This window comes from Capsicum annuum, chromosome 1 (genome assembly GCF_002878395.1).
Source record: "Capsicum annuum cultivar UCD-10X-F1 chromosome 1, UCD10Xv1.1, whole genome shotgun sequence".
Lineage (NCBI taxonomy): Eukaryota > Viridiplantae > Streptophyta > Magnoliopsida > Solanales > Solanaceae > Capsicum > Capsicum annuum.
Genome location: NC_061111.1, coordinates 17,467,509 through 17,527,310, shown reverse-complemented (window position 1 = coordinate 17,527,310; position 59,802 = coordinate 17,467,509). Strand labels below are relative to the sequence as shown.

The following is a 59,802-nucleotide window of genomic DNA, read 5'->3' as shown; positions in this document are numbered from 1 at the left end:
GGTTAAAAGGGTCAACTTCCCACCCCTATTTAAGCCCTTTAACACGTGATTCATCCGCTCTTCACCCAAAATACACTTTCTTCTCTCAAAAACCTCTCAAGAACAAGCTAGGGTTTTCATAGGAGATCCATTTCCAAGAAAATTTCTCCATCAATCTTCACGAAATCACGAACTAAGGTATGCGTAGTGTTCATTCATGGAATCCTTTCATCCATGAAGCCCAAGAATCTCTTTTCTAAGTTTAAGTTTATGGATTTCTTTATGAATTTCATGTTGGGTTTGTTTTGTCTATTTTAAGAATGATCAATTGAATTTAAATCCATGTTAGGTGATAAATTTTATGTGGAATTTATTATATAGATGTATATTCATGTGAACCTATGAATAAACCCTAAGATGATGAAATTAGAGATGAATCATGATGATTAATTGTTGTATAATGTGGTCTACATGTGCTATGCCTACCATGTGTTTGATTAAATGCCTAGATGAAGGAACAATGCCCAACTAGTATGATATCATGAAATCCCCATGTATTTACAAGTTATGCCTATCACATGTTTTGATGGAATGCTTCTATAAATGTATTATGGATTATGATGTTAGTTATATGTTCAAGTAAGTTATGCTTGGTCAGTTTCCTTCCATCGAGTCCTGGGGGTACCTGTATCCGAAATATTAGTTGTGTGCCTAGAGTCATGTCATGTTTCCATGATACTCTCAATCAAGCTATGATTCTTAGACTTCAGACAATCTTATGACTCCGAAAATCTCTATAATATCATGAACTCAGTCAGTTGTCAGATATCAGTAATATTTCATCAGTCAACGGAAATTTAGTAATTCTGTTCATGTTCAGCTCAGTAAATTATGTTCAGTGTCTATTCAGATGGGAGTAAAAATTAGCACCGAGTGAACGCAAGGATGAGAACTTACCTGTTATGTGAGGGTATGATTCTTAGAAGCAATCCTTGCATTTCAGACCTATGTTGTCATCATAGGTTGAGACATTATAGCCTGCTATATGAGGGTAGATGAGGTAGCTTAGCCTGCTATATGAGGGTTCCCACCATTCTCACTAGAGTTACCTGTTATATTAGGGTTACTCACATGTTGTCCTTACCAGTGGCGCGGTATTGACACCCTTCCAATCAGGGAATAGATTGGACCCCAATTCAGCTATAATGCATCATTTGGGGTATGTTGGTTAGATGACTATCTCCCAAAGTCTCAGTATCAGTCTTAGTAAAAGAACTCAGATAGTTCTTTAGAATTCAAGGCTGTCAAATACAGTCAACTCAGACACAATACGGAACTCAAATTGTTCCATCAGATTCAGGACTGTCAGATACAGTCACTCATATTATCATTTATATTCAGATTCAGTAATCATGTTGTCACAGTATTAGTGTCAGTTGTTATATCCCATGCATGTATTCTCACGCTTATGATAGTTAGTCAGTTATTATTATTGTTCATGCATATGAACCCTATGAATTTAGCCTACTTCACATGCATACCAGTACATTCAAAGTACTAACGCATTTGCACTATAGTGTCTTATACCATAGGTTCAGAGACACGAGCTCCAAATCAACAGTAGATTCCAATTTTAGTAGTCAGAGTTAGAAGTGAGTCCTCATCATTCGAGGACCTGATTATTCCCTATTATCTCATTAACTAGTGTATTAGTTGGAGTTAGTTGCGGATATGTCCCATCAACTCCTTACTCAAATAGTTCAGTCCGTTAGAGGCTTTCTAGACTATCATGTTTTAGACTTCAGTATTTTTAGTTTTGTTTTATTTTGGTATTTCATACCCCATTTAGATGTTATGTTTTACTTTAGTTATGTGAACCTTATGAACTTTCAGTATTTGATGCAGTATATAGGTACAGATATCAGTCATGGGTTAGCTTGTGGTCCTTCAGGGTCATGAGCATTGTGTAGCATTCCGGTTTAGCAAATCGGGGTGTTACACTTATTAGTCTTGAAAAACACTATAACCACCAAAGACTTTATCAACCATTTCCCAACAACTTTTCATGATACAAGGGTCTATGTTTTAAGAAAAGTACTACAAAAGTCAAGTCTTGAAATTTGAAACTTGAAAAAAAGGCTCCAAGACTTATTCTTCCCTCCTTAAAACAAATTACACCAATTCAAATTAAAAATGGATCAAGACTTGGACTTTAGAAAATAAAATTGTAGAAACCGCAACCAATACGTAGCTTCCACATCATCATTTTACTATTTACGCAATTTTAATTAAGCTCAAAATTTAGATTCTTAGTTTCATTTTATTGTTTCATTAGTTTCATGTCTTGATTCTAGAATTAATTAATATCTAATAATCACCTACGTAGTTGTAGATTAATTGTTGAATTTGTTTCCTTCATGTCTCTGTTATTTGTGTGATTTTCTCATTTTTAACTCGTAGTAACTTCTTTGTTTCAAGTTCGTAAGTAAATTTTATTTTTGTGTCTTGAGTAGATCAAATAAGAATCCATTCCGACCGCCAAGTAGAATTGACATCCTATTGACTATCGAAGTATAAATAACTTTCAATATTTGCTGCTCCAATTGTGAGAATCACAAAGGTGAGTGTATACGAGTGTAGGTGAGGAGATTTTACTACTAATCTTATTTGTTCATTGTATAGGTACAAAGGTGATATAAGGGGAACATGTCTTCGATAGCCGGGGATTATTGTGACTACAACATGGGAGATTATGATTGTAGTGAGGGATTTTGTGGCTACGAAGTTGAGGAAGATTGCGGAGGCTATGAAAATAGTCATGATCAAAACTTGGGCAGATTTGAGGGACACGGTTTTAGGGGATAAAATACGGGGAATGAAGTACCTAGTGCCTATGGTGAATTTGGAGATGATGTAGGACCTCGTGATGGTTCTTATAATGACGTTGGGGCATGTAAAGAGTTACACTCCTCACTCCGAACCTAGATTTGGTGTTAGGTATAAACCTTTCATTCACAAAGCTTATGAGAGCTATGATGAGAGTACACGTGAGGAGTATGAAGATCATATTTTTCACCTTGTAGTACTTCTTATCAAGGTCAACATAGTGTGAATGGTTATACTAGTTCAATTGGAGGTTGTCCAACTAGAAGAAGAGGGGATGCATCTCCAAAACCGAGGGGTACTTGTGTGCCTTATAATGTTGATCCTAGAAGGAGTATACACTCCGAAAAGGTGACCATTTGTGGGATACTGGGTTGCCTTATTGTGTTGAATGATAGGTACTATAGAAACTACATCCTTCCGTCCATGATCAACTACTTGGGGTTATTTTGAGAGCCTTTACTTGTTCCATACTCATTGGATGGGTTCAAGGTTACTGAGAGGGTAAAAGTTGTCTTCTCCCAATATGAATACCATAAGGAGATATGGTGCGATATTCTTCCCTTAGCCTATGGTCATGTATACTTAGGTGCCAATTGGTTTACACGGCATCAAGTTCCTAACATGCAAAATTGGCCTAATATTGTAAAAGACCAATGGAGGAATCGCCTCATGACTTACTTATTTCCTAAGCTACAAAGAGAAATGCCTACCTCCTCCAATCCAAATTATTATGAGAGATAAAATATTAAGAGGAGTAAGGGAGTACAAGATGGTAATCCAAGAGTGGAAAAAACAAAGGTTGTGTGGAGCGAAGTGAGGGTATTACCATTAAACCGTGCTAACATTGGTTGTCTTTCTATTTCTAAGAATATTTGTGTAGGTACCAACATGGCAAGCAAAGTGAAACAATGCCGAAAGAAAGTTGCAGCCGAAGCTTGTGGAGGACCTTCACACCAAGGTAAAGAAGAATCTACTCAAGATCTTCAAGGTAAAATAGCTAATGGTTACACTTTGGTGCATGTGATTGATAATTGTGTGGCTAGTATCCCATTGAGTATGTGTTGTAGCTTACTTACTTGTAAGTCTAATGATTCTTTGCCAATTGTGGATGATGTACATGTTGTGTGAGTGGATACACTAGTTGATCCTATAGATGACCGAATTGACTCTTCTCTTAAGGTAAATTTATGTCTACCTAGTGTTGAAACTATTGTGTTGAATGAAAGTACATCGTCGTGTGAAAATTATGTTGACCCACTTATTTGTAAAAACCATCCACCACTTAAGTATGTGTGTGATGTGCTTAATAGAACTCAAGTGAGTGAAGTACTTGAAATTGTTGGCCAACAAGATGAGAGTGAACCCGAGAGCTATTCTTAGGGTAATCTTGTGCGTGAAACCTTCTTGAAACTTGACAATTATCTTTTAAAGAGTGAAGAACTTAGTTGTTCCAAATCTGCCTGTGGGTTAGATCATGCTCTCTTTAGGTATAATGTCTTGTTTAAAGATGATATAATCGTTCCTAATGAACCTAGTGGTGACAATGATGGTATATCTTGCCTTGGAAGCTATAGCCGATATGCTAACCCACTATGGTGTGACAACATTCCTCCTAAAGATGAAAATCTCTTTTTGAAAGATGAGAGTACTCTTAAGGATAAGGAATGTGTAGTCTTTCTTGAAAACCTGAGGACAAAGGTGTCATTGACTCCTTTGGGTAATGTTTCTAAATGCGCATCCTTGCTTGACACACTTGTGCTTGAATTACGTGAATATCAACTTGTGAATGCCGAGTTATTTATTTGCTTGAAGGAAAGAAAGTGTATGTGTATAAAAGGTTTGTATTCATTTATGTATGCCTCTACACTTGATTCCTTACTATACTACCTCTTTGCCTATGATGACATCCATACTAGTTTTGGATTTATTTTATGTAGAGGTAGAAAATTTGTTGGTAAGTCCACTTGTGTGAGTAATAATGTTGTATGGATCTCGTGGACTTTAGAACCAATTTTATCACCACCCTTGTTGTGGTCTCTTGAAGGGATAAAAGGGCAATTGTGTCTTGCTGCTCATGAGATCCTAATTCTACCTTTTGGACCAAGTGATGCCATTAGGACCCTTGTAGCTTCTTTATCTCTTGGTGATTTCTGTAACCAAATTCTTTGTGCAACTTTCATTGAGTTTTTAATATTTAATTCAAAGGATCCTTGGTTATATTGCAAATATGTGCAACCTTGGCATGTTGAGATGATTTTTTTTGCTAACCCTAACCCTCATGCCATGAGGAGTTTGTATTTGTTTGTCCTCTCTTAGATTTTACAAGGTTCGGATTCGAGGTCGAATCCTTTTCAAGAATGGGAGGATAATACAAGTCAAATGGTAGTCTTATCTTTTGATGATATCTTTAGAGGCCAACACCTAGAAAATCAAAACGTAGTCACCTCGAGGACACATGGACATGCATGAAGGACCCATTTTGAGCATAAACAAGGCTGTGAGTGGAAGATTGCTTAGAGCATTGAAGACTTGAGGACTCACAAATTTGGATAACACTTAATGGCTCACGGTTTGGTCACCTCATTAAGGGAATTTCGGTCACTTCACTTAGCCCAAATGCACTCCATGGCTACCCCATCCATTAAGGGTATTGTTGTTATTTTTGCCTTGTCTTGTAATAATATAAATAGAACATTTTAGGTCTTTTCTCATTAGTTTATGAATGATGAAACATTGAAACATTGAAAGTCCTCTCTTTGAGAGTAGAACACCTTAGTTTAGTCTTAGTTAGGGCTTGTAATAACCATTGTAGTTTAGGGCTTGGAAAAGCTAGTATTGACCTTTGCTTGGAAACGGTGGATCTTGGGGTGCGTTGGTTTCCTTGGCGATCGCCGTAAGAGTGTGGCGTTGATTATTACATTCATTAGGGGTTAGTGTTGAAATACACTTGATTCTTAATCTTGTAATAATCTTTGTCTCACTATCTATCCTTTTCATTCTTGCAAACTTGTTGTGTTGTTTTTGTTCTTTACTCTCGATTTGTGTTTGTTCTTGTTGGCCGAAATTGTTGCCTTCTTGTTCTTTATTTTATGTGTTGTTAAGCTAATATGGGTTGGCTGAAATAGGTATTAAACACCTTGTTATCTTCTCATTCTAGTGTTGTGTTGTGAATCCAAGAGGGGTCTCCAATCGGTCCAAGGATCTTTGTGATTTGTGGACTATTTTGGAGTGTATTTGTGGACTGTTTTGAGTCACTTCGTAAGTTCCTTGTTTTTCTTGTATCAAAACTAGTTTTACTGAAAGCGATGTCAGTATTTGTATTTGGGATATATCAGTGATTATGCAATTGTCACTTCTTCGAAAGTCTTGTCGTAGTTTTTATACTTTGGCAAGCCAATTAATAAAATATATATGTGGTAATTGAGTTCATCTTTTTGCTGCAAGTTTTATCTTGCCTGATGGTGTTTGACTACAATGTTCAGAAGATGGAGCTTGCTTTAGTAAAGTGCTAGTTGGGAAAAAGTATGTGCTGCAAAGAGATAGGCGAGAGAGAGCGAGAGTGATGGAGAGAAGTGTACCGTTCAATTTTGATTGTCCTTGAACCTTGTTAATTCAGCTCATTTTAACAAGTTCAAATCATATTAATTAGCTAGGCTGCATTTGTTTTTTTAAAGATTCAGATGTCTGAATCTAAATGCACATCTGAATGATTAAGATGTTGTTTCTAGATCTTAAAACTGAATAATTAAGACTATTTGTTTTTCAATATCTTAATGTGCAAAAAAAATTATTTATATATATAATAAAATAAAAAAATAATTCAAATAAAAAATTAATTATATATCAGAAAAGTATGTAATTTAATACAACAAAATTATTATTTGATTGAAAAAAAATATTTATGTTTGTTAGTGATAGTGGAGATGGTTTATAATGGTGGTTATGGTGACAATGATTGATGTTAGTCATTAGTAATGTTAGTGGTGATAGTTGTGATGGTTGATATTGTAGTGATTGTTATGATGGTGGTGGTTGATAGTGTTGGTGGTGGTTGTGATGTGACGTTACTTGATGTTAGTAGTTGGAGGTGTTAATTGTGAAGGCTTAAAAATGAATGCATGATGGTTGACGATGTGTTGATGCTAGTTGAAGATGTTTTTAGTTGTGATGATGGAGATGGTTGTTATTAGAGATAAATTGTAGCGAAGCTAGTGGTTGAAGTGATGGTAGAGGTGGCGTTACTAGTGATAATGGTGATGGCCGCTGAAGAATGTGTGGAGGTTGTGATGTATTAGTGGTAGTTAGCGGTGGTGCTAATTGTGATAGATGTGTTGGTCGATAGTAGGGATTTGCCGGTAGTGGTTGATGATGATGGTGCTGTTGACGGCGATAGTGGCGGTAAATATAATTAGAATAATAGAGGTAATAGGTGTGGTAGCGGTTGACAATAGTGATAGGTAGCGATATTTGTTGTTGATGGTGGAGGTGGGTCGTGGTTGATAATGATGGTGGTGACAGAGGTGATAACTAATGATTATGAATAGAGTGGCGGTAAATATTATTCAACACCAGAATACCTCTTCAGACCTATTAAGACTTAATTTTAGATCTGAATAATTAAAACCTATGCAAACCTATTAAGAGCTTAAATCTTAATAAAAAACAAATGCACTTAATGATCTGAAGTCTGAACCATTCACATTCAGACCTCTATTAAGTGAAAACAAATCAACCCTTAGAAAATATATCTTAATTGATAGAGACATAGTATACAAGCTAGCCAAATAATATTTGGCAGAAGCTCGTCTGTAATTGGAGTTTCATTTTGACACTACTGAAACGAACTGAAATTGGTGTAAGCTACTTGTTCTCTTCCAACCACTTGTTTCTTTTATCCCTTCAATTAAATAGGAGCTTCAAAGTATATAAGCCATTTACATACATCGGTGGCTTCTAAAAAAATGAAGTAATGTTTGATCATAGGAAAATAAAAAATGGCCTTGACTTGACACACCCTTTAGAAAATTTTAATGATGTATTTTATTAATATAATCTTATTAATGATGCTTTAAACTCTAAACATGATTATTACGATTTTATGTTGTTATTACAACTAAGGGTGATATGGCAAAAAAAATACTTAATAAAACTCTTTATTTTCTGAAATAAACAAGTAAAATGCAACATTTGTTTTTGATATAGGAGTCAGGTAAAATGAAACGGAGAGTATATACTAGGAATTAATAGTCCTGAAGGTAAGTATATGTTTGTAGTAAAATTGAGAATTAGTCCTGATTAATGCAGTTTAATTGGAATATTGGATAGAACAACTTCATCATCAAAGTCATGTACATTGGGCTGTGAATGGCAGTTATAATCAAAGTTGTGGATGCCAGCCAAAGCACACTACTGTAGCCTACTAGCTAGTGCAGTAGTGATCATTTTAGAGTATGGCTTCCTTTTCCTTTACTTCACTTTGTTGTGTATTTTTGTGAATATTGCTATAGTGGGGGAAGCAAAAATTTCTTCTTACATGTGTTTCAACCACTATTTGCTCATTGACACGGTTTTGGACCATCACCTTATCACAGCATTACATAGCTTGTATGTGTTAGGGGGGGCTGGGGCTTTCTATATATAGGAGTAATTGTTTACATATGGATTCATAACACTCTTCCACGGCTAATCATAAGGTTTCTATAGTGTTTGTCTTTGTGCTACTTAGTGTAACCATATGTTATGCTTCTTCTAGAGCTCTCCTTAATCCAGAGGGAGGTCTTGGATACAATATGGGTGGCACTATTGGCTATGGTGCAGGGCATGGTGGTGGTTCTGGATGCGGTTATGAGGATGGGGGAGTGGGGAGATATGGAGATGGTGGAGGTGGAGGTTCTGGAGGAGGTGGTGGTTATGAAGGTGTAGTTGATCGTGGTAGATATGGGGTTGGTGGTGAAGGTGGTGGTAGTGGTGGAGGTAGTGGTGGCTATGTACCTGGTGGAGAGCATGGAGGAGGATATGGAAGTGGTGGTGGTGGTGGACATGGTGGAGGAGGGGGTTATAGTACAGGTGGTGATCATGGCATAGGATATGGAAGTGGAGGAAGAGTAGGAAGTGGTGGTGGAGATGCAGAACATGGAGGTGCATATGGTGGTGGAGGGGGAGGTGGTAATGGCAGTGGTGATGGATATGGTAGAGGTGCAGAACATGGAGGTGCATATGGTGGTGGTGTAGAAGGTGGTAGTGGCAGTGGTGGTGGATATGGTAGAGGTGCATATGGTGGTGGTGGAGGTGTAGAATATGGAGGTGCATATGTGTTAGGTTATGGAGCCTGATTACGATGTGACGTATTGTTATATATTAATGTTCACGCGGTTCAACCTCTATGGAGAGGTTGCCGGGGGTGTGGGGGGCGGAGTCCCGACCCAAATTTTAGGTTGTACCTTTTATTCTCATTCTCTGTGTAATTGTACATACTCCAAGTCATTAATAAATAGCCTATCCGCCGTGGAAGTTACCCACGAGTGTTACCACAAAATTACCTTTCTCTCTCTCTCTCATCAAGAACTCTCTCTAGTTTTCTTTATCCTCTCCACAGATTTAATGTGTGTGAACTGCTAATCGATTCTAACAACTGGTATTAGAGCTTGGGAGATTAATCACGATCACTGAAGATGGAAGGATCAAAGTTTGGAATCGAGAAGTTTGATGGATCCGATTTTAGTTTCTGGAAGATGCAGATCGAAGACTATCTGTACTAGAAAGATCTTTACGAACCCTTGATCGGGGTGAAGCCAGAGTCCATGAAAGAGGAGGATTGGAAGCTCAAGGATGGTAGGCTCTAGGGCTAATCCAGTTGACTTTGTCGAGAAACATGGCATTCAACATCGTCAAGGAGAAAACCACATACGATCTGTTAAAGGCACTATCAAATGCCATCTGTGATGAATAAGGTATATTTGATGCGTAGATTATTCAATTTATAGATTCTTCATATAAACAAGTTCAATATGATTGTTAGTAAACTGTGTTCTGTGGATATTAATTTTGAAGATGAAATTAAAGCATAAATTTAATATCATCTCTGCCCGAGTCTTGGGGTACTATTGTTGCTGCGATTAGCAGTTCCCGTGGATCTGAGAAACGAAAGTTTAATGAAATCCAAAATGTTCTTAGCGAAAGCATTCGCAAATAAAAAATTGGGGAATCATCTGGTAGTGCTCTCAGTGTTGACCGAAGGGGGAGAGACCAATCGAGGGGTCAGAATACACACGACAAATCAAAATCGAAGAATCATGGAAAATATCCACAAAAATCCAACGTGACATGTTGGAATTGTGGAGAGAAAGGACACTTTCGGACAGAGTGCAAGAAACCCCAGAAGAAGAAGAATCAAAAATCTGGAGATGATAATGATTCTGCTAATTCAACAGAAGACATTGGGGATGCTCTAATCCTTAGTGTGGACAGCCCGATAGAATCCTAGATATTGGATTCTGGTGCATCTTTCCATTCATCTCCTAACAAGGAATTGTTCCAAAACTTCAAGTCTGAAAATTTTGAAAAGGTGTATCTTGTTGACAACAAGCCATTGGCGATTGAAGAAAAAGGGATGTCTGCATAAAAAATCCAACGAAAACCAGTGGACATTGGAGAATGTCAGATATATTCCTGGTCTCAAGAAGAATCTGCTCTCTGTTGGTCAGTTGGATAGCACAGGCTACGCAGCAGAGTTTGGGAAAGGTTCGTGAAAGATTGTGAAGGGTGCTATGGTTGTAGCACATGGCACAAAATCTGGAATTGTGTACACCGCTGCAGGGTGTATAAACATGGTTGTTGTTACTGAGGGAGCTTTTGGTTCATGTCTGTGGCACAACAGACTTGGACACATGAGTGCCAAAGGAATGAAGATGCTGGCTGTAAAAGGAGCTTTAGAGGGGCTGAAATTGATTGATATGGGTCTTTGTGAGAGTTGTGTTATGGGTAAACAGAAGCGAGTAAGCTTTACGAAGACTGCGAGAGAGCAGAAGCAAGTACGGCTGGAAATGGTCCATATAGACATTTGGGAACCATCTCCTATTTCATCACTTGGTGGATCCAGATTCTATGTCACCTTCATTGATGATTTCAGCAGGAAGGTATGGGTTTACTTCTTGAAACATAAGTCAGATGTGTTTGCTACTTTCAAGAGGTGGAAAGCTGAAGTTAAAAATCAGACTGTCTTGAAAATCAAATGCCTGAGGTCTGATAATGGAGGATAATACGACAAGTCAGAATTCAAACAATTTTGTGCAGCTGAGGGAATCAGATTGATGAGGATAGTTCCCGGGAAGGCAAGGCAGAATGGAGTTATTGAAAGGATGAACAGAACTTTGAATTAGCGTGCAAGGAGCATGAGGATACACTGTGGCCTGCCTAAGACGTTTTGGGCAGATGTTGTGAGCAAATCTGCATACTTGATCAACAGGGGACCATCAGTTCCTATGGGGTTCAAGATTTCTGAAGAAGAATGGACAGGAAAAGAGCTCAAGTATTCTCACTTGAGAACCTTTGGTTGCACTGCTTATGTTCATGTTGATTCATAGAAGAGAGATAAGCTTGATGCTAAAGCTATAAAGTGCTACTTTATAGGTTATGGTTCTGACATGTTCGGGTACAGGTTTTGGGATGATAGGAACAAGAAAATCCTAAGACATAGTGATGTGACATTTTATAAAAACGTATTGTATGAGGACAGAGAGCAAAAGGTTCAAGAAACTATAAAGCAAGTGGGAGTTGAGCTTGAGTTGCCGAAGAGTACACCCAAAGATGTTACAGCAGATACTCAACAAACTCCAGAAACTATCATTAAGGAACCAGAAGTGGAACAAGTGACACCTGAGCAAGCTGAGAGGAGATCATCCAGGACCATTAGAGCACCGAATAGGTATTTACCATCATTACATTATCTGTTGCTGACTGATGAAGGGGAACCAGAGTCTGCTGCTAAGGCCCTGCAGGTGGAGGATTCAATCAAGTAGGAGCAAGCCATGGATGATGAGATGATCTCACTTGAGAAGAATAACACGTGGATGTTGACTGAGTTACCTGCAGAGAAGAGAGGCTTGTTGAACAAGTGGGTGTTCAGAATCAAGGCAGAACCAGATGGCAAAAGAAGGTTCAAAGATCAGTTGGTAGTTAAAGGATATTCACAAAGGAAAGTTATTGATTATGAAAGTTATTGATTATGCTGAAATATTTTCTCCTATTGTGAAATTAACTACTATCCAAATTTTATTGAGCATTGTTGCATTTTTACATGGAGATTTGTACAAGGAAATCTATATGCAGCAGTCAGAGGAGTTTGTAGTTTCAGGAAAGGAACACATAGTGTTCAAGCTCAATAGGAGCTTGTATGGGCTGAAACAAGCACCTAGACAGTGGTACAAGAAGTTTGACTCCTTTATGAGCAAGAGTGGCTTTCGCAGGAGTGAAAGGGATCAGTGTTGCTACTTCAAGAAATACACTAATTCTTATATATTTTTACTCTTGTATGTGGATGATATGTTGATTGAAGGATCCAGTATGAAGGAGATAAACTCTCTGAAGGTAAGCCTGTCTTCTGAGTTTGAGATGAAAGATTTAGGTGCAGCAAAATAGATTTTTGGGATGAGAATTTCTCGGGATAGATCTGCTGGCACTTTGAATCTATCCCAAGAGCAGTACGTCGATAAAGTGCTGGATAGATTCAAATTTTAATGATGTTAAACCCAGGACTACTTTATTGGCAAATCACATAAAATTGTCAAAGGAGCAGTCACCGAAGACAGCTCAGGAGCGGGAGCACATGGCACTTGTTCCATATGTCTCTGCAGTTGGGAGTCTGATGTATGTTATGGTATGCACTAGACCTAACATAGCACATGCAGTGGGAGTTGTTAGCAGGTACATGAAATATCCCGGGAAAGAGCATTGGGAAGCTGTGAAGTGGCTTCTAAGATATCTGAAAGGTACATCCAGTACTTCACTTTGTTTTGGCAATGGTGAAGTGATTCTGCAAGGTTTTGTTGATGTTGATCTTAGTGGGGATGTGGACTCAAGCATGAGAACTTTCAGATACATTTACACCTTAGGTGGTACAGCAGTGATTTGGATGTCCAGGCTTCAGAAGTGCGTTGCTCTTTCATCTATTGAGGCTGAGTATGTGGCAATAGTTGAAGCTGGAAAGGAGATGATATGGTTGGCAGATTATCTGGAAGAACTGGGCAATAAGCAGCTTAAGAAGATTCTTTACACAGATAGCCAGAGTGTCATATAGTTGGTGAAGAACTCGGTCTATCATTTGAAGACTAAGCGCATTAGAATACGGTATCATTTCATTCGTAGGGCAGTGGAAGGAGGTGATATGTGTTTGGAAAAGATAGAGGGTGCAAAGAATCCAGCAAACATGTTGACTAAATGTGTTGATGTTGGTAAACTAAGGTTGTGCAAAACCTTAGTTGGCTTTCTGTAGTTGTGTCTACAGATATTGCGGTGTGGCGAACATATTGATGATGGAGGAATGTTTTTTTATTTTTTTGAGAATTTAATTCTTGGATGACAGAATCAGTCTCCAAGTAGGAGAATTGTTAGGTTGTGGAGCCTGATTAATATGTGACGTACTATTATATATTAATGTTCGCGCGGTTCAACCTCCGCAGTGAGGTTGCCGGGGGGTGTGGGAGCAGAGCCCCAACCCAAATTTTAGGCTATACCTTTTATTTTCATTCTCTGTGTAATTGTACATACTCCAAGTCATTAATATAAATAGCCTATCCGCCGTGGAGGTTACCCACGGGTGTTATCACGAAATTACCTCTCTCTCTCCTCAAGAACTCTCTCTAGTTTTCTTCATCCTCTCCATAGATTTAGTGTGTGTGAACTGCTAATCAATCCTAACAATATGGTGGTGGAGGAGGAGGTGGTAGTGAAAGTGGTGGGGGATATGGTGAAGGTGTAGAACATAGAGGTGCATATGGTGGTGGAGGAGGAGGTGGTAGTGGCTGTGGTGGTGGATATGGAGGAAGTGCAGAACATGGAGGTGCATATGGTGGTGGTGGAGGTGTAGAACATGGAGGTGCATATGGTGGTGGAAGAGGGGGTGGTAGTGGTGGTGGTTATGATGCAGGAGGGGTTCCAGGAGGCAGGTACGGGGGCGGAGAAGGGGGAGGAAGTGGTGGTGGCTATGGAGGAGCTGGGGTAATACCTGGTAGTGGATATGGAGAGGGAGGTGGACATGGAGGAGGTAGTGGAGGAGGCTATGGTTCAGTAGGAGCTGCAGGTGGTGGATATGGAAGCGGTAGAGGTGCAGGTGGTGGCACAGGAGGAGCTTACGGAGGTGAACATGGAGGTGGATATGGAGGGGTGGTGGAAGTGGTGAAGGATGTGGCCATGGTGGCTACATTCCTTGAACTTCATAACTCCTACCATATATATTCAACACCTTAAAGAACCAATAACAAATAGGACCATCTTTTCCAGTTCCCTTGTTATTCTCCTGTTGAAGTATAGCCTTAGTGGATCATGCATGCATGTATTCCCATTAGTATAAAATGCTTAAAAGAAGTACAGAAGTAGTGTGAATTACTATTGTACTTCAATTGTTATCCTTAATGTACGTTAATATATGTTGATATTCAAAATATATAAAAATCGATTTATTGTCATCATATGTAATTTTCATTGAATATCAACTACTTGTATAAATGGTACATTACAACAAAGTTTCTTCCAATGTAAGCACTAATTTAGACTGTTACTAAAGATCAAGAGAAAAAATTTGATATTTGTCCCACTCTTATGAGGCTCTATCACACACCCTTTACCAATAAATGGAAATGAAATTCTGATGATCATATTGTTAATGGAAAATAATTGGTCCCCTAGTAGGTGGCTGAGAAGAGTGTGATCCCATGTGAGCACCTATGAATGGGATATTGTCAACTCAGTGAGTGAGGTAAAGCTATCAAACTGTCTATTTTGTCACTTCATTTTTGCACTTTCTTGTCGTCAGATTCAGTAAGTGCAGTTACCTTTTCTCCCATATAGTAAAGTTTAAGAACCTTGAAGAACTGATCTTCAAGCTATTCTCATTGGTCATTAGGTATCATCATATTACTCTTTTCCGTTCACTTTTACTTGTCCAGCATTTCAAAAGTAAATTTTCACTTTTAACATATCAAGAAAAGATAATTATTTTATTCGTGTTTAATCCTCGACATTAGTTATTTATTCCCCAGATCATTTTTCAAGGTGATACCTTGCATTTATTAGTAGACATGAAAAGAGCTAAAACGCCACTTATTTTCGATCAAAAGGAGTATTTTGCAAGTTGATGTAACAGATGACACTTCTTTGCAAGTTTGCATCCTTAACATACAATATCTGTTGGCTTTAATTCTGAAGTACAGTGTTTGTCAAAGATCTATCAATAAAATGATAAAAGAAAGAAATATAACCAACTACCAAGTACTTATTATAATAGTAGCAAAAATGCTAGTAATATATTGACTCTTGAAGATGCTGCATTCTTTTTAACTCTTTGCTGTTTACAAAGGATGGAGTATAACATTTCTTTTTTTTTTATATCTTATTTATGCATTTTATTTATTTATATTGTTCTAAGATAGGGTAATGCTCCATTTCCTCTGCAAATCTTCAGGTTTTGACACATTTTGGCTTGAAAAAATTAATAATTTGTCCAGAAATCATTGGTTTTGTGACCATTGAAGCTGCAGGAGATTTCATATTTTCCTGAAACTTTCCTTTGATCGTCATATCCACTTCTCCATCTTCGTTAATTACTACCATGTCATATATTGGTAATTTCTCTGCATAGTATTCTATATTTTTTCTGTCGTGGTGCCTGCAAAATTTTTTAATTATATATGTTAGAAACATACGTAAGTAATAGCGTAATCATATTACTTGACCACTGGTGACATACATTTCATAGCAACATATATATAAAGTACTATCTCACTTGACCATTGACCTGATACACTCTTTAAGAAAACTTTAAACCAATCTTATAATGATGTTTTGTAATTCTAAGTTCAATTGCTGCGACTATTATTGTTACTTTATATAGTTATTTATTACTAAAGATAGTAAGAAAAAAAGTAATAAAACTCTATTGATTAGCTAAACTGAACAGGTAAATAAACGTCTATTTTTGATGTAACGATCGAGTAAAGTGAAACCTAGAGGAGTAATACCTGTCAAATACTACTAGAGTTGGTTGAAGCCTAGTGATTAGATCAGCCACGAGCAATTTCAGTGGATGACCCATCTCTGTTCTGATTTTTGGTTCTACCTAAATTAATTTATCAGAAATATATAAGCCCGATAACTTGAAGAAGAAATTATTTAAACATGTCATACTACTGTAGTATAATTATTAAGACAGCTGAAGTTGAGGGAAATTGTTGATACCCCATATTTTTCACAGAGGTCAATTAAATATTGAACTTTGTGATACTTAGCATATTCAGTACTTCTCCATTGATCCCCTCTCTCTCTACTCATTGAAAGTTCTTGAAAATCCACGCTCCAGATGTCCGACCATGTCTTAGCCGAGACTGTAAAATTAATAAATAAAAAATACACATGAACTTAAGTATACAACCCAAATATAAAATGATCTTATATGGAGTGACAAAATTAGTCCATGAAAATATAACCCGTCCAATCTACTCAAGCTTGGGCAGGTTGATGACAGGAATATCGAAATGATTTAACATGGAAGTCATGCATTTATACGAGGAATATTGAGCCAGGGCATCAAGCCAAGAATGGTAACACTGCAACATGATTTCAAGGCAACATTTGTGAGAGTCCATTCAACAGGTTCAATGGAGAATTCTTTCAATGCATCCATCATTATAACGACATGCTTGGGGACCTCCATTGTTGAAGTGAAATGGGGGAAAAATTAAACTCTTATAATTATTTGCGAAGCAGAAAGAAGGGATTTGCTCAAGGCCTTTTGAGGTCCTTATATACAAGTCTTGAGGAGCTGAAAAGGAAAAATGAAATGGAAAATAATGTGTTCGATATTAACAAGAAAACAACTTAGAATGCTTTATGTAACCTAAGATGAACAAATACAAAGAAGCCAAATAAGATGCATGGTTTTTTGTGATTTCTAGCCTGTCTGTTAATTGGAGATGCTTGGATCGAAACATTTCTTTATAAACCTCAAAAATAACTCTCAACTAAGCACATATTTTGTATTACACCCCCAAACTCCATGCATAAAGAAAATTATAGATGAATAAAAGCATTGACATTTACTATGTACTAAAGTTCAGTACAGATAATAAAAAATTCATACTACAAAAGCTCGTCCCTTGGGTAATATGCGAGTAATTATATTTCTCAACTATGAGAATATAAGATAAAATTCTCACTCTGCACTATACAATGAACTCTGAAAAATGAACAAAAGAACAGCTAATGTCTATAAAATCACCCAGAGCCATGTTTGTGGTGGAGGATAAAACTTGAAAGATTGCCGAGAACTTGGTATCAGGACCCTATTCCGTTAGTTCATAGTACCCAGTTACAAATTACTAGTATTTCCCCACCTTATCTCATGCTGCTAGCCATTACAGGACGCATCACAGAGCCAAAGCTAGACCTCCGGCGACTGGTAGAATTACTGCCATCTCTAATTGGAGATACTTCCATTCTCCTCCTCCTCTTGTTAGCAGAACCTTCACTGTGCGAAACCTCGACTGCAGCTAGAAATTGCTGGGCTCTAGATCCACGCATGCTTTTCTTTATCAGAGAACACGCCTGCTTTCTCTCCATGTCCTGCTCTAGATCATTCTGCAGTTGTTTTTTGCAAGAAATCTGGCCTGGCATTCTCAGATGGCCACGAGGAATATGGAAATCATTATCTGCAAATAAAAATTAGTGATTAGCACTAGCTTTTCTATATTCGCTATAGGCAACAAAGTTGACTATAAAATAGATGTGGAAGATATGGTTACCTGGGGGATCTTCTCTATATATCTCTGGGCTTGGAGATCTAGGTGGTGTTTCGGGTGTGATGTATAAAGTTCTATTGGTTGAACCAGGGTCCAGAATATTGCGGTTTTCTTTGAGTACTGAAACCCCAGAAACCAGTGTAGACCCATCTTTGAGTAGTGAAGGTGAAGACACACTATCTTTATCCATTTCACGTGACTTGGAATCCAGACTATTACTTGCAACTAGTGGTGGTCTAGGAGCAGACATCATGTACGCATTTTCCTTTTCTTCACTATCTTGAACCTTGTTGAGAGAATTGGGAGATGACTCATTTGCAGTATCATTGGGTTCTTTGCCACGGGAAGTCTGGGCACCCGGCAGCAGTGGAGAAGTTATGCGGACAGCATCTGTATTCTCTAAAACCGACTTAGGAGAAGTATTCAGCATGGACGGATCTATAAAGGGCTTTTGCCCTTCAATAAAATCTGAAAACCAAGGAGTGCCCCTCTTTGCATAAAACAGAACATATGCTTCCTGTGACAGCACATAATCTTCTCGGACACGAACAACCTATCAAGTTAAAACAAATATCAAATCAGTTCATCATAAATGCTTGCTTTTCCTCCTTTATTCCAGGGTACTGCCGGGTACCATATAACAAAAATAAGCAAAGATGAAATGATGTTGAATGTGGCACAATAACAAGATGGTACCAAAGTTAGAAACCCCCAGAATATTAGGGAACTTGAGAACAGATCAATCCTACACTCATCCATAAAAAAAGAATAGAGAACTTCGTTTGCAGTATATACCTTTGAGTCATCAAATTTGTACCATTCATTTGGCGCTGAACGAATGAAGCTGTAATAGTGCCCAGAGGAGTATGAAAATCCTATATGCACTATAACTGCATAAAGATCATACTTCATTTCTTCCTGTGCACAAGAAGGAAAATTCAAATTATTTCATGTTTCAAAATTTAAGCAAAAGAAAAGATCTTAGATAGAAATAAAGTGAAATTCTGTATACAAAATCGACCCTGCTTAGTCCCCATTTCGTATCTTTACATAAACAAAGGAGAAAGTTTATATTCATTCCACAAAAATAAATCTCCAGAGCAATCAGCTAATTCTTTACTAAAACTACATTGGAAGAAACCCAGAACTTGAAGATGCTAAAACTTACGCAGGAAACTCTAAAATTTACTTCTAGGCACTAGTAATTACTCTTCATCGCGTTCTCTACCAGAAAAATTACACTTCATTTCATATCTTCCATCTCCTAAAACTAAAAGAACCCCTACAACACTAGTTCCTAGCAAAGACTCAGAGGAGCAACAGGCAGAAAAATTACACTTCATTTCATATCTTCCATCTCCTAAAACTAAAAGAACCCCTGCAACACTAGTTCCTAGCAAAGACTCAGAGGAACAACAGGAACTCACATTATCAATTTGGCTGTTATCAGCATAAGTATGCAAGTCCAGTTCCAGAGGAAATGAAACATATTTGTCAATCTTCTCAACAAGAGAACCATCTGTTTTGAATCTCTTTAAATGAAGGGCAGCAACAGATGGGGCCTTGTCCAGCACAAGCTGCTTCTCAATGGAGACTTGCTCCTGACATTTTTCACATGTAAACTTTATTTCTGGATCCTCAATTTTCTCAACCTTCGTGAAAGACTCTAGAGCTGTGTCTAGGCTGTCCACATCCTCGATCTCCAAACTCAGATCTATTAGAGTCTCATAAGTATTAGAACGATGGCAACAATTACAACACTGCAACTGCAATTTCAAAAAGGCGGGTGCAAAATATTAGTTCAACATTTGCATTTAAGAATGAAGACCATAGCATATATGTGAATGCAATTTTAAAACACAAAGCACAAAGAATTGACCAATGTTCGCTTCTTACTTTGCTAATAAGAATGAAGACCATAGCATATATGTGAATGCAATTTTAAAACACAAAGCACAAAGAATTGACCAATGTTCGCTTCTTACTTTGCTAACTAAACGGCCTCCAAAAACCTGCTTTACAATGTTGTCAGTCTCCAAAGCTGGGTAGTCCCTTGGTCTTGAATCGTCACAACATCTTTCAAGTTTATCCAAAAAACACTGTAAAAATTCGTGAGCATCTTCCTGTTGGAACCGATGGAAAGTGGAAGAAAAATCTGAGTTTTCACTAAGTTAAGGATGACAGTGAAACAACAGTACAGATTTGCAAACATGGTAACTAACTCATACAACCTTCATGGTTAGCTGGCATGACTCAATAGAATGTTAAAAATGGTAAACAATTATTTACAAAAAAAGATACTATAAGTAACACTTTAGTTCCTCAGTTATTGGTAAATTTTAATTTTGATATTTGTGAATTTGGCTAAGCACATTTAACCTTTAATTTATTCAAACTTGTATTTTAGTCCCTCTATGTAGGAAGCATGTTATATTTGACCTATTATTAGAACTATATTACCATCAAATATGAAGTAAAAACACTAGTCTATCATAACATGAGTAGATAAATGTGTATATATTCACTAGCAAAGGGATTAAAGTGCACACTTCAATTAATTGAAGGTTGAATGTGCTTAATCAAAGATCCTAAGGACCAAAATTATAATTTACTAATATCTGAGTGGCCAAAAAAACTATTAACCCAATTTAAAAAGGAAATTTATTAGAGATTGACTAAAAATAAATTATTTGAGGTATAATAGTTTGTTGTTAGAAGCAAATTATTTTTGTCTAGTACTGAGATTGGTTGTGATAAATGAAACTAACAAAAGTAACTGATCAAATAAGTCACATAATCCAAAAGAATAGGTCAGAATAAAAGGGAATGAAGAAATGAATGTACCAATAGTGTGTGTTGTATCAAAATCATGTCATCTTTCTTCTATTTTGGTAAGAAGTGGAGCATACAACAACATACACATTGTAATCCCACAAAGTGGGATCTAGGAAGGTGAGAGTGTATAAAAACCTTACTCCTACCTTAAAGGTCGAAAGGTTGTTTACTATAGACCCTTGGCTTAAGAAAAAACAATCCAAAAAAAGAAGTAATGGAAGTAAAAGAATATCAAATAATAACCAAAAAAACAACAAATAGTAACTGAACTGAAACTATAATACTACCATACAACAATAGAGAGGGACAGACAATGAAGGACAAGAAACTACCAAAGCAATACTATGACTACTAATACGAATGGGCTGTAAGACAACGCACTGTTACCAACTAATAAGAACTAGAGCATCTTAGGATAAATTTGAAGATATGAACAAGTTCAATAGAAAAAAATTAAGTGGATGAATCTAGAAAAACGAATACAAAAGCAGAAAAAATAAGCATGCAAAAAATGTGTATAAAAAGCAAATATCATCCCAAAAATCACAAACTAGAAATTTGAAAGGATACAGTTCAAGTTGTTAACAAATTTCCAGGGAGAGACTACACCAGTCTCAGAAAACAATGAAGCATCAATAAGCTTTCTCAGAGCACATATTACACAAAATCCCTTCCGCAGATAACCTGCAATTGTCAGACAGGTAAATTAATAACCAACCTCAAGAATAAAGAGAGATAACAACAACAACATACCCAATGAAATCCCCACATGGGGTCTACAAAGGATAGAGTGTACACAGAACTTATCCCCACCCCATGGAGGTAGAGAGACTGTTTCCGGAAAACTCTAGGCTCAAAGTGATGAAATTTCTCCACCAGACCAGATTTATCAAACCATACGCACTTACATAACTTAAACAATAGAAAACAAACTTTAACGTGTTTGATGTACGAGCATAGAACTTTCAATTTTTTGTTCTTCATTCAAACATACATTCCTTTAATTTTTTGACAAAAAAATTTACAAATTTATTACAACTCTTCTTATAACTAAAAAGGAAAACAAGTAATCAACAAAAAGAACATAATCAACTCTATAAACAGTACGAATAAAGACATATAAAATGGAACAAAACGATTAATTTCCTACCATCACAAGGTGTGGCATGATCATTCGACTTAAGCCCCTGAATCAACGGTACTGTATGCATGAACGATTGCAAAACAGCATTTAGAAAGCACGTATTGCCTAAATTAGCAAGCCCTGCACCCTGATAAACAATCCAAGAAACATCAACAAACACAGAAACAACAGTACCAAAAAATTAGAGCAATTCATGAAGTTTGAAGATTAAAATACCAGTGTAAACTTAGCTTCTTCCTCATCATCGATATACGAATTCCACGACAACGCAGCTGGTTTCCGTTCCTTCTTTTCAAGTTTATTCTCTGAATCCGTCCAATCGAAAAGCGACGGCTCATCATGAGGTTCTGCAGTAGTCGTCGGCTGTGAGTTTAGAGGCTTGAAGTTACTGAATTGACTCCAGCGGCTGCAAAAATATGCAGAAGTGTATGTACTACGAACGGGTGAAGCATCCATACATAGTTTATCTTCTTCCGATTTGTTCGAATTGGGGGAATTTTCAGCAGAAATTTGAGAAGACCCATCTAGGGTTTCGTCGGAACTTACCAAATCAACCGGTTCAGACCCGGTTTCTAGGGTTTCTGAGCAAAGGGTTTCCATTGAGTGGTGAAAAAAGTGAATTGTAAGGGCTGACTCGTCGAAGAAAGAGAAGAAATAGAAGTTTCTAGGGTTTTGAATTTGGGGATTTTGAAGAATGGGAGGGAAAGCTTAAATATGAAAAGAAGTTGTGGGAAGTAATAAAATTTTTGGAGGAATAAATTCAATTCAGATTATAAATGGAGAGATTTGAAATGGGAGGGAAAATTAAGCCGCCATTTTGGATTTTTTGAGAGAATACTTCAATTTGGAAGGAGCCAAAATGTGTGTTACAGAGAGGAAAGTGTTGAGACCCAATTATTACTACTATCGTAATTTTACAATTTAACATATCCATGGAATCTCACAAAATATGTATTGAGTTTAATTTTAATTTCTTTTTTTCCCCTTGTGCTTTATTATAATTAAAAAACATTTAAAAAATTGAATAAAATATCTTTGCCACTGTCTTATGACACATGTCACATCCTTAGTGGTTATCCACAATTTCATCTGATTTCATGAATAACAAAGATTAGATGAATAACAAAGATTAGACAATTGCTCCCCAAAAGAAAAAACAAAGACTGGACTAATCACACTCTATTATACATAACATACTCTTCTTTACCGAATTTATTACTAACTAAATTGTCATTCATACCTTCTTTTTAGTTTATCTAGTCATGGAACATTCGCATTGCACAACTCAAGTTAAACTACTTATACTAGCCTTTTTATATTTTTTTCCTTGCTTATTCGACGTCATTAGACGTCATCATCTAATGAATTACATATTTTCGGAGTAGAAAGTACTGCCATTTCTATGGACTACAAGTTCTTAGGTAAGAATGACATATTGAATTCAATTGGTAAAATTTCTTCAGCTTCATTCTTTTTTTTTTTTTTTTGAGGAAATGATTTCATGATTTATTTCACAATGGCATAAAATAAAGATCAACTACTCCACTAAGCAGGAAAATGCGTCGTGTTACTGGACGGTTACGTTAAACCCGGAACCCATTATATATTTTTGGATCCCCACTGCCAACAAGGTTGACATTATCAATAAACACACTACAACTTACAACGCATCCCCACTAAGTATGCATCCTACTCTTTCCAAACTTCAACTTCACTCGTAAGAACACAGTAGGTGCACGCTATTCAGCTAACATCACTATATTTGTGTAGATATTTTATTACGAATCCAAAAACCAAAACGAACTATGGTTTCAATGACGAGGAACCCAAATCTGAATGTGCTAGGCCGAAAGAGAAGAGAACTATACTCTTCACAAATAACAAAAAACATAGTTTTTGCTAGATTACAAGTCGGTGATTTCTATTTCAACTCTAACACCACAGAATACATAGCAAAATATTCAACTCACAGACCTCTATGAGCCTTAGGCAGTAAAATGCAACCCCGAAAAGAAAAAATAAGGAAATTTAAAAAGACATCTTTAATCTATAACATAAGATACCAGCTTCTCAAGAGCCTAGAATTCTAGGTATTCCGAAAGAACATCGTATTCTTTTCACCTCTAATATTTAGGTACGGTCATATCCATTTCATTTATAACACACACACTGTCTCCTCCTCACAGGATTCTGTCTTGAAGATCAGACATCAAATTGGATGCTAAGGAGGAAAGTCTCTTCCCGGTTTCTCCAGCAATATTTTTGATTGAGGACATATCTTGTTGTGCCTGGAAAGGCAAAAAAGGAAACATTGGAAAAGAAAATCCAATCAACACCTTCATAGATAAACTGGTGAAAACCAAAGCATCGTGTATCAAACTGCCGATATACCTGGAAAGAGAGTCTATTAATAAGTTCTCCGGCAGTGATATCAAACGCTGCGTTATCATCATGACCAAAGAGGTCAGCACTAGAAATGGCGCTTGAACCCTATGAATATAAAGAGGGAGAAAAAATATGTTTTAGAACCTGAGTTTATTACTTCAGTTTTCAGGTAAACTTCATGTAGCAGTGAAATATCAGTTCTACTATTAGATATCATTTCAATCTAGTTCTAAATATAAGACACCCAAGCAAATTTTGTCAATTATGTATCATAAGCACATTCAGAACCATCGGACAAGCTACAGTAATAATAACCTAATAATAGCTTACTGTTATTCGCTGCACCAAACAATTGGATTATTGACTACGATAATAGCGGAATCTGCTAACACAAAGCAGTTATTAGAAGAATCTATGGGTTGAATATTTTGGCAGTTCATTAGAGGGCTCCACTATTTCTGAGTCATCACAGATGCACTATCTTGATAACTTGTCTGTGACATGATCTGTGAAAGGCTTGTTGAAAGAGAAAATGTAATGGTTCCAAACCTCTTCAACTCCAACCAAAAGTTGGTCCTGAGAAGTCTGTGAAATGTTTTTTTTTGGGTGTGGGTGTGGGTAGGGGGGGGGGGGAAGGAAGTCTGAAATGGAATTTTATTTTTATTTTTTGGAGGGTCAGTCAGTTAAATCAAGGTTAGGACTTTTACATCTCTCTTATTGAATTGAGTAGTTAGTCAACACATAAGAAAGTTCCTTGAGTATGTGAAATATTTTTGTTTTAATCTTCAGTTCCAAATTCTTGTGACATAATTATTAAAAATTAAGAATATTCTATTTAAAAAAATGAATGATTCTCTTGAACTTCTGCACACCCCCTCAAAATTTAGGCAGTGAAGCAACTTGTGTTTGCTTATTCGGAAAACAAGAAATAAGGAAGAGTCGCTGCAATACCAACTAGTTGTCTGAATAGGGTTCCTGGAACAGTGAACAATCACCAGAAAGAAAACCAGAACCAGAATTCCCTAACAAGTCCCAAATAATATGTACAACACTAACTACTCTTTACGCCTCAATCCCAAGCAAGTTGATCAGCTATATGAATTTCAATGTCGCTCCATTTGAGCTCTTCTTAATCCAATATTATTATATAAAAATTTTAAAAAAAATGACTAGAAGTTCTCTGTACAAGTATTACAAAACAAAAACAGGAAGAAAGAAATAACTACACAGAAAGAATTTCATTCTTATTCACCAAAGAAAGTGGCAACTATAATGTACTTGAAAAAGTTAAAATATAGACTGAAAAGCTAGAGAAAAGTTACCAGACAAATGATCAGAAGAAAAAAGAGAAGAGGCCTAAAAGAAGCACATTCTACAGAACTACCAGTGCAAAGAGGCCCTTGCCTGCAAAACAGGTCAGTGAAAAGAGACACACAGCTGGCTGCTGGAATAGACACCGACAAATAGCATCTTGTGTGCATATTACAAAATGGAATCGGGTTAAATTCCTAAACTGGGATTTGGAGGCGGAAACTTTCGTAAGTCCAAACACATCTGCAGGGACCTAGGGAAGAGTTACTGTCAACAAATAAGCATTCACCATATTCAGAACCCAAATCCTGGTTTCTAATAAGTTACTATACTTGGGAAGCTCTCACAGGAAAATTTATTCAGAGATGCTATTCAAGTTAATGCAAATTTTCAAGATAAGAATAGAAGGAAATACCCAGTGAAAAACTCAGGGGTACATACGCTCCTGCGAAGGAGGGATATTTGTCGTAGTTAGGAATGGAGAAGAATCTGGAAAGATAATGAAATTTTTTATATAGGACAGCATTAGAGGCAACTCAAGGATTCAATGCTAACTAAAGCAGTAGGTTCACCTATACAAGGGCATACTATATACTTTCCTTGTCCCAAATTTATTAACCTATAATTATATTGATGATTAAAATATAATTGAGACTCCATTTCAACAAAAAAAATTCATTTCAAAATAATATAATTGTGACTTCTTTAGTCTTGTGGAACATCAAATTTAATTAGTTGACATCAATTCTACCCTAGCTTATAAATTATATTCAATTTTAGTTAAAAAGCAATAATGAAGTCAAATGTCACTCGAAAAGATGGTCAAAATAAGAAACGAAAACTGGTAGGACGTGTGTAATAAGCAATCATACCGAGAATTTCTGTAAAGAAACTGAGGCTTCCATTTCAGCTTTACTCTGATCACCAAAGAATTGAGCAGATGAAATGGATTTGGCATTAGAAAACTTCTTCCTTGCTTCATCAGTTTCCTCAATCTGATTAGAGTAAAATACACACGCAAGGCAAACATATTAATAGATCTCGATAAAGATCAAGAGGCAGAGAGAAGGTAAAACTTCATGTTACACAAACATCACAAGTAAACAACTGACAGATAGATCAGGAGAAAAAGAATTGGGGGAGAAAAGGAGCATAATCACCACTAGAAACATCCAAAACTAATGATACAAAAAGAGAAGCAAGAACTTACTTCTAGGCAGTTTATGAATATTCAAAATGTTTTAACAAGAAACAAACACTAGAAATATACCAGCAACCCTTGGGATGCAGAAATTTACTGGTGAGAAGGTCAGTGGAAAAAGTATACTCTGGAGCGCTTGAGGAATTTCATAATTCATAAATAAAAGTACAAGTTAAGGGAGCATCCAAGCTCCAAAAGAACAGGGTGGTACTTGTTAACGATCCAGGGCGCTCGAAATAGGATGAAAACAAATTTCAAACGGCTTCGCCAATTTCTAAAGAGTTATTCAATCCAAAACTCAAGACCATAATAAGAACCATACGCCATAGCAGTTTTAAGTTGCTCACAATTAATTCCCTTCGTGTGTGCGTCTTAGAGGGTGGCGGCACATATGCACTGCGTAGAACTTGTGCAGGCTTGAATTGTATCAAGTCGGTAACGGATAGACCAAAAGAATAATTGGTGCAGTTAGATCCATAACAGGGAACGTCAGATCAAGATTTCAATGTTCGTAAGGTTTAATACAAATAGAAACCAAAGACAGTCGGAGACACCACAATAATGTCCACCTTTCTCCTTCCATTAAACTTGGCAAATAAACAACATACATGACAAAGATTTCTTTTTGAGAAATCTTTCGAGAAATCATGGATGATCAGAGAAAATAAAAGCTAGGATAAGAACTCACTTGAGCTTTTGAAGAATTGGAACTTGTCTTCTTTGGGAAACCACTATCCATTCCATAATCTGAAAAAAAGCTGGAGGACTTTGGAGGGGCCACATGGTTAAGAACACGAGAGCCTCCAGAACTCGTCTCAGAAGGTTGGACATTGTCTGTGTACTCAAAACGAGACGCGAATGTTGAACCAACAGTTGGTGAATTACTTGCAGCATTGGAGGAGGAGACTTGAACAGGCGGTTCGTCAGGCTTCTGCTCGTAGAGACTTTCACTAGGCTGTACATGGCAAATAGTCAATAGATTGGAAACCAAAAATCAGTAGAACAAACTTGTTAAAACAGCAGGGATATTTCTTCTTTTTTTTCTTTTCGGGGGTGGGTCAAATAAGCATTATGAAGGAATTTCAAAGCATCCAATTTACATATATGCCCGATTCCTCCTTGCAAGTCTAATGTGTACCTTTTTAGTAAGTTTACGAGCTCCGAGTCCACCAGATTTCCCAGCTTTCTTCGCAACTGTAGGTTTCTTAAGAAAGGTGGTAACAGCTTGAGAGGCTTTGGGCAAAGCAGAAACCTCAGGTTTTTCAACCTTCAATGAAGGCGTTTCTTTTGGAGGTTCACTAGTCTTAATATCAGGAATTCCATTAGTAGCCTGTGCACCCTGCGAAGCAACAGGAGATGCTGGCAAAGCTGCTTCCTCTGCAATACTTTTAGCAACTTCTTTTGAGAGTAACTGCCTATACAAGTCAGCAGCCCTTGAGGTATACTTGGCGTCAGTCTTGCCTCCATCATTCCATCCATGCTGCTTGAAGAAAACTTGAGCACGGTTATTTCCACCAAAGCACATCATTCTTAATTGCTCTGGGGACCACGAATCTAAATTTGTCGATCTGCACGACTAAGCTTCTCAGTTGGAAATAATAATAATAATAATAATAATATGACAGGCTACAGCCTACAGTAAAAGATTTATTCTTATTTGACTACATCAACCCCTATTCTCCAACCCTAGTATAGTAAAGAAAAACAGCCTATCATACTGCCACCAACAAATCTAAAATACTAACAGCTAGTCCACTCTTCTCTCTTTCTCTGAAAAGGGTGATAGAAGACTGAAATGGCGGTTGATTTTAATACCACAGTTTATTAACAACAACTACGCCTCAATCCCAATCAAGTTGGGGTCAGCTATATGAATCCTCATTTCTTCATTTAAGCTCATATCATATCATCATAATAATAAATTAAATAAATCTGAAAATAAGTTAAATTATATATAAATAATACTAATAATAATAGAAGTTCCAAAAGAGGACATGAATTGACATCTCCTTGCCACATCACTCACTGAGCCAACAAGACAGCAAAGATGCTCAAAATCTTAATTCCCCACGGCCATCATAATCTGGACAGGCAGACTTGCCACAAGACCCACAACAGAAGTTCACATGTGAAAGGGGTCGTTTTGGCAATGTTGGAATTGTGAGAAATGAGAATGGGCACCAAATTAGCTCAGTTTTTATGGAAGAGCGCAAAAACAAGCAAGACTATATCAAAACATTCCAAATTTCCCCGGGTATTTGGATGTACTCTCCAGGAGACACTACATTTTCTACTCCATTTTGCCTAGTAATATCCTTTCCTTTCCTCCAGCCTTATAATCTAACAGTTTTTAACTTTACCACTGAAAGGAACTACGGCCCATTTTGATAAAAGATAAGGTATTGTATTAAAATTGAATAAGCACCATGCTAGAGCGTCAAATGTAGTTACAACTTACGAGTTGTGCAATTCCTCTCTCATGTCTAACAAGAAATCAGAATCCCATAGAATACAAGTTTGCACCAAAAAAACTAGCAAAGAAAACGCTCTAACTTATGGCTGAGCATATTTTGCTAGATGCCTTCATAGATTCTGCTGTTCCTTTCTTTCCACACAGTCCACCAGATAGCTTGGGGTATGGTGTTCCAGATTTTGAGGGATTCTCCGGGGAGACCATTTCTATTAGAAAGTAAGAAAGCACACACACACACACACACACTACAAACCGCCCTTATTAGTCTCAGTTTATTATCATCAATTCTTAATTGTACAATGATAATAAATATCCTGATCTAAATCGCTTTCTGCATCAACAACCTTGCCCCCTACCACCTATAAGCCTGTCTATTAAACTATCAATAGGCCTTTTGACTATCATCATGGCATATACCGTAATTTGCTCCAAAAACTCATCTTCGTGCTCAACCAATAGCATCAGCCAGTCAGTTTGCTTGTTCTCCCTTTTTTTTCTTGTCCAACCAAAATGGAAATGAACCGAAACCCATAGGAGTGAAATAAAATAAGAAAACTCATAAGGTCGACATACTGTGATTTCATTGGTAGCTGCCTGTATGGTTTTGACCAATTTAATTTTTAGTCCAAGTAAATCTTTGCATCAGAAACTAACTAGGTGTACAAGAATACCACCACCAATTTAATCTAAAACTAAGATTCTCCACAGCTACTCAACAAAATCCGTCATCTTCCAACATTTCTTCACATAATTCTACAACACGAGAATTCAATATCTATCAAAAACCACAAATATCGTGTTATAAGCCATGCTGCTCGGACTCTCCAAAAATGTTGTCACACCCTTGTCGGATTCTCCAAAATGCACTATCTTTTGAAGAGTCCGAAACAAAATAGGTTATAAGTTTTTCACTAGTGTCTAACTTACACCAAAGTTACAATTTTTAACATATTATCACTAAAAATTCAGCCATATTAAACCGTACCAAGCAAAAATCAGCTCATTTAGCCAAAATAATAGCTATAAAACGAAAAGAAAAAAAGGTTACCGAACAAAACTAATGTGAACGCCAAGGCTGCGATGAACAGCGGAGCAATCAATACACAAGAAGATCCCATACGTCACCGATGCCCAATTTGGATTCTTAGCATTGCAATCGAAGCACATCTAACAAAATAAATCAAAAATTTGGAATTAAAAATCATGTAGAAAATCAACCAAAATTAACGGATCTAAAACAGATCTCCAGAAATTTTCAATGTAATCAAACAAAAAAATCAACAAAATATAAATATATAAGTGGAAACCTTATTTTCAGGCTTGGATTTGAGCTTCCGAAAAACAGCGTTTTTATCGCTGAAGTTCTCGGAAGCCATGGCTATACAGAAATGGAAAATTCTTCAACTTCTAAAATGGGAGATTTTGATAGAGAGAAATGGTAGTAAAAACAGGAATATATGTATTTGTTGTTAAACCGCTAATCTGATAAATATTACTATAAATTACATTACTCTTTTCATTTTTTAGTATAGTAGCTATTTTTGTGATTTATTTTTCGGAAACAATCTCATTTGGTCCCTCGGTTGTTTTTTCTAGTCAAAGGTAACCTTCTTTTTTGGTCCATTATTCTTTCAATATAATAAATTTAATATTTAAAAAAATATATTAGTTAAACAAAAAAGATAGTCCAATGCACTAAAACTATCACTATGTGCGATATCCAAAAAAGGATCCCACCACAAGAGTATATCGTACGCAGCTTTACCTTACATACATTTCTGCCAGAGGTTGTTTCCAACTTAAATCCGTGACCGTCTGGTCATATGACAGCAATTTTATTAGTTACTCCAAGGCTCCCCTTCCATATTAGTTAAACAATAAATTATATTTAATTTTAAAAATAAAATAAATAAAAATAATTAAATCATTCATTAATTTTATAAATTAAACCATTATTATTGGACATTTCAAAAAAAAATTAGACAAATAAAAATAGAAGGAGGAATACTATTTCAATAATAATATACCTAGTGAATCCTACAAGTTCATGATTTGGGTAAAATTAAATCAACTCAATAATTTTATTTTATTTGGCTTATTTTTATATTTTTAAAAATTAATAATACTTGATTTGATTTTAATTTTGCAAAAAAAATCCAAAGAAATAACCCGACTGACAAATTATATATACATAATATATTATTCTTTTGAATAATTTAAAATTATACATATACATAATAAATAATTTTTGTTAAATATGCATTATTTTATTGTTTTATGTGGTAATCTCAAAATTTATTTTCCTTTTAAAATGAATAGTCATCTTTTTGTCTTTTGAATGAATTGTTTCTTTTATTTTTTGTGTATGAATAATAATTGAACCCAAACATATAAATATATGTTAGATTTAGTTTAATTGTAATAATTTAATATTTAATTATATTAATTTGATTTTGAGACTCAAATCGATGAACACCCTAAGCGATGTTTCTTGAGTACGGATTGCGAGTTAGAAAAATAAAGCATTTTGTTAGTTGTGCAATGAAAAAAAATCACACATAATTTTTTCTATTCAACTATGCATTTAAAATAATAGAATTTATATAAAGTATATTTGTTAGTCATTAATCAATGCATAATAATTTATCTATTATCAATTATTGCATCAAATCACTATTATTAAACATCATATAAGTAATATTTGAATTATATTAAACGTGCTGATTTCACACTTATAAGTTAAAACATCTTGTTATTTCAAGTGTAAAATCAGAAATGTGTTAAATTTGCAAGTGGAAGGATTAAAAGCACACAACTCTATAATTGAGCACAGAAATGTGTTACTCCCGCCTTCTATTTTTATTTATCATATAAAAATAGATATTCAATAATATTTATCTAATTTAAAAAATTAATAAATAATATATTAATTACATTCAAAGAATAGTGTGATACATTATTTTTGTTATTTACTGTTTTTTAATTTACATATCAAATTAATAATAAACGAGTATTGTTAGACGAAGTTATTATCTTTGTTATCATAAAATGACATATATACCCCGACATGCATGACTTGTAGGAGCCTGGTGGTTTCATTTTCAACCACCTGGTAGTTCTTTGAGGTAGACAGCTTACTAGAGTTCCAACAGCATATATGCCAAGTTGTTCTTTTTCCCTTTCGAGTATTTTTGAAGAAAAATGTGTTTTGGCCCAGAATCATGCTTCACACTAATCACGGAGAGAATATTTTAGTAATACATTTGGGGTGCATGTGGTATTTTAGATTTTATCATGTTTGGTTTTGTTTTTTTTAAGAAAATAAGGTAGAAAAAATGTACTTACTCTTGTGAAAGCAGAGGAACAAGTTCCGACGTTCCACTCGAATTTATCCTTCAACATATCTCATCCCACCCACCCACCCCACCCCTCCTTCTCTAATAACCAATATTTTCTATGTTAATTCAATAAACTTCTTTTTTACTAGGATAAAAGCTAGGGTCATAAGGGTTCCATTTTCATCAAAAAAAAAATAAAAAGTATATTGTATATATATACTAACTTTAGCCCTCTGATTCAGAGTTCATGCTTAAATTATATTTTAAGATCTTACTGAAAATTTCGCCAGCATGTCATATCATTAAAACCAACATAAAATGAACTGTGCAAAGAAGACAAACAAACAACTTAAAATAAGACAAAACAAAAAAGACACCACATTTCACTAAAAGAAAAGATAGAAGGGTTTAAACAAAAATGACAAAGAAACAAAACAAGACAGATTCTAAACTATAACCCTAAAATAATTCGAAAAATAGAAAGGAAAATAAAACAAACCACCAATGTTTGCATATCTGAGTGACTAGAGCTTCCACCGCTGTCCAACACATTTCCTTGAACAAATAAGTTTTGGATCCCCATGATTAACTCATTATTTTCCACGTATTATGCATTATCGTGTGTTGTTGAAGGATTTCGTGTGACGCTCATAGTGTCAATGTTTTGCAATACAATCAATTTTTCTTAAATCAACCTTTCTATTTCTCTTTTCAAAGCACGACAATCCTCAATACTGTGATCCTGAACATCAGAATGATATGCTCATCGTACATGAGGATCAAAATTTCTTAAATTTGGGTCAGGAGTATACCCAATGAGAGGAGTGATCATGCCCTATTGTACTAATCTCTGGAACAGACTGACATACGATTCTTCAATTGGCGTGAAACTATCCCTAGGCTTCTTTCTCTTTTCATTGTTTGACGTGGATCGAACATCGGGCCTAGAAGGGCTTTGATATGTTTGTGGAGTTGGATGATGACTTTGAGGAGTTGGTGCGCGCCATTATGAGTAAGAAGACGGTTGAACATATGGTTGTGCACCATATACTGGGTATGGAGGTAGGGAAATGAAATATAATGGATTTTGGGAGTGATTCTATGGAGCTTGGTTGTGAACTTGGGCTTGAAACTAAGGGTAACGACGACGTGGTCTTCTTGGACGTGCCCGTTGTACAACTACAATAGCAGTTGCTTCTTCCTCATTCTTTTTCCCTCCTGTTTACCTTAATTGATTACAATATCATCCCAAATATTTCATGGAATCCTTAGGTCCATTATGCTCCTCAAATATCGATATCTCAAAGCTTGAAGGAAGGTTAACATTTAAAGACATGTCCCAATCTTTATATACAACATCTTTTTTACCCGCAAGTCCTGGGAAACTTTTCATAGCAATTTCTGTACTCTTCATTTTTCTAACTATTTTCTCTGACTTTTCTGACACGCTGGGCTTCTTGTTAAGAAATTTTTGTGGTTTGATTAACTTAAAAGTAGACTCAGAAGTATAGCAATGGTTATCAAGAGTATTGAAAGAGGGTTCACTAGCAATATGAGAAAGAATAATCGTTGGGCGGATAGCCAACATGGAAGCTTTAGTAGAGGATTGAGCAACAAAATCACAGACGACAGGTGGTGCTGCCCATGTGATAGAATTACACCAAAGAGAATTGGGATATTTTTGGCTTGGAGTGAATTCTGAGGCATGTTGTGGTGCATCAACAATAGCAGAAAACTGACCTTGCAATTTTGGCTAAAAACTTATGGTATTTGTGGGATTAATAGTGGGAAATGGAGGAGGAGACAACCCACTGGCCCAAAGTCGGTGCATTTTTGTCATTTGTTGCCTTAATCTCAAAATTTCTTGCTTTAAACTCTCATTTTCCCAACTCTTTGTCTGATCCATAATGTCACTCTCCATATCATTGTTGGACATGACTAACTCTTCCTTATACTTGATGTTATGTGAAGGACCAACTAGAATGCCACAAACTAACCACCTTGAACTAACTGAACAAGAGATAACAAATGAGTTAGAGTTCAACACTTTTTTTCAAAACCTTTTTATTCCTTTTATGAAAAGATCATGAACCCAAGAAGGGTGTCTATGTATCTCACTCCCGAAAGAGGAGAATCAGGTGTGCGTAGTTCGTGAAGTTTGGCCAAAGATGGCCAATCAAACTCTCTTTATTTTTCTTTTTCTTTTTCTTGAAACTTTAAGAAAAAAAGAAAATAACAAATTGACGAAACTCTTTTTGAATTTTTTTCAGCTTTAAAATTCCTATACAAAATGAAACCTATGATTATAAAAGAAAAATCTTTTGAGTTTTTGATTTTGAATTTCATACCAAAATGAAACTTGAACCTATTAAAGAAAAATATTTTTGTAGTTTTCTTTTAAAGATGTATATGAAACACCCACTCTAAATTAAGAGTGAAGAAAATCTTTTTTGAATTTTTGAAATAAGATCACCGAATTCTAGAAGGGTTGCCTACATGTCTCACTCCCGAGAGAGAAAAATCAGGTGTGCGTAGTTCGTCCAGATTGAACTATTAAGGATTAAATAACAAACTAAACCCTGACTTAAGAGATACAACCAAAGACAGACGATGAAAAAATGTCAATAAAATCTTTTTAGGGTTTTTAATTCGACACTTCACATAAAACTGACACCAACAACTACGAAAGAAACTTTTTTTGGTATTTTCATTATAAGAGATGTACAAAATTTCTACCATCTTTTTTTGAATTTTTCGTTTATAAAAAGCTACTATAGAACAAAATTTTTTTTACAATTTTCGAATTATGAATGCTTACTAAAGGAAATAAAAGAAAATTCTTTTTGATATTTTTATTTTTTGAGAAATGAATGCAAAAGGTAAAAAATCTTTTTGAATTTTTTGACTGTGGAAAACAAAAGGCATATAGAACTCTAAAAACTACGAAACTCTTTTTTTTTCAAACTTTTCCTTGCCTACACACTTCTTTTTAATTATAGCACATGTTTTCCCCAAATCAGCCCGTCAAATAACCATGTTACCCTCAAAGATGCAACAATTAGCGCGTAAGGATGCTTTAGAGGTGAGTCTCCTACAAAGGACACTTTCTTTTAATTCTAGCACATGTTTTTCCCAAATCAGCGCATCAAATGACCATGTTACCCTCAAAGATTCAACAATTAGCGCGTAAGGATGCTTTAGAGGTGAGTCTCCTATAAAGGACTAAGTGAGTCCTTCTAGGTGTTAATATGATGCAGATAAGCATGGCCTAAAGGCTGACCTAGGCTGGGTCCACTAACAAGGCTGTTTGGGGGAGCGTATGATCGATAGTGGCCATTACAGCTCTCCAACTACTCCATACACCCTACGCCCCCCTCCTAAAATAAGAGTGACTCAATTAGAGGTCGTGTACACGCGTGTACTATGGGACTTGTTGCGAAAAAATGACTCGGGGTAATACACATGATGCCAGGTATAAAGCGGTAACACATAGGAGAAAAAACTGTAAACAAAGATCACGTAAGCATCCAATAATGATAAGATAATAACACAAACGATAACACAAACAAAATTTCTATACACTTATAGTGTCAAACTAAGCCGATACAACTCAAAAAATAAGTTCGAATTTTGAAAAATCTCCAGCAGAGTCGCCAGAACTGTCACACCCCTTTTTTACCAAAAAGATATGATTTTAAGTTTGAAAGGAGTTTCTATTATTAAGTGACAAAAAAGGAAATAATTTGTTCCGAATAGGACTTTTAACAGTTAAAACTCAGAGTCGCCACTTGGCATAAATCGGGTGTACCAAGTCATCTTTGGAAATCTTTTTTCAAAATGATTTGACTCTTTAAAATTGGTCCACGAACAGAGATTCCGATTAAGGAATTCTGTTGACCAGGGAAAAGGTGTTAAGCACCCCTCGATCCCATGGTTCGACCACGGTCGCTTTGTGGAGTATATTGGTTAGTACGACACTATGAATGTATAAATCATATAACACACACAAAATAATCAATCAGACAAATAAAACAAAATAAGTCAAAAAATATAGTGTCTCATCCAATTATTACAGCCCAAAAAATAAAAAATACTAAAATAAACCTATACTAATCTATACTAACCCTGAACTATGCTCTACCCGACACCTCGGGCTTTCATCAAACGTTCTTCGCATACAAGATACTTCGGGGCATTCCTTGATGAATAAATACAAATGGCCTCGGGGCATTCCCTAGCTAAATGAATACATTTTTTAACGAGAGAAAATCAAAACCATTCAACAAATATTTCAAATATTCAACAATTCGTAATCCCTAAGTTTTGCTACCCAATCTACCGTTTGCCTATCGATGCCCGGCCTAAGATATGATACTATCAAGTTCGATGAAATTAACATTCATTTCAAATCAAACAAACAAATTAATCAACACAAGCCGATATTCACTTTTACGGATTTTCAATCCCTACCCCCAAATTGTTTTTCAACAGAAATTTCTTATACGAGATATGGTTATCCAAACCATACTAACATCAAATTCATACCACAATCAATTATTCATAACAAGTAACATTAACGTCAACAAAATCACCCAATTATCTTTATCCAACATATAATCATAAAATCAATTCCCCAAATTTAAGATAAAATAAAGAGAGAGAGTTGAAGAATTAGACCTCCATTGTCGATTTCAACATACCGAAGATAGAACTGCACCCGAAAAACCTCGATTCAAACCTTGACCAACAAACCCACAACACGAACGAACCCAACAATATGAAATAACCACCACCCAACTGACCCATTTCTATTTGGTCGTTTTCCGATGAAATTTTGTTGAAAACCAATTGAAGTGGGTCATTTTGTTGATTCAGTCGCCGACTTTGCTATTTCCGGCGAGATTTGAGCCAAAAATGGGAAGGGATTGACTGTCGACGTGAGTTCGGATTGGAATGGTGGGTTTTACTGTTTCACTTTACCGGTGCTCCGATGAGCTCAACAATGATAAATATTAGGTAAAAATGACAATCGTGACGTTTTTCAATGAGAACTCGCCGGAAAAATCTCTCTCGCCCTTTTCTGTCTCTATTTCTCTAAAATTTTTTTCTTTCACTGTCTACTCTCCCCGTCTCCGATCTCGATTTACTTCATTTTTTGTGTGTGTTTAGTGTTGTGTGTTTTTGGTTTATGAGTATGTGTACGCATATTTGGTGAACTATGTGTGTATATGCGATAGTGTATGTATGGTGAGAGTGACATTTGTAGGTCTGTGTATTGTTGGGAGTGTGAGGTGTGTGATGTGTTGTGTGTTGATGGAAGTGTATATATGTGTTAGTATGTGTATTATGCCTATGAATTCCATAAAAGTTGTGTGAGTGTGAATATCTGTGTGTGGAGTGTGTCTGTGTGAATGAATTGTAGTATGTGTATTATGGGAATTCCAGTGAGGAGAAATGGGTAGGGTAGGGGGTAGGGGGTGGGGTAGAAAGTTAGGTTGTTGTTTTTGTTAGGGTGATGAGTCAATTTTTAAATGGAGAGGTTGTAAATTTGTTAAAAATTTGTTATTTTTTATATTTTTGTGAAGGATTAATCATATGGGGGTAAGATACATGGTAAGGCGGGTTAAATGGATAAATTCGGCTTTCGGAAGGGACAAAATTTCGTGTCTGCAGTTGTGATGGTGGACCAATGGTTTGAATTCACCAAAAAATGGAGAAAAGAGGGTTGACAGCTGGTGGATACATATGATTTTGTGTTTCTCAGATACACCCCAAATTTGACTTGTGTATCCAGGATAATTACTTCGATGTATTGTAATTAGGAATCAAATCTCCTTTATTTTCGTTATTTGCTTCTTAACCCTTTTGTAAAAAGAAAAGGACATACATAGCACTTCAGATGAAACCATTGACACGAAAATGACCATTGAATTTTAATTTTATTTTATAGCCATTTATATACGACACTAATACAAATTTGATACATATCTTATACATATATGTATTCTATATAATAAAAATACAATTTTCTACATGCATCTTATACATATATATTTATTTTATATAACAATGATACAAATTCTATGCATATCATATTAAAAATTCATATTCTATATAACAATGATACTTCTTTTACCCATAAATTGATTGCTCTTTTTTTTTTTATGAACTGTATTAGGATGGTATATGAATTGCATTAATATGATATATGAGCTGTATCTGAACTACCTGGGCCAAAATCACCCAAATTATGAAATGACCATTATATGAAATATGTTTGGGCTGACTGGCCATGAATATCCAATAGCCCAATCATAACCAATTATTTTAAAAAGGATCATCCCATGTCCTTTGTAAAATTCAGTTTTTTGTATATTTGTATGGGTAAAATTAAAAAATAGCATACTTAGCACCTTAATTATGAGATTCATAGTAACACTTTCATAATTACATAAAATAACGATTTGTATTTTGTATTTTTGTAAATTATTGCTATAAAAATACAAATACAAATATTTTTACTGCCCATAATTAATCGATTTAAATATGTTAATAGTACCTTAAATTAAATGTTAAGATTACAATCCCATTAAAACCTCATTAATCACGCGTTTTTCATTATTTGCTAGCAACCCTATTCAAATTCAAAAAACAGTTTCAGAAACGTGTTCATTCAAAAAGAAAAAATTAAGTTCAATCTTCAATTTCGCTCTAATTGAACAATCAAATTCAAGTGTATTTTTTCTGTTCAATATCAGTTTGAACAATCAGTTTCTTTTAATTCAACGATCAACATTACCTTCTTCTGAGTAATATTTTAGAATTCAACTATCGGTTGAAAATTCGTGCTTAACTATTGTTAAAGGTATTCAATCATATTTTTTTTGTGATTATAATTTTTTCCGGAACATTTTTGTTATTTTGATCGTTTTTTCTATTGATATAATTGTGCTGCTTTGTTGAAATTTTTCACTTCGTCTCAAAATCGTTTATGAATATTTTTTAAACAAATTGTGATTTAAAGTTTATGCAATAGTAATTTGAACTGCTAGAACAAAAACTGATTGAATTCAGTTTTTCAAACTGATCAAATTCTATTGTTTTGTAGTTTTGTTCGTCGAAATTTGAGAGTATGTTTGTATATATGAAAAGATCTTTTATATATTTTTTAGTTGTGTTCGAATCTGGAAGTTCTGTATTTGTTTGTATTTAACATTGAACACATACTTTGTCATTGTATTTAGCCTGGAATAATTTACTTTGGTTCTAAGTTAAGTGTAACAAATATTTTGTATTGTTGTTGTTGACTGATATGAACTGATAGAATAAAAAACTGATAGAATCCAGTTTTTTCAAGCTGATGAAATTCTTTTTTTTTGAAGTTTTGCTTTGACGGAATTTAAGAGTATATCTTTATATTTGAAAAGTTCTTTTATATATGTTTTGGTTGTGTTCGATTCTGGTGATTTTTGATTTGATTGTATTTAATGTTGAATAAAAAATTTGAAAATTTTATTATGGCTGAAAATTTTTGCTGTGTTTGTATTTTAAGTTTAACAAATATTGTGTAAATATATTTTTCTATTGTAGTTGTTGGTTGTGTAACTTACTTTACGTTTATAACTGAAATATTGTATTTTAATTTTTCTTTGAAAAATGTATGTTGTAACAATTGAAATCTTACAAATATGTATATTTGTGAATTATGGGTTAAATCAGTTAGAAATGGGAAGCATACCAATTTTTGTGAAGCACTCAGGAAGGTGGACGTATGAAAAAAAACACGAAGAATACGTCACTGATGCTATACTGTTGAGCACAACAACATCATTCATTGAGTTGCATGATGTTTTGGCATCTCACTTAAATGTGGACTAAACCAGCAAACGTATTCTAGTGGAATTTCAAATCACTGGTAATGCAGGGCAAATACAAATACATAATGATATGATTTTGAAGGTGTTTATTTTGCAGAAAAAGGAGATACAAGACATGAATTGTCTTCCTTTATATGTAAGCATTTTGGAAAAAGTTGTAGGGAGAAGCTTTGTAAGTTCATCTGTATGCGTTGTTGAAAGAAGAGACGTCAGTAACAATTTGCAAACAGTGTTAAATACATCTAATGAAGGAGCTTTGGTGGTTTCTGAAAATACAACTGCCTTAGATGTATTTGAGATGGATATGGTTTAGTTGATTATATCAGACCCACGCCACAAACATATTGAGGAAGACTAGGTTTACTTGACGAAAAGTTTTCTAAAGTCGATCATGAAAGATTATACAATTAGGGAAAAATTTCATACGTGAAGTGAAACGTCAAGTAAGAAATGGTACGTACATTCTATATTATTTTGCTCATGTTTAAAATGAGTGTGGATATGTATTTTGATAGTATTAAAATATCTTGGAATCAGTTATACATTAGTTTGCAAATCAGGGAACTGTGATTTTTTATGTCGTGCATCTGGTATGGATGATTCTGGAATGTTTAGAATCAGAAAATTCATACCTCAACATACTTGTCCGGTGAAGGACAAGGTCTATCCAAAGATGCATGCTACTAGTATGTTGATAGGCGGTATGGTTAAATAAAAATTCAAAAATCACAAACGAAAATACAGTGCGACCGAAATAAAAAATGACATGAAGAAAGATTTTGGAATGGATTTGACATACACTTTATGTTGGAGGGTCAAGAAAAGAGCGTTAAAAGAGTTGAGGGGTAAGCCATTAGCATCTTACGGGAAATTACCATTCTACTTATATGTTTTGAACAATACCTATCCTGAGTCACATATAAGAATGAAGAAGACGGATGAGAATAAGTTTTTCTATGTATTTATAGCTCTCCGTGCATTCATTAAAGGATTCGATCATTGTAGACCTGTCGTAGTTGTTGATGGTAGTCATCTGAGAGGAATGTATACTGGGACATTTGTAACTGCATGTACGACGGATGGAGAAAGTTAGTATGATTTTATATTTACATTGTAGATCTGCTCGTATGTTTATATGTATTTTTGCACATCACTTGAAAATACAAATATCTTTTTGATATATACATATCTGTATAAAAATACATATATTTTCAAAGTTTAATGAATGAAACATGTATAATTGATAATGTATGTTTGTGATGTATATTTACATTTTAGTATATGTAGTTGATACTATTTCTTTGGTAAAATATACAGTCTTTTGGATCTGTAGTTTTAATAAATACATATGCAGTTACTATATGTATTTATATCTGACTGCGTAAAATATATTTATAAATACAGGTCATATATTTCCTTTGGCATATGGCGTGCTTAATTCTGAAAATGATGCATCTTGAACTTGGTTTTTTGAGAATCTAAAAAAAGCGTACGGGGAAAGACAAAACATGTGTATTGTATCTGATCGAAATTCAAATATCATAAAGGTTGTTGGTGATACGTACAAAGATATTCCACATTATACATGTATGTGGCATCTATAGGGGAACGTGAAGAAACTTTACAGAAATTCACACGATGCATTATCAGAGATCTTTTATACAATGGTAAAAACATATACAAAGTCAGAATTCCACATGTAATGAAAAATGTTGAGGCAGTTGATACTAGGGTGAAGAAATATTTGGAATTGACTGATTACGAAAAGTGGGCTAGGTCTTATGCAATAGTTCACCAAAGATGGACTTTAACTTCAAACATTACTGAGTCGATAAATGGAGTACTTGTATCAGCTAGAGAATTACCAATTTATGATTTTCTAGAAGAAGTTCGATTGCTGTTTGAAAAATAGAATTGCGAAAATAGGCAGGAAACTTCATATACATTCACAACACTCATTGAAAAATTTAATGACATACTTAAAGAGAACGAGACTTTGTGTACTCGTATGACGATATGATCTTTTAGATTTGTGGCATTTATACTTATGAAAATATTAGTAATAGCATTACTTGCATTCAGTTCTAAATTTATGGAAACATATACAGCATAAAATAAAAAAATATTGAAAAACATATTATGTATACTGCATATATATTTTAGTATTGAAAAATCTTAACACTGCATATGTATTAGAAGCTAAATAAGTATGATGTATTCTGCATATATTTTTTTATTGCAAAATCAGAACACTGCATATACGTAATGTCTATAAAGAAATAAAAAATATTTGCATTAAGAAAAAAATATTTTTGAAATTTGTTTGTATATAATACATATGCAAATGTATAGTTGTATAGCAAAATACATATGTGGTTATAACATATCAAAAAATACAGTTTGCTTCTTTTGTAGCCGTGTATTTATATATTTCTTTTTCATCTTTTTGATATGAGGTTGTACCAACCACAGAATATGTGTACACGGTGCACAACAAACAAAAGCACTTCATTGTTTACCTCAAGGAAAGAACATGCTCATGTAATGCATTTCAACTCGATGAGATACCATGTTCACATGCTTTTGCAGTGTTGAACAACAAGAATTTTCAGAAGGGGTCATACTGTTGTGATTTGTATAAGCCAAAAACTGTGTTGAAGACATATGATGTTTCAATCTATCCTTTACCACACCAAGATGACTGAATAATTCCAGTTAGCATACTTGGTGAAATAGTACTGCCTGCGTAGTATAAACGCCCTCCAGGAAGACCTACAAAGAAGGATCGGGAAAAATCGAACCGAAATATGTTTGAAAAGAAGAACGCCAACTCATGCAGTGGTTGTGGGGCCAAGGGTCACAATAAGCGTTCTTGTAGAAAATATCGTAAATAATACATTTGTTCTTCCGTATTGTTTCTTAAAACTTTCTTATGCATTTTTTATAATAATGAACTCTTTTTTTTTGGGTTAAGTCATTTATGCATCATTTGATATCTGAACACTATTTAATTTGAATACTGCATTTGTCTATATTGCAAATCTGAACACTATATATATATATATTTTGAAGCTACAACACATATATTTTTGCCACTATATATGTATTTTTATATTGCAAATTTACTAACTATGATTTACCTAATATGTATTTAAGTCGTAAATGAATAAATATTTAAATATATATTATGTATACTTCATATGTATTTTTAATTCAAAGTCTGAACACTGCATATGTGTTTTTTAGCTAAATAAAATATGAACACTGGAATAAAACACTGAGAAAAAAATTAATGAAAACATATAGAACGTAAAATAATAAAATGAATAACTTACATTCAGTTTTAGATTATTAAGTTTTATTCATCTCGTATGTATTTTGAAAATAGTGATCAAATATTAAATACATATGATGTATATTGCATTTGTATTTTTTAGTTGTAAAATCTGAACAACTCAAATTTATATTAATAATAAATGAGCAAGGATTACACACATATAACATATATTGCATATGATATATATTGCATATGAATTACATATTTTAATGATTATTTTTTGAAGGTAAATAAATAAACATGAAAATACATATTATGTATGCTGCATATGTATTTTTGAATTGAAAAAATGATCAGGGAACCCCATATGTATTTTTAATGCAAAATGTCAAAACTAAAATGCATTTAAATATATTGCATATGAGTTACATATCTTAATGTCTGTTTTTTGAAGGTAAATATATAAACATTAAAATAGATAATATGTATGCTGCATATGTATTTTGAAATTGCAAAATACATATGCATACGTATTTTTAAATTAAATACATATGATGTATGCTGCATATATATTTTTATATCAAAATGTGAACACTGCAAATGTATTTTTTAACTAAATCTCACAGCAAAATATAAAACTACATAAAATACTAAAATAAATCATTAATTCAATTCAAAATTTGAAAGTTTGAATTACATCAAATGTATTTGGAAAGTAAATGAGCACATATTAATAAATATATGATTGTAACTGTATATGTATTTTTTAATGCAGAATGTCAAAATTGTATATGTATTTTGTAGGTAAATCTCACTGCAACAAATAAAACTGAACACTATAATAAAACACATAGTACAATATTATTAACAACATATTCAAATTAAACGAGTAAAATAAATTACTATCATTCAGTTCAAAATAAGTATATCTGAAACACTTCAAAACAGAAGATTAGTTTGTACAAATAAAACCTACATTCATACACCAGTTTGTCAACTATCCAATGTAATAAATTCATCAACAATCATACTTCTAAAATTTCAGTGACACTAGTTATTCTCCTTTGCCTTACAGGCCTCAAGGATGCTTCGAAGTCACTATGAACATTTACTTCTTGTTTTTGCATGTCATAGTTCCACAATAGTGCAATATATCTTGTACGGAGTGCATTGGGATTGAATTCAATTGAAGAAACTCTTTGACCATAAAAAAGATACTCTGCGTATGTAATCATGTACAGACCACAATCCTTACAAAAAAAATTGATTAATAACTAAAATATATTTTGTACAAACTTATAATTTTGATATATGTATATTAAAATATTTACAAGCTTCCATTTGATTGTTGAGGAAAATTATCTTTAAATAACACATTAAAAAGATCTGAGGAGTCTTTATCTTTGTATCTTGGATGCTTTTGAAGATCAATACCTTTCTTTTCGTAGAAATTACAAGCTTGGAGACACAAAGGGATAATCTCAGCTAATTTCTTGATCTCAACAATAATAGCCGCATAATGACCAAGAGATTCATATGAATCATACAAGAAAATGCACCTCTCTGAGAAGTATAAAACTGCGAGAACCCAATGATGTTTTTTTTTTTATATTGATTAGAATAAAAATATCTTTCACTGTATGCCATGGCATTGCAACATGAATATGAAATTCATTGATGTATTTGTTAAGATGGGCCTCCTGTCCTCCTGCATTAAGATTTGGATCATCCATAGAATAGACTTTCATCACAGACCTAATTATATTCATGAAGTTGCAATCTACTGTGCTGTATTTGTAAGAGCTGTTGGGCTCATATTTCGACTTCTTCCTCAAGTAATAGAAGCAAACATCAATTTACTGCAGTAATTAATACCACAAATTTTAGAACATTCAAACAAATTATATACTAAATTTGCATGTGCATGTAAGCTAAAATATATATGCATTTTTAGTTTAACGTCTAATATCTGCGTATGTATAATTTTATTTTAAACTGCACTTATATACAGACAGTGTAAGAAAAAAGTATATGCAACAATATGTGATTTAATAGAATACTTTATATGTATGTTAATAAATTATATATGTATTTTTAACACTACGTATTTGAACTAATATAAATACAGTAAAAATACATATGTGTACCACCATATGTATTTGCAGGTAACATAATATGTATTTTAAGTATTGTTACTGTAAATAAAAAATTATTGAAATAATATACTAATCGAGTCTGTCCATGATTGATCAGGAAAATCCATAGTGTAGAATCAATTTTTATCTTCAACAGTCTCAACTCCAAAATGCATCATTGGAATGGTTGATTTGCTCCTCTTGTAATGTTTCATTTTTTCCTTTTTTTTTTCAGTACACGATAAATCATGAAAACATAATGAAAATAAAAATAATAATTTGAAACAATTTAAAAGAAATACCTTTTAGCATGACCATTTAGAAGGTCGACAGAAATTTAGTCCCTAAACTTTTTGACAATCTTCGTATCCACTATTCCATCAATCTGATAATAAATAAATGGATGTTTCTAGAAGAATATACGTATTTGCCCTGCTAAGAACCCTATATAATTACAGAATACAAAAATGTAACGAATAAAACGTATTTGCAAAACATATTACATTAAAAAATATATATAACTTAGTGTACTTACCGGCAGCTGAATCAAAGTTAATCGTGTATGGCGACCCCTTGAATTTGGATGGTCGCCTAATATTTAATTTTTGTATGGGAGTTTGAATTTCACGATTAGCGGAGGGATGAATGAGGATACATTTTCTACTGTAGACATTAAGACTAGGTAGCAGCTCATTAGGGATTGTGTTTTGTGAATCAGGCCAAACTGGTTCAACCCTTTGTTCATCAGTGGTTAGTTCTTGTGTTTTAGGAGGTGTCCTAAGTTGCTCCTCTGTACTAAATTTAACCTCTCCATGCACCGATGATTTTGAACTCAATCCAACATTCTCTTTGTTCATCTACAAAAAATAAAAAAAAAATTAGTTTGTTCTATCCAATATAACCCACATAACCTCAAAAATATGTTCATTATACATACTTGACAATGATCTTCAACAACAGTCTCGGACTTTTATCATTCAAATTTTCATCAGTAGATTTTTCTTCATGATTTGTCGATGAATGTATGATGATGCTTTATCTTTGGTAAGCATTTAGACTCGGTAACATCTCATCTGTAATTGTAAATTGCGAATCAAACAAAATTATTTCATCAATTTTTTCATCACTGGTCTGCAAAAAAATGAAAGAAAAAAGATAATTGTCCTCTGGATTATTACATCACATAAAGTCAAAGTTAAATACATTATATATACTCAACAATCATGTTGAACAACCTTCTCAGAATGTAAGTAATCCAAATTTATACTTTGGAGAAACTCACCAGGGATTAAATATTGAGAATCAGTTTCAACGTTTGTTTTATCTGAATGCAAATCAGTGCACCCCTTCAAACAAGTAAAAAAAATAAATTAAAACAACATTAAACAAAAATTCAATTGTATATGTATATATATATAAAATAACATATATACATATTCCTTTAAACTCTCGATGAACTTGTTTTCATACAAAATCAATAAACAATTTTATTTTAATGTAAACAAGTATTTGACAAAAAACTTACCTCATCGTGGAATGCATCAAAAACTTTCTTAGAAGTAACAACTTCTTCCTCTACAGGACTCTCTGTCTTTGACACGGCTTCTTCCTCTACAGGACTCTCTATCTTTGACTGTACCAGAGGAAAAATAACCTTAGCTGTTTGCTTCACTTTCTTTTATTGTTGAAGGAGTTACCTGTCGTGTTTGAATTGGCTTGAAACTAGTGTCTTTACTCCAACAACCTTTGCAGCAGGGGGAGCTGGTGTCCTCTTTTGGATATGCTCGTCAACAATATTGTGTGACTTTTTCCTTAACAGTTTCTTCACTTCAGGGGTTGATGAATCAACCTTTTGTTTCTTTTTTTGGATGTTCATTGATCTGTTTTGGTGGTGGATCCTGAAAGTCATCATACGAATCAACTGAATGTTCATCTTCAAGTACATCCTTCTCTGGTGTTTGAAACTTTGCCAATTCCCTTTGAGTTGGCTCTATGTTCTTAAATACAATCTAGAAATATAGATAAAATATGTTAAAGTATCTGTTAAACAATCATAAATCAAATGTATATATTTAGACTATAAAATACATAAGTATTTATTAACAACAAATCTTGTGATTGTCATTAAACATAGCATCCATCAAACACTCAAAACATGAAGGTGCATTTGTCTTCCAATCTAATAATCGGGGAATTCGATTATCAACCTTCAATGCAATCTTTTGTAGGACATTTGAACAACACTCTTAAAGCGACATTTGAATAGTCAGTGGCATTCCCTGTATCAAATAAATTTTTTCACCATCTTTCAATCTGTTGTTCAAACTCCTCGCTAGATCCTCAAATGATAAAGTACCTCATGAAAAATTCTTATATCTTTCACTGTCTACCAAATCAAAATAAAGTCGGGGTATAACCACAATACCAACATTATATAACATAAAAGAATGTAAAAAATACAGAATTGCAAACTTCTCAGCATCCTCATCATTGTTCTCCTCCCAAACTTTGTCCGTGAATGCTAGAAATAGTTGTCTTTTCTGTATAAATTTTGCACCATTAAAATACTTCTCAACAATCTTATTTGGTACATCCTCGTCAAAAATAAAGTTGTACCTATTAGAGACACAATTTAATCCAGTAACTATATTAAATTTCCTAGAAGTAAAATGAAGAAAAGTGCCATTGGCCCGAATGACTATCGCAGAAGAAGAACTACCCTTTATATTGAGCAACATAACACATCTGCACAACTGTGCTTGAACTACACAGTGCTTCTTATTCATGAAATAATAAAAAATGATATTGTCATAAAATTTTTTATACTGTTCCTTGTTTAATATGCCCGTATACTTCCATCAATATCATTATCACTATACGAGCACATATGTGGTGCAAATCTTGATAGTTTTCTTTCAATGAATATTTCCTCTCGCAGCACCTATACAAAGTAAAACTACAACTTCTTAAACTGTAAAAAAATTCAAAAAACAATCACCTATGTATTTAACCAAAATAATACATATAACATTCATATGTATTTTGAAGAGAAAAAAAATACAAAGTCATCACTAAAGCAAAATACATATGATATCTGATGTATATGTATAAAAATACAAATGGTATCCTATACCTTAAAATGTATATTAAACCTAACAAAAATACAAATGTTAAAAATAAATCAGCTCACTGCAATCCCTAAATACATATCACCAAAAACATAAAATACATATTAAAATTAGACCTTATTAAACTATAAAAAACAACAAAACACAACCAAAGTCGGCAAAAAAATACATATAACATGCATATGTAGTTTGATCAGAACAAAAATACAACCAATATTGAAAATAATATCAATTATACTAAAACTACATATAGCCAAATAACTCTTCATGAATAGTTCATTTAACAAGATATTTTTCATACATACAACTTATCAAATTCATCTAATATACAAAACTACAAATAAACATGGCAGTTTCTCAAAAATTTATGAAAAAAATACATGCTAATAAAAAAATATATTTAAATTATCATCTTCACAAATCAGCTTGTTCTTTTGAAAAAAGAGTTTTCTTCAATCGTTTTTTTTTCAAAATTTCAGTCATCTTCACCAGGTCGTTGCGAAAATTGGACCTAATCTCCTTCGAACTCTCAGATTTCTTCGACTGTATAGGATTTGAAACAACTTTAACTACATCTTCTTGAGTTGAACCAAGACTAAAAGATGGTGCATAATCAGACACCAAATTACTAATTCGTATACCACTATTTGTTCGTAATTTTGGTGTGTGTTCAACCATTAGAGCATAAAAACATCAAAATTGAATTTGCTAATGTATTACAGTAGAAAAAAAAAAAAGAGAAACTGCTAACATGCAATAACTGAATCAAATAGTTACTTGAAATAGAGGAACACAATTCTTATCAGATTGTGCTAGAATCGTGTGGAAGAACAAAAAAATTGAAAGCGAAAACTCAGTGGTAATGGCATAAAAAAAGAAAAAAGATATTTTAAATCAAGGAAAGAGAAGAAGAAAACGTGAAAAGGGGAAAATAGTTACGGTAACTTCTCTTAGGCGGCAAAATAGGGGACCACTATTAAAATAATGTTATTATTGCTACACAGTGTAATTTGATATAAGTATTGCTATTTTTTTTTTTGTAATTTAATATTTAGGTATGCTACTCTAGTTTTTCCTATTTGTATTTAAATATCTTTAAAGAAAAAGTTAAATTCAGAGAAATGCCAAGGTTGAAGGTTTACGGGCTTCAAACATAAATCCAAAGCAGGCCATTTTAACGAGATAAGTAAAGTGGCCCAGATTGGTTGTTTAAGGCCTACTTAAAGGACCAGTATTTTTGAACTACTAAGGATGTGTTTTCCTCAGAAAATTTCAGAAAAATAAATGGATTTCAGACTTATTTCTTATATTCGGTATGTAATGAAAAATATTATTCTCAAAATATTTATGTATAATCTAAATAAATATTATGAGAGGTGACGGGGTGTGGGTGAAGATGAGGTGAGGTGTATTAAAGTCCGGAGAGTAGGGAGGAGGACAAAATCGATATTTAATGCCGCTTGTGAACTATTTTTTTCTATTTTTACTAGCGTAGTCATTTTCCGCATTTTAAAATAATTTTTTTTGTCAAAATAATATAGTTCAAAAATTTTGATTAATTGTACATAGAAAATAGAAAAATATATTCTGTCGTACCAAACACACCTGAAAGCTGAGTATTTATTTTTATATATTTATTTATTACTATTAACTACTTCACCATAGTTCTTTATTTGACTTCCTAACGATTTTCTCAGTTCTGATCATGCCTTCCATTAGGTACTTAGTTGGGAAAAAGTGCAACCTAAAGTGGCCCATCTTGAACCAAGATTCTTCCACCCTGGCTTATGTAGTTGTTAGCTTTTCAACTGATTGGATTTCAACCAATATAATCATTCAAAAAATAATCACGCCTAACAATTTGTTTTGATTATTTTTTTTTCTAATTAACAAAGTGCATGCACAATGCATATAGTAATTAACAATGTTGGTGGAATGACTATTTATGAATGAGGGCTATTAATCTCGAAAGTCTCCATGTAAAGGTCTTACCCACCCTTCTTAATTTCCCCATTTAAATTCGAGAAAAGACATGATTTCCTCCTAAAATTGTCTGCTCAACTCACTTCATTTAAACTAAATTTATATTTATTTACCTTCCTTAACATCTTTAAAGTGTATTAATTTCACCCCTCAAAACTTAATGTCACTCTCACAACGGAGAGTATTTTACACTCGCCTACACATCATCGCCACGTCAACGCCACGTCGGAGCCATGTCATTGCCACGTAAGAAATTACTATTTTCCTAAAAGAAAAATTAATCCTCCACATATTATTTTTATATATATATTTTTAAAAAATAATATATATATATATATATATATATATATATATATATATTAAATAAAAAAGGTACCCCCACCCCTATTTTCTTTCTTCTTCACCCCCCTCCCCACCCACCATCCCCCCTACCCTGCAATTAACGCAGCCCCCACCCCTTGCGCCCTTCTTCTTTAGATTCCCCCCCTCCTTGTAATACCCCGAGATACCAACCGATAGTAGAACCATGCTTCAAGCTCATGAGAAATAAATTCTAGTGATTTGGTAGTTTTATGATCAAGTTTGATGTATATTAAGGCCTCAAATACATCCTAGCTATTAGACGACTCAAAACATTCCTTACCTATTGAATTCTTGGGAAGGATATTGGTATAGTCAACTTCAAATGAGTATATCTCTCGTTATACTATGAATTTTTTAGCTCATGACCCACCAACAAATAGATAATTGAATTAGCTTTCCAACGATACCAATTTCGCCCAAATTCGATATTGGAGCAAAAAGTTATACCCATTTTACTCCAGCATGTTAGCCTGACAGTTGAATGACGACATATCTGATGGGCCGTCACAGATCTGGCGGCTTATCAGCCCATGTCGTCATACTTAGACAGAAACCCATCAATTTCAGCTCCCAGGTGACGACCTGGGCTAACGGGCTATCATAGATCTGACGGCTTATCAGCCTTGATCGTCAGTCGAGAATTTTAGCAACTAGGAAGAGGTTTCGTAGGGGTATTTTGGACTTTTCTTTCACCTTCCACGACTTAAATCATCAAAATCATGTACATAACCATCATAAATCAGTTTTAAAAATCCTTAATCCTCTCCACTCTATAGAACAAGAAAATTAGGATTTCCTCTCAAAATCATCTCCCAAGAACAAGATTCAAGCTCTCCTTCAAGAAAACCAAGAAATTATCATTCCCAATTCAAGAACCTTCAAGAAAAGTCATTCTCTTTCAAGATTCAAGCTTTTGAAGTATGTTAGATGTTGATTCTTGGGCTCCTTTCACCCAAGAAGTTCAAGAATCCTTTTCTAAATTTAAGATTTTATATTTATGAGATTGTCATGATTTTTGTGAATAGAAATTGAAGTTCATGTTGTTGATGAGTTTGAATTCATGATTTGATTTCAAAGATCCAAGATTTGATCCTACTATGTGATGTTCATGATAAAATCCCTTCAAGTTGTATGATATTGATGCATTCATGATAATTAAGTATATAATCTGTGGTATAGCCAAAACATGCTCCCCATATGTTTGATAGAACTAGTTTATGTGTACGCGCCTCACGCGTGTATCTCACTTTATTTGGTTCAAACATTACACTAAATATGATATTTATTTAAATAATAAACATGAATTGACATCCAAATAATATAATTACACCTAATCTTTATACAAACATAATAATAAGATAATAGAGAATCAAAATAATACAACTAAACTTTACCTTTACATACACACACAAAAAAAAAAATTCAAAACAGAGATATAAAAACAATACAATTAAACCTAATTTTTAACTAAAAAAATTTCTCAAAGTCGACTGACATTCATCTACCACCTATAAATTCATCTACAACTTGTAAATTCATCTACGACCTGTAAACTACAATAAAATAATACAATAGTGATCACAAAGCTTCGATTTTGATGAAAATAATTCTTGTTTGAGCGAAAATTTTGATACTAAAGAGTGACTTGAATAAAAATAAAGAAGATATATATACACACACGTTGAATTCAATTATGTTGATAAAAACAGTAAAGATGATACTAGAGAATGACCTGAATGAAAACAAAGAAGATATATATACACACACACGTTGAATTCAATTATGTTGACAAAAACAGTGAAGAAGTTGAAGGTTACAAAATTAAACATACATTAATCTAGATATGCAACCGAATCAAATTAGATGAGCATCAATCATATTTTTTCAATAAGTAAACCGAATCAAGTTAGCTGACAGTCGAAGACCCATGATGCTCCTATGTATAAAGAGCTCTCTATCGCAATGAAATGCACATGATTCTCAGAGTTTTGCAAAGCCAACAACACGTTGCTGCATTGAGCCCCATCATAGTGAAAATAATATGGTTTAATTGTGTCAGATTTAATTAATAATGATGAATTTTCTGACACGAGAATCTGACGCAAAGCCAATTTTATTTACAACTCTAATTATGGTAATTATGTATTATGCTACCAAATTTTAAAAAAATAGTTTTAGCTAGTTTGTTTGTTTGACGTAACGTGCACAAACAAATAACGTCAAAGTACTATATTTATTTATAGAAATCCTTTTAGAAATAAGGTAAAATTTAATAGAGTTTTATTTTAGGAGTCTCCTTCCATATATTCTAGGACTTCCATATATTTTAGGAGTCTAGTTAATATAATAAAAATATTTAAATAATAAATTAAAAAAATAGTGAAAAGACGGTTTTATCTAAAGGAGGGTCTTCTAATGAAGGACAAAAAGTTCAAATCACTTTTCTAAAGATCTTCACACTTTTAATATATTATAGATGCTTAAGTAAAGAGAATAGTGCCTTTTTAGTATGTTAAGCATGAAATCACCAATTATGTGATAATTAGTGCATGCCAAGCGTATGTTGGAATGCCTTAGTGAATGTATTATGGTAAGTTGCATGTATTCTTATCCATGTGTATTCCTTATTGAACAGCTATGAGATATTAGTATGCATACCCTATACATTTACATGTTTATGACATTCAAGTGATTGACGAGATATCGTATTAATTGTGTTGTGAATGAAAGTCCATTGTCATGATATTCAAGTGTGGTCCTATCTTATTTATTTATGCTATCGAGTCCTGGAGGTATTTATACCCGAAAACTTAGTTGCTTGTCTAGAGCTGAGTTAGTCTCAAGATAATCTCAATCGTGCTATGATCAGTAGAATTCAGTCAACTACAGAACTTAAGAAATTTTAGTAATATCAGTACTAGTTCAATCCAGTCTCTGTATCAGTCTAACTCAGTTCCGTATATAGTTCGAACCTCAGTAGTATTCAGAATTCAATTCAGATTTCAGTAAAACTCAGTAAGTTACAGAACTCAATAGTATTCAGACAGAAAGTAGAATTCTGAAGTGTTCCGTCAGACAACAAAATCAAGTGAACTCAGTTAGATCAATCAAGTAAGATGATCAGTAACAGATTCAGCTCAGTCTAATACAGTTTAAGAATCAATTCAGTGTCTTTTAGTTGGGAGTAGGAACTAGCACCGAGTGAGTGCAGGGATAACGACTTTCTCGTTAGAGAGGCAGAGTCGTTAGTATCAGTCCCTAAACTCCAGAACTGCGTAACCAGCGTAGGACCAGGAGTCACCCATTAGATTAAGGCTTGACTACCTTTCTAGAAGTCACCCGATGCCTTAGGCTTTACGTCCTGTTCAGGGTCACCCATTCGAGAGGCTTGACCATAGCAGTGTCTTTACCCGTGGCAGGGTACTGACACCCTTCCAGCTGGGGTTACAGGTTGGACCTCACTAGTTCAGATCGGGGAATTTTGGTTAAGTGAGAACTCCCACAGTTTCAACTTTAGATTTAGTCTCAGTCAAGAACTCAGATAGTTCTCCAGATCAAGGACCGTCAGATATGGTCACACAACTTAGTGAGGAACTTAGATAGTTCCATAGATTCAGAGATCACCTGTTAGATAGGCTTGATCTCAAACTTAGTCAGTTATTATCTTCATTTGTAGATTCAGAGATCACCCTTCAAAGGTCACCCGCTAGATAGGCCTGACCTCAGATATAGCCAATCATTATTATTATGAGTAGATTCAGTTATCCAGTGTTCCAGAGTTAGTGAACTCAGATATTAGTAGTAGAAAACTCAGTTTTCAGAAGTTCAAGTACTCAGAAGTTAATATTCAGTGTTACTACGATTTCAGTTATAGTGTAGGTATTCATGCATGTATCCTCATTCAGTACTCTCATGTTATCCAGTTAAGTTATGTTTATGTGTAAGCCCTTGCATTCAACCGTACCTCATCTAGCATACCAGTACATTCAAAGTACTGACATATACTTTTCTCTTGTGCTATGGTGTGTTATACCATAGGTTCAGACGTACGGGATCCAGAGCACCCTTAACAGTCCTGACCCAGTCAGCAGCAGTAGACATAACAGTGAGTCCTTATTATTTGAGGATACTTCTTATTTCAGTATTACATTAGATTCAATTTATTATAGTAGACGGAGTTAGTTGGGGACCTGTCCTTTCAAATCCTTATTCAGACAGTTTAGAGGCTTTCAGGCTACAGTGTTTTCAGACAGATGTATCAGTATTCAGTTTTCAATATTTAGTATTTTACATGTTTTGAACCTTGTGGCAAATTTTTTGTCAGTTTTTCGCATTATTCAGTATCTCTATACAATTATTGTAGTAGGTACCAGATAAGAGTTAGCTTGTGGTCCTTCGAAATCATGAGCACCGTGTGGCGTTCCGATTATAGAAAATTGGGGTGTTACACTCCTCCTTCTCCAGCACCCCCTCACCCCACCCCACTTATTTTTTCTTGAGCATTTCCCCTCACCCGCTTCCCCCACCCTTTTTTTATCCCCTTTCAACCCCACCCCTGTCATGAAAAATGTCTTTTATTTTATTTTATTTTTCAATTACTCCATTACCACCATCAAATAACAACTATGAAAACACCAATTTATGGTAATTCCTCTATTAAAACACTATTTCAATCCATTCTTCTTAAACTTTTTCTTAAACTAATACTAGTGGTTTATAGTGAGCAATGATTAGTGTAATCATTATAATGGTTGGAAGGATAAACACAATTGATTAGTAATGATTTTCGTAGTTGAAGCAATTGTATTTGATTTTTGTTCGAAATTTTCTTATGGCCATCACATTATGATTTGGACATTTTGGTAATGGTTGAAGAAAATGATAATTATTGTTTGATGATGTACCAGAGAAGAAAAGAATGTGGGTGTGGGTATGGGGTGCGGGGTAGGGATGAGAGGTGAGGGAGGGTGGGGGCATTGAAGAAGAAAAGGTTGATTTATATATATATTTTCACATCCCTTTTTTAACTCCGAAAGATTTAGACTCATTTAAGTTCGAAAGGGTTTTTATTATTAAGTGACAAAAGAAAACGATTTGTTCCGAAAAAGGATCATTATACATCCAAAACTCAGAGTCGCCACTTGGCATAATCCGGTGTGCCAAGTCACCTTAGGAAAATCCTTTTCAAAATGATTTGACTCTTTTAAAATGATCCGCGAACAGAGATTTCGTCTAAGAAATTCTGTTAACCGAGGGAAAGGTGTTAGGCACCCCTCGATCCTGTGGTTCGACCACGGTCGCTTGGTGGAGCGTATCGGCTAATTTTGACACTACAAATATACAAACCACACAAAACACGTAAAACAATCAAAAAAACAAACAAAACAAAATAAATCCAAAAAAATGTAATGTTCAGTCCAATTCATACAGTCCAAAATAAAGAAATGCAAAAAAAATAAATCTTATCTAACCTATACTAATCTTCACTATGCTCCCTTGCTTTACCCGACGTTCCGAGGCCTTGACCGTGCGCCGTTTTTAAGTACATGATACCTTGAGGCATTCCCCGGTGAATAAACATAAATACCTCGGGGCATACCCCAGCCAAATAGTACATTTTTGATCCAAGTGCGATAAACTAGAAAAACATTCAACCAAATGTTCCATATGCAAAAATTCAATGCAAACACTTATTCCTAGAATTTTGCCTACCCGAACCTATATCCCTATCCATTTCAACATATCATAATTCCATCACTTTCCAACAATGTTCATGCGTATTCCAAATAAAGCAAATCGACAACAAACCCAAAATTAATCTACGTTCAAACTTTATCAAATTCTTAATCCCACCCCCAAATTCATTCTCAACTAATGATTAACATATGCTTTGATTATCAATTCAATTTATCGCACCCAAATTCAATATCAACCAACATCAACCATACACACAGTAAAGGTTCAAGCATGATAAGCACAATAAAACATTCAAGTCCGCAAGAACGATTAAAATTCAAGATAAAAATAGAGAATGAGAGAAGAAATGGAGCTCAAGTTTCGCTTTCAAAATTAATGTATTATTTTAATTAAATCCGAGTTCTCAGCATCCGAAGCCTTCGAGTCAAACCTCAACAGCAGACCCACTCCAAACTTGGTACTACCAAAATTAAAACCCCAAACTGACCACGATGACCCAAAAATCTTGCTAAAACCCAATGGGAAATCAAACACCCACAGGGTTTGAACTCCGATGAGTCGCCGGTGATGCAGACGACCAAAACAGCCAGTCGCCAGACGGATTCCATCCAGAATCAAAGAACAATGGAGGAAGGTTTGACCGTTTTATATGAACGACGAATGGAAGGAATGATTCCAGCAAAGCTACTGCCGGAATAGTAACCCGAAATCAATCCCTTTTCCTTCTTCGTTACGAATCTCGACCTCTTTCACTCTATCTCTCTCCCATTCTCGAATCTCTCTCTCTGTGTTTCTCTTCTCTCCCTCTCAGGTCTCTCTCTGTGTTTATGACTTGTGGGATTTTTGGTGACTAAGAAGGAGGTCAGTCTATGTGTGCGTGAAGATAGGATGAGTGTTCCTTCATGTTTTGGGTATCAAGAAGAAGATAAGAAGAGTGAAACCATCAAAAAAAAATCCCCCTCCCTTCTTGTGGATGATGATGATATATATGGTGTGTATCCTAGTGGGATCCGTGAGTGTATGTTTATATGCTCCCTTTTTTTTCTTCTTCTTCTTCTTTATGAATTGGTAGTATGTGTATATATTGTAAAAGGAAAAATCAGTGGGCCCCTTCCTATTTTGTAATTATTCATTCTGTTGTAGGTAAGGTAAAGAAATATGTGACGTGGTGGGATGGGGTCACATGGGTGTAGGGTAGGGGTAGGGTGTGGGGTGAGGTGTCCGCCTTTAATTGGAGAGGTTGTTAGGATGAGATAAAATTGGTTAGAGGGATTGTTATTTCGTATTTTTGTGGAGGGATAATTACATGGTTAAGGGTACTTGGTAGAATAAGATAAATACGCAAAAATAATCTTTCAGAGGGACAAAATTACGTGTCTACATCATGCCCTCTTTGGATATAAACACAAAGTGTTTTCAAACAAAGAAGTAGACAACGAGACAGAATTTTGACCCGACCATTGAAGGAAGAAGGACAACCGAGTTGGCGAGTCGAGTGAGGTCCCTTCGAGGTTCCGGTCTGCGGCTCTGTCATTACATCAAAATAAAAATTACAAGTTAAAAACATAAATGAAATTACAAAAACCTATCTACGCAACTTATTTTGGACTCTTGACTTGAGTTTCATCACTCTATTCTTCAGGCGGGCTCCTGACTTGCAATTTCTTCAACTTGTTACTTGCCATTCAATTTCCACACCTGTTCTCCAGGCGGGTTCCTGACTTGCTATTTCATCAACTTGTTTCTATGCTTTTTAATTTCTACACCCTGTTCTTCAGGCGGGTTCCTGACTTGCTATTTCATTAACTTGTTGCTATGATTTTAATTTCTTCGCCTTGTTCTGCAGGCGGGCTCCTGACTTGCTATTTTTCAATCTATTTAACTTTCAATTTCGTCACCTTGTAGCTTGGTTTTCCATTTATCCGCCCTGTGCTTCGGGCATGCTTCTGAAATCACATCAAAACTGAAAAACAAATTATCCCAAACAAAGAAATTCATTTTCTATGAGTTAATTGGAATGACTCGACTAAAAGGTACGTCTTATAGGAATCAGAGAGAATGATTCGACTAAAAGGTACATCTTATAGGAATCAAAGGGAAATGACTAGACTAAAAGGTATGTCTTAGATGAATCAAAGGTGACTCGACTAGAAGGTATCTCTTCTAGGGGTCAAAGGGAATGACTCGGTTAAAAGGTACGTCTTATAGGAATCAAGGGAGATGACTCGACTAAAAGGTACGTCTTATAGGAATCAAGGGGATGATTCGACTAACAGGTACGCCTTCTAGGGGTCAAAGGGAATAACTCGACTAAAAGGTACGTCTTATAGGAATCAAAGGGAATAACTCGACTGAAAGGTACGTCTTATAAGAATCAAAGGAGATGATTCGACTAAAAGGTACGTCTTTTAGGGGTCAAAGGGAATGAATCGACTAAAAGGTACGTCTTATAGGAATCAAATGGAATAAATCGACTAAAAGGTACGTCTAATAGGAATCAAGGGGGATGACTCGACTAAAAGGTACGTCTTCTAGGGGTCAAGGGGGATGACTCGACTAAAAGGTACGTCTTATAGGAATCAAGGGGGATGACTCGACTAAAAGGTATGTCTTCTAGGGGTCAAGGGGAATGAATCGAATAAAAGGTACGTCTTAAAGGAATTAAAGGGAATGAATCGACTAAAAGGTACGTTTTATAGGAATCAAAGGAGATGACTCGACTAAAAGGTACGTCTTATAGGAATCAAAGGAGATGACTCGACTAAAAGGTACATCTTATAGG

General features: G+C 34.6%; 5 protein-coding genes across 6 annotated transcripts; 2 read left to right on the top strand and 3 right to left on the bottom strand.

Annotated features, from left to right (window-relative positions):
- Positions 1-8,654: 8,654 nt before the first annotated feature.
- On the top strand, positions 8,655-9,197 carry LOC107873439 (glycine-rich cell wall structural protein 1.8-like). The gene has a single exon (XM_016720323.2). It carries the CDS (start codon positions 8,655-8,657, stop codon positions 9,195-9,197), a length of 543 nt encoding a protein of 180 aa, XP_016575809.2.
- A 4,049-nt stretch (positions 9,198-13,246) lies between these two features.
- On the top strand, positions 13,247-14,328 carry LOC107873506 (glycine-rich cell wall structural protein 1.8-like). The gene is made up of 2 exons (XM_047410094.1): positions 13,247-13,313; positions 13,796-14,328. The coding sequence occupies exons 1-2, from the start codon at positions 13,247-13,249 to the stop codon at positions 14,326-14,328; spliced, it is 600 nt and encodes a 199-aa protein (XP_047266050.1).
- Positions 14,329-15,250: 922 nt separating this feature from the next.
- On the bottom strand, positions 15,251-16,852 carry LOC107853757. The gene is made up of 4 exons (XM_016698748.2): positions 16,642-16,852; positions 16,315-16,460; positions 16,098-16,195; positions 15,251-15,745 (listed from the first exon to the last, which is right to left on the bottom strand). Exons 1-4 carry the CDS (start codon positions 16,787-16,789, stop codon positions 15,538-15,540), a joined length of 600 nt encoding a protein of 199 aa, XP_016554234.2. The 5' UTR covers positions 16,790-16,852; the 3' UTR covers positions 15,251-15,537.
- Positions 16,853-17,132: 280 nt separating this feature from the next.
- Positions 17,133-23,567, bottom strand: LOC107870863 (ubiquitin carboxyl-terminal hydrolase 20). Its single transcript, XM_016717547.2, has 8 exons — positions 22,069-23,567; positions 21,859-21,979; positions 21,279-21,392; positions 19,859-20,028; positions 19,301-19,639; positions 18,669-18,791; positions 17,877-18,426; positions 17,133-17,783 (listed from the first exon to the last, which is right to left on the bottom strand). Exons 1-8 carry the CDS (start codon positions 22,450-22,452, stop codon positions 17,470-17,472), a joined length of 2,115 nt encoding a protein of 704 aa, XP_016573033.2. The 5' UTR covers positions 22,453-23,567; the 3' UTR covers positions 17,133-17,469.
- A 139-nt stretch (positions 23,568-23,706) lies between these two features.
- LOC107870871 (probable ADP-ribosylation factor GTPase-activating protein AGD8) lies at positions 23,707-30,790 on the bottom strand. Of its 2 annotated transcripts, XM_016717559.2 has the most exons (7): positions 30,530-30,790; positions 30,271-30,389; positions 27,888-28,317; positions 27,438-27,704; positions 26,421-26,543; positions 24,244-24,342; positions 23,707-24,140 (listed from the first exon to the last, which is right to left on the bottom strand). In XM_016717559.2, exons 1-7 carry the CDS (start codon positions 30,596-30,598, stop codon positions 24,033-24,035), a joined length of 1,215 nt encoding a protein of 404 aa, XP_016573045.2. In that variant the 5' UTR covers positions 30,599-30,790; the 3' UTR covers positions 23,707-24,032. The 2 variants fall into 2 exon arrangements, with proteins under 2 accessions (XP_016573045.2, XP_016573052.2); XM_016717566.2 differs by lacking the exon at positions 23,707-24,140 and having other exon boundaries at positions 24,299-26,037; positions 30,530-30,738.
- Positions 30,791-59,802: the final 29,012 nt, after the last annotated feature.

Coding starts and splice junctions, on each gene's coding strand:
- LOC107853757 (XM_016698748.2), bottom strand. CDS start 16,789: ATGGAGGTCCCCAAGCATGTCGTTATAATGATGGATGCATTGAAAGAA. Junction 16,461..16,641: donor GCCCTGGCTCAATATTCCTC/GTATAAATGCAT, acceptor TTAATTTTACAG/TCTCGGCTAAGACATGGTCG. Junction 15,746..16,097: donor ACTCTAGTAGTATTTGACAG/GTATTACTCCTC, acceptor AAAATTTTGCAG/GCACCACGACAGAAAAAATA.
- LOC107873506 (XM_047410094.1), top strand. CDS start 13,247: ATGTGTTTGGAAAAGATAGAGGGTGCAAAGAATCCAGCAAACATGTTG. Junction 13,314..13,795: donor GACTAAATGTGTTGATGTTG/GTAAACTAAGGT, acceptor ATGGTGGTGGAG/GAGGAGGTGGTAGTGAAAGT.
- LOC107870863 (XM_016717547.2), bottom strand. CDS start 22,452: ATGGAAACCCTTTGCTCAGAAACCCTAGAAACCGGGTCTGAACCGGTT. Junction 20,029..21,278: donor ATTTGTTAACAACTTGAACT/GTATCCTTTCAA, acceptor GTGAAAACTCAG/ATTTTTCTTCCACTTTCCAT. Junction 19,640..19,858: donor GAGGCCGTTTAGTTAGCAAA/GTAAGAAGCGAA, acceptor TTGAAATTGCAG/TTGCAGTGTTGTAATTGTTG.
- LOC107873439 (XM_016720323.2), top strand. CDS start 8,655: ATGGGTGGCACTATTGGCTATGGTGCAGGGCATGGTGGTGGTTCTGGA.
- LOC107870871 (XM_016717559.2), bottom strand. CDS start 30,598: ATGGCTTCCGAGAACTTCAGCGATAAAAACGCTGTTTTTCGGAAGCTC. Junction 28,318..30,270: donor GTTCACATTAGTTTTGTTCG/GTAACCTTTTTT, acceptor TTAGTCGTGCAG/ATCGACAAATTTAGATTCGT. Junction 26,544..27,437: donor CCAATTCTTCAAAAGCTCAA/GTGAGTTCTTAT, acceptor TACTCTAATCAG/ATTGAGGAAACTGATGAAGC.